Source organism: Rhinoderma darwinii, chromosome 8, assembly GCF_050947455.1.
Source record: "Rhinoderma darwinii isolate aRhiDar2 chromosome 8, aRhiDar2.hap1, whole genome shotgun sequence".
Lineage (NCBI taxonomy): Eukaryota > Metazoa > Chordata > Amphibia > Anura > Rhinodermatidae > Rhinoderma > Rhinoderma darwinii.
The window spans coordinates 116048378-116120466 of record NC_134694.1 but is presented as its reverse complement, the minus strand read 5'-3'; the positions used below and the strand labels follow the sequence as shown (position 1 = coordinate 116120466).

General features: G+C 41.1%; 3 protein-coding genes across 3 annotated transcripts; all 3 read right to left on the bottom strand.

The window, feature by feature from the left end:
• Nucleotides 1-1793: 1793 nt before the first annotated feature.
• Nucleotides 1794-2941, bottom strand: LOC142658891 (carbohydrate sulfotransferase 4-like). Its single transcript, XM_075834505.1, has one exon. It carries the CDS (start codon nucleotides 2939-2941, stop codon nucleotides 1832-1834), a length of 1110 nt encoding a protein of 369 aa, XP_075690620.1. The 3' UTR covers nucleotides 1794-1831.
• A 39069-nt stretch (nucleotides 2942-42010) lies between these two features.
• On the bottom strand, nucleotides 42011-43251 carry LOC142658889 (carbohydrate sulfotransferase 6-like). The gene has a single exon (XM_075834504.1). It carries the CDS (start codon nucleotides 43248-43250, stop codon nucleotides 42105-42107), a length of 1146 nt encoding a protein of 381 aa, XP_075690619.1. The 5' UTR covers nucleotide 43251; the 3' UTR covers nucleotides 42011-42104.
• A 6072-nt stretch (nucleotides 43252-49323) lies between these two features.
• Nucleotides 49324-51505, bottom strand: LOC142660070 (carbohydrate sulfotransferase 6-like). Its single transcript, XM_075836717.1, has 2 exons — nucleotides 50396-51505; nucleotides 49324-49404 (listed from the first exon to the last, which is right to left on the bottom strand). Exons 1-2 carry the CDS (start codon nucleotides 51503-51505, stop codon nucleotides 49324-49326), a joined length of 1191 nt encoding a protein of 396 aa, XP_075692832.1.
• Between the last annotated feature and the right edge of the window lie 20584 nt (nucleotides 51506-72089).

Sequence of the window (72089 nt, the reverse complement as noted above, 5' to 3'; positions counted from 1 at the left end):
GGACAGTAGTTCCACGGAGAGGCAGGGACTCCTAGCATCGTACATAAGTATGATGCTAGGAGCCCGGCTCCCTGCACTGAGTTTGGTCCGGGACTTCCGGCCGAAATACGTCCGTCCATTACGGACGTTAATGTGCTCGTGTGAATCCAGCCTTAGGGTCTTATTTAAGCCTGAGAAAGACCAAATCACTGCTACGGGTTGAAACGTTGCTGGTTTTCTTCGGTATGACTACCTGGGCACAATACATTTTTGAATACTGAATTGGACGCTGTTGCTTCTACTATTGTTTGTCCTATATATCTTATTACATAACATTATATTTTACCAAAACAGATTATCGCAATTATTTTTACATTTGACAATTTTTCCAATTTTTATTTTATACGTTTTATTCCAGTGCAGGCAAATTGGAGATACAAATGGTTATTTAAATGGAATATAAATATATAGCAGCAAATCATCATCATCAACTACATCATACAGTATTGTCCAATATTTTGTATAGCACCAACAATTTCTACAGAACGTGTCACCCACATCAGGCCTGTCCCTAAAACGGGCTCACAATGTCATTACTGTGTCAGACAATACGTCCTACTTCATAGAAGTAATAAAAAGGAGAAAAAAGGGGGACCAAAGGGCGCTGCTAATAACGGCAAGGGCTAGGCAATTAGTATAATTAAATGAAATTTAATATAAGCAGACAGGCTACGCGTTTCATCGCCGGACTGGCGTCTTCATCAGGCCAATACAGACAATGCGACTTACACAGGTTTAAATACATAAAGAATGGAAAGAAATTAACTGCCAGACGAAAAAAAAACGCCAAATGGAGGGTCAAAAGTCGAATATCAAAAGTCAAATGTCTTACGTAACTATTTCCCATACATGAACATCATTATTCCTATTTAATTGTGGATGCTGCTCCGGTAGGTTTCCTACCAGGCTGGGTGAATAAAATAAATAATATTACCTGCCTCTCTTTATTTCCTCTGCCCTCCTGGCTACAGCTGGCCATACATATTCACTCATTAATTCCACAGCTACTTTCAATAAACATGCATGAGCAGAGAGATGAAGAGAAACCTCTCAGAGCACTTTGGAGAGACACCACTGGCATTGCCCAATATTCACCATCGGAGACTGTCGGGAGGTCCCTATGCACAGACCCCACCAAAATCATTAGGTTTGTCTGACTTCAATCTAATGTGAATGGTCGGCTTAGATCTTCTAAAAATGTTTTTTTAACCACTGCATTAGGCCTCATGCACACGACCGTAGTGTTTTTCTGGTCCGCAAATTCCAGGACCGTGTTCCGTGAAATGTCCTCCGCAGCTCATCCGTATGTAATCCGCAAAATGCGGATAAAAAAAAAAAGCCTAGGTAAAACAGGATGACGACAGAACTCATTCCCGGTCGTCGCCTAGCAACACTTCCGCAAATCCGCAAACTGCGGTTGACACACGGAGGTGTACCCGCATTTTCCACGGGCCCATTGACTTCTATGGGCATGTCCGCATCGAATTTGCGGGCCGTAATAAGACATGTCCTGAGTTTCTGCGGCACGATTTGCGGACATGCGGAGACCCGTGAAAACACGGATAGTGTGTATGGGCCCATAGAAATGAATGTGTCCGCAATTCTCCCGTGGATTTTCGGGGGAATTGCGGACGCAAAAACACGTTCGTGTGCATGGGGCCTTATTGTAAAGAAACTTTGGTGACTAAAAGTGGCCGTACACATTAAATAACTGTTGGCCGAACGTTCGTTCTTCCACCTACAACTTCCTATTCCATAGTTACTTCACTTGAGTTATTCCTTCTCCAACGGGTCATAAAACAAAATCTAGGCTCATGTTCTTCTGATCACTTGTTGAATTCACTGGCAAGTAGCCAAACAAATCCATGGCTTCTTTACAGTGTTCTTCAATCTCCTTTACGTATTTGAAGTCCAGTATCTGTCTCCAGCGTTGAATGACTTTTGTAGACTGCCTAGAAAAAGGCATGAATATGCTCTGATCTTCCGCATCAACGTGGGTGACATTATATATCCATCTCTCCATCTCTGGAGTCATTTTAAGGCCAGAAAACGTATATATTTTTTGGACGTTCACAAGTGGTTCCCTTGACAAATCTTCATGTCGAATAAGCACATATCGGCTCTTTAGATAGTTTCCGGCTGCAGTGACCATTCTGTTTATATTTGCCTGTGCTCTGCAGATCTTGGCCAGGACCGGACCCTTTGTGGCCTTGTCATGTTCTTTAAGCACAATCTGATCATCGGTAGTAAGGCTAAAGTATCTCCTTGATGATGCTATTGCCCTGGGGTCCCTCACAAGGTGAATGATCCGAAGATCAAGTGCAGGGTCTCGAAAAAGTGGAAGGAGAACAGAAAAGTCTAGAATTCGAACTGTTTTCATAACCCTGTGATTATAAGTGTCACATGCTTTGGCCATTTTATCAAATGGGATATTTCTACAGTGTTGGAAACACTTGGAGCGATTATAGCCCTCAGGTGGCATGGGATATGAGCAAGATGGTGGTGAACACAAAGCACGACTTTCTGCGAAGAAACTCATGCTGGAGATGTACTGGCCATTACCATAGACATACTCTTGCAGTGGAGTAACATCACAGGTGAAAAGAGAGTGAATTAGGTCTCTGACGGGATAGTGAAGTAGATTGGCTCCTTCTTTATTAAATCTCATCCAAACTGAATGTCCTGGTTCAAAGAGATAAAAAACATCAGGGTGGTGATTGAAAATCTGCCCAATGAAGGAAGACCCAGAACGCCAGGAAGATATGATGAGGACATGGATGGGGGCCTTCTTTTTTTCATACGACTTTGAGGAATTGGAAACAAAGCTGACTCTGTAAAACTGGTATGAAAAGAAAATGATGAACAAAAGAAGACAGAAGCAGAAGATGAAACGGATGGACATGGTGATGAAGAGCCTGGGAATAGAGAGATAACGGATCAATAGTGTGTGAGGGATAGGGAAAATTAAAGGGTAACTAAACGTTCAACAAACTTCTGACCTGTCATAGTGACATGTCAGAAGTTTTGATTGGTGGGGGTCCAAGAACTGAGACCCCCACCAATCGCTAAAATGTATCGGCAGAAGCTTTTTCCGGTAAACCGATGTATCGGCGTACGGGCTCATAGACTTTCATAGACCCGTGCTCCGATACATTGATTTCCGGGAAAAGCCAAACAGAAACGAAGCGGCTGAGCACTCACACGAGCGCTACTGCCGCTTAGTTTTAGCGATTGATGGGGGTCTCCGTGCTCGGACCCCCACCAATCAAAACTTCTGACATGTCACTATGACATGTCAGAAGTTTGTCGAATGTTTAGTTACCCTTTAAAATTAATAATGGCCACAGTTCATGCAGGATTAATAAAAGGCAAAACCACAATTTAACAGAAATAGACAATAATAGAAATGAATAGAATCACACATCTAAAACTCTGTTCACATTAGATTTGTTTTCCGTACAGCTGAAGTTCCAGTGTTCTTGATGGAAGGGGTGGTCAGCAGCCCTATTCTTGCCGTCAGAAGCAGTGAAACCGACACAGAACCCTGATGAAACCCATTATAAGTCGATGGGACCCAACAAAATGGGGTTGGACTTGAAAGTTGTTCAATTAGAACGGTCATGGCTCGATTTAAAATTTGGTAATTTGAACAGCTCCAGGCCATAAAAGTCATACACAGAGGGCAATTCAATAAGAACAGAACACTAAAATAACAAGACACAATATAATATATCTATACAGAAAGAGACCCATCTACTGCCAAAACATGAAAAATATCAAGAATACCCATATGCTTTCCTTAGAGGTCTTCTCTTCCTTACCTTGTTCTCCAATATGACCGAGTGACTTGCCCAAGTAAATATTCTGTCAATCGTCCAAAGCCAAAACTTTTTTCTTTCCCACCGGCAAGAAAGCGGTTACTGTCCATTTAAAACTTTTCAGCTAAGCTGGAACATTTCCTTATTTAACTTAGAAAACAATTAAAATGTTGAATCGAATCAACTAACAACACAGAACTCTACAGGGGAGGAAGAAATAATTTACGATCTACAGTAATTAATTATTCTGCCTCGTGGAGCAGAACACAACGTTCTAGAGGAGGACTCTTTCTTGGCGTGGAGAAGATGAGGACTGAAGGTTGGAGGAAGCGGCTGAGATATTTTCCTCCTGGAAATATTCACCTTAAGAGTTAAATGTGAGATGTGCCAATTACTCTGCATGAAGTCCAAGTTTAAGGTGTGGTTAGTTTTTTTCTTAATATATATCTATTAACATACCTTTGTCATCTGAAGATAAATTACTTGATTATTCGAAGGGACACAAAAGACTATTGAGATTTTTGGGTCATTCCGATCTTGCTTCCAACTGCTCCATTCATATGTTACCATTAACTGCATGAAAGGAAAGTCTGTCTTCTGATATCCCGCCCCCCTCCCAAGGTGGTGAAAAGAAAACAACATTGAGTTCTATTATAGGTACACTTTTTCCTAATATGATGGCCTTACAATGGAAGCCATAGTTATCACGTTTAGTAGGTGGTATATGACTATGGTGGAGCAAATGGATGAGTTCTCTCATTCCTTCATATAGGCAATCAATATTTGATTAGTGGGGGTCTAACCTCTTGAGCCTCCATGATCAACACAATGAAGGGTATGTGGCACTCGCAAGAGCATCAAAACCCCTATCTTGTGCTGACTGGAGGGGTTTCTAGGATATGGACCCCCACCGATCGATTAATTTTTATTTCTAATATTAGAGTTTTGGAGAACCCCTTTATATTGCTGCCTAGGGATAGTCTATTTGGTCGGCGCTATTTCCAATATCCCTTTCTCCCCATGTCACACTTTCAGAGGTCCCGGAAACTGAGATATGGACTGGGTCCTCTCACTGTAAAGTTGCTTTAGCTGCCTGTCTGCCAGAGACATGGAGGGAACAGCTGTGGTCCCATGAAAATTTCTGTCCATAAACTCGGCAGGGTAAAAAAAAATAATTTTGGACTCTTGACCCTGCAGAACTGCAACTTTTTTAATCACCGGTAAGAGCGCAAGTTTTTTTTTTCAATAGCGAGAGAGGAAAGCTGTTGCCATATACATCCGACAGTCACTTAAAGGGATTGTCCAGTTTAGAAACCCATCTTCATAGACCCGATTAGGGAATTCTGTGTTAATAGAGGGGGGTGCTCTGTTCAGGGTCCTGATTTTTGGCCAGAGTAAAGAGTGGCTACATAGAGCATCTCTCTCTCTCTGGAGGACCTGTCCTGTCCTGTATTACACATACAACACATAGATCTGAACCTGTACTGTGTAATGCTTCATTTCTCCTGTTGTGGTGCTGCAGGGGAATTGAACACTTGCCGCCATGATCCCACAGGTTACAGCTGATCGCTGGGGGTCCCAGCAGGGGGGACATTTTGTGATCAGCATCTTGTCAAGGGACCCTTCTAACGAGAACCCCTTTAAGGAACAAAGGGTCGGGCATGTTGAAACCAAACATGAACTATCCTTTTTTCGCCTGACATCAAGGGACTGTTGGGGGCACCCATACACATTAGATTGTCTGCTAATCCTACCGGTGTTGTGTAGGTTCGACCAACATTGCCCTAATGTGTCTGGCCAGTTAAAGGCATCTCTGCAGATTGAAGACCCCAGAAAACAGTTCCTCTAATCTCAGCTTCCTGAACCCCTGTGAGTTTGATATGGAGGGATATTAATGTTAACTGTGGTAATCCTAATCCAAATCTATGACACACATGCTCCACATTTTTGGCAAACATTCGAAGTTCATTAGATATATGAAATCTTAACTTCTTTATATATATTCCACCTAAGGAAAATCCTTATCCTCCCTGATCTTCCCTTCATCCAGTGCCAAATTTTCACATTAATTTTCGTCCACATTTGCAGCTCTGCCATTGTAGGGTGTCCCCGGGCCCGCGGTTGTTTCATAAATTGTTTGTGATGAACACCGGAGATAAGGTAAAATGCCATGTAATCACATAGGAGATCTGTGTCACGGCTCATTAATGTACATATTTAGAAAACCAATATTAATTTTGCAGGATACCTGAGTCCACAGTCATTTGAATTCCTCAACGTAATTTGATAAATGTACAGAAAAATTCGATGTTATCATCAAGGATTTACATAATCCATAAACACTTCATATAAGAGTGAATAAAATAATGTAAAAAACGTAGGAGCCGATGAAAGATATTCTAATCCTCCATTGCCCTTAGTACACAGTGGTTCTTCCCTTATTGACCTCTTACACCCTCACCCTCAAAAGCAAACTATCTGGTCCTCTGACTATTGAAAGTATTTACCCTCCACCCATGATTTGTTTCATGTTTTTGTGTATTAACACAATGATTAAAGGGCTATGCCAACCTCCAGCATTTTTCACCTATGCACTGAATAGATGAAAAATGCGAGATCGGTGGGAGTCCAACCGCTGGGACCCCACCGATCGCTAGAATGGGGGACCCTGGTCCCCTGTTCCTTCCAGCTGCAAAAAGGCAGCCAGGAGAAATTTTGGCTAGGAGACGTTTTGGCTAGGAGACGTTTTGGCTAGGAGTAGTTTTGGTTAGGAGAACTTTTGGCTAGGAGAAGTTTTGGCTAGGAGTAGTTTTGGCTAGGAGAAGTTTTGGCTAGGAGGAGTTTTGTCTAGGAGAAGTTTTGTCTAGGAGAAGTTTTGTCTAGGAGAAGTTTTGGCTAGGAGGAGTTTTACGGAAACAGCTGAGCGCTGACCACTGATGTAGTATTTTTCACCTATTCAGTGCATAGGCTGGAATACCCCTATAACACAAACTAAACTGTATAAGGCAGTATAACAGTTACCTCTGTACGTAGGAAACCTTATGTTGGCCATACAGGGTGAGATGTTTCACCGACGCGCTCTAGCAATGGCAGAAAAAAAGGGGTGCTGATCCTACCCTTGTCTATGGCAAACGTGAATCCGGGATTTACAGCATATTGTACATATACTTCTGATCATCTGTGGCCTAGGTTCTCAACCAGTGGTAGATGTACCTTGTGGGTACATGCCATGTGTGTTGGGATCTCTCACCCTGTCCTCATACTGGGCTCTTAGCTCCTTCCCTCAAAATGAGCGATGTCTTCCACAGTGTAGTTTCCGCACAATGCTGTATATGTACATCATTATCACGCGGGCACAATAGCTATGCCCACGTGATAACAGGAGTGTGGCTGTGATTGATAGCCGCACTCCCGCAGTAATGGCCAGGAATAAAGAAAACTACGATCCCAGCCATTTAACCCCTGAAGCACCGCAATGAATGCTGAAAATGGTCTGAATAAATGGAGGGGGCTCCCTATATCCTGTGCCTGTCAGCCCCGACATCACGATCACCAGGGCTGGTTGTCAAATACCGACAGCCCCGGGCTTTAAATGCACAGGCAGTATGGTAAGGTTTTAAAAAAATCTAAAATTAAAAGTTCCCTGATAGGACTGAAAGAAAAATGTTAAAAATAATGACATTAAATTAACAATGACATAAAATCATGCTGCAACACAATTTGTTTTTAATTTAATAAATCAATTTTATTTAAGAAAAAAAAGAAAAAAAACTATTAAAACATATACATATTATCTATGATCACACTCCTCCGGACCCGTACAATAAAATGATGCCGTCTATTAAAAATGTCCACGGACCCCCAAGGTGATTAACCCGTCCACTATTATAAACCATCAGTGACATTTACTACCCTGTACCCCAAGGGATTTTAATCCTGTAGGCGGGGATTCCATATGGTGTTTTTTTCTTTGTGTTTTTACCACTTTTTTTTTTTTTGCAGTTTCATTACAATTTTCATTTTCTTCTTATTGTGTTTTACCACAAATCAGCGTTGTTTTGCTACGTGGTTTTTGGCTTCGCGGCTATTACAGGTGAAGCACATGGTTTCAATGGGATTCTGGGTATCATAGGAACTAGATGAAAAGGGTCAGTTCACACGGTAGCGTAAATACTGCGTATTTTCCGCAACGGAATTTCTCGCTCAAAATCCGCAGCAAATACAGTAGCAGCAGAGTGGATGAGATAAAACAAATCTCATCCATACGCTGCATAAATACTGAGCATGTCAATTGTATTTGCGTAAACGCTGCTTATTTGTTGCGGGTTTTCCCCATTGAATTCAACAGGGAGGTAAAACCAACAACAAATAGCAGTTGTTGCATTTTTTGGCGGCGGGTTCGCAACTCCGAAAAATAGAAAATCTTATACTTACCCAGAATTCTGTATTTCTTCATCCAGGCCAGCCTCCTGGGTTGACGTTTTATCCCATGTGACCACTGCAGCCAATCACAAGCTGCAGAGAACTCCGCCTAACAGTGGTATTTACTTATTTCGGCATTGTGTGGCACTGCTATAGTGAAAGCCATGAAATATACATTGTATAAACAAATGCCTTTGTGCCAATTTACAAAGAGATTTATGATTTCGAATTCCCAAATGTCAATTAAATAAAATATTGCTCAGACGAATTAAGATTAATATAATTGATGACTCATATGGGTGGTTTGAATATTTTGCAATCTGGGAGCTACTTGTTCAATCCAAGAGTTCATTGGCCTTGAAGCAAAGTTATTCATCAAAGGAATTTTTTGATGTGATAGCAAAATTCAGGATTTTGTCCCACCCATGTAGGAACTTTAGGACAAGTATTCACCTCTTTCCACTTTTAACAATCTCTTCATGTTTAAAGGGTCCCCTGAAAATAAGCTGGTCACAGGGTATCATGCTGCCGGGAACTCCAGTCATCAGCTGTAATCAGTGAGGGAACCTGACAGCAATTGTTTAGTTTCCCTGCAGTGCCCCCACAGGAGAAGTTAAGCATTACATGTTGCCATGTCAAACCAATGTTTTCTTGTAGCCAATGTTATACTCTCGCTAATAGATGAGGGACCTGAATGAGGGAAAATGACCTAATAGCTTACCTAAAAATGGGTTTTCTAAACCAAACAACCCCTTTAAGTTTCACGGGTGGTGTAATGATTTCGGTCTTCCTGGTTTTATTTTCTATGTCTATTTGCATTTTATTGTACAGAAAGTTTATCTTATCCTTTTAATGGATGTGGATTTGGTAAAATTCTGTCCATATGAGTTTTTGTGTAACCTAACATGGCAAAATATTTCTTCTTAAGGGTTGTTAAGTAAATTCCCTGGATCAGAATACCTGTACTTTCCAAGAGTTCAATGTAACAGACTTTTTCTTTTATTATTCTAGTTTCGCTCATAAACCCCTCCTTAATATGTGGTGCCCAAAACTATACTCCATATCCAATTATTATAATAAGATTTTTTCCTCACAAGTAATTTTTATATGGCCAATACTTAAAGAGGCTCTGTCACCAGATTTTGCAGCCCCTATCTGCTATTGCAGCAGATCGGCGCTGCAATGTAGATTACAGTAACGTTTTTATTTTTAAAAAAACGAGCATTTTTGGCCAAGTTATGACCATTTTTGTATTTATGCAAATGAGGCTTGCAAAAGTCCAAGTGGGCGTGTATTATGTGTATGTACATCTGGGCGTGTATTATGTGCGTACATCGGGGCGTTTTTACTTCTTTTACTAGCTGGGCGTTCTGACGAGAAGTATCATCCACTTCTCTTCAGAACGCCCAGCTTCTGGCAGTGCAGACACACAGCGTGTTCTCGAGAGATCACGCTGTGACGTCACTCACTTCCTGCCCCAGGTCCTGCATCGTGTCAGACGAGCGAGGACACATCGGCACCAGAGGCTACAGTTGATTCTGCAGCAGCATCGGCGTTTGCAGGTAAGTCGATGTAGCTACTTACCTGCAAACGCTGATGCTGCTGCAGAATCAACTGTAGCCTCTGGTGCCGATGTGGCCGACACGATGCAGGACCTGGGGCAGGAAGTGAGTGACGTCACAGCGTGATCTCTCGAGAACACGCGGTGTGTTTGCACTGCCAGAAGCTGGGTGTTAACGAACAGAAGTGGATGATGCTGATTCGTCAGAACGCCCAGCTAGTAAAAGTATTAAACACGCCCCGATGTACGCACATAATACACACCCAGTTGGACTTTTACTTTTCAACACGCCCACTTGTACTTTTGCAAGCCTCATTTGCATAAATACAAAAATGGTCATAACTTGGCCAAAAATGCTCGTTTTTTAAAAATAAAAACGTTACTGTAATCTACATTGCAGCGCCTATCTGCTGCAATAGCAGATAGGGGCTGCAAAATCTGGTGACAGAGCCTCTTTAAAGGTGTATTGCTAAGTGAAACATTTATGGCATATCCACAGGATACACCATAAATGACTGATAGATTCGGGTCCCAGTTCTCGGACTTGCGCTTATGTCCAGGACGGGTTATATCCGCTTCCGTCCTGCCCTGATGAGGCGACCATTTGTGCTCCTCTCTTCATTCACTCCTTTGGCGGTTACGAAAACTACTGAGCCCAAATGTTTCAGTGTATATTTGATGAATGTAAAGTAATGCACCAGGGAGGCAATAATAGTAATAATGCATATACATTAAATGAAATAGAACTGGAGATAACTGAACAATAGAAGGACCTGGGTATTCTGGTAACAAATAAGCTAAGCAGTAGCACTCAATGTCAAGCAGCAGCTGCAAAAGCAAATAGGATTTTAGATTGTATAAAAAGGGAGATAAAAACCTGTGATTAAAATGTAATATTACCCCTCTATAAATGTAATATCACCCCCTATACATGTGATATTAACGCTCTATAAATGTAATATCACTCCCCTATACATGTAATATTAACCCTCTATAAATCCGATGTAAGGCCACATCTTGAATAAGGAATTCAGTTTTGCGCTCCGAATTGACAAAAGCATACAAGAGAACTGGAGAGGGTTCATAGGCGGGCGACTAGATTATTAAATGGGATGTGAGGTGTCACTTACAATGAAAGGCTAGGGAATTTGGGTTTGTTCAGCTTGAAATGAAGACGTCTTAGAGGTGATCTTATTAAAATGTAAATGGAAAGGGTTCTTTACAGTTAGAGCAGTCAAACTATGAAATGCCCGACCCGACCCGAAGAGGTAGTGATGGCAGATAAAGAATTTAAAAAAAAGGCGAGATGATTATTTACTAACTACTGGCATTGAGGGTTATAATTAATCAAGTAATGAATGACGGGTAATTGATTGAGAAAGGTTGAACTTGATGGACCTGTGTCTTTTTTCAACCTGTGTAACTATATAATAACCTCCTTGCGCACCCAGACTTACTATTGCATTGTGGTGTGGGGTGGTGATGTTTGGAGCAGGCTCACCAGCTGAGCCCGCTTGGTACGCAGCGGGTGTCAGCTGTATTTTACAGCTGACACCTGGGACTAACGTCCAGGAACAGCGATCACGCTGTTCCTGGCAATTTAACCCCTTAGATGCTGAGATCAAGCACGATCGCAGCATCTAAGATGTTAGAAGCAGGGGTGGCATCCTCATCTGACAACTCATCGCCCCCCGCCCCCCCTGTGCAACACGATCAGGGGCGCCAATGGTTGTCATGGCCATCCAGGAGCCTAATAAAGGACGCCAGGGCTGCCTTTCTTCATCTCCTCTGGCAGGGCTTAACAGGAGCCTGTAAAAATGACAATATGCTGCAATACATGAGTATTGCAGTGTATTGTACCAGCGATCCAACCATCACTGGTTCAAGTCCCCTAGGGGGTTTAACGAAATGTGTAAAAAAAATATAAATAACGTTTTTAGTAGTGTAAAAAAAAAAAAATATTAAATGTTCAAAAATCCCCTTTTTCTCATTTTTCCTCTGAAGTAATGTAAGAAATAAAAAAAATTTAAAAAATTGGTATCGCTGCATCCTTAAAAGGTCTGAACTATTACAATATACCATTATTTAGTGCACACGGTGAACGCCGTAAAAAGAAAAAATATAAAAACGCCAGAATCACTGTTTTTTGATCACTTCATATGCCACAAAAAATGAGGAGTGATCGCACACATACAACCAACTCTCTGACCACGAACAACAAGTTGGGCCCTTCGTTCTTGGTAACAGTGAAGTTCTAGATGCGGGAACACCCCTCCCCCACCACACCAACACCCTTCACACTTTTATAACCTGCCTAATTGACAGGTCATAAAAGTAGAAAAGGGATTGTCGCGGGACCACCCTTTAAAGTGAACCAGTTTTAAGTGTCCCAGTCAAGGAGAAGTGTCTGTTGCGTGTCTCCCCTCCAGTTTACCCCTGCCTAGCTTAGCCTAATTGACCGTTCTAACCCCAAGCCTGGCACTTACCACTGGGCATGAGCCAGTCTTAAAACTGTTTTCTCCAAAACGCAGCAGTAATTTGGAGTAAAACATCATTTAATGGAATCAGAGCACCCGTTACTATATCATGCTGCCTGCGGATCGGGCAAATCCTCTTTGAAAGCAAAATACAAAATTGAAGAATTTCATAAAATATTTGACACAAATTTTTCAATAAATAGGACCTTTTTACTTTTTAAGTTGATGTAGCTATATGAGGCCGCTTTTGGTTAAATACAAAAAATAATTTTGTGAAAAATGCTGAAAAAAACCCCAATTCCAACTTGGCTTTAACAATATGTTATGCGTTACACCGATTGCCATGAATTATTCTATAAATGTATCTATTGACGTTTGTCCTAACAACAAAAAATATGTCGAGACCGCTATTTGGAGACGCATCTAATTGTCGTTATTTCATTTTTGTTTTTCCCTCCCCCGTTACGAGAGCCGTAACTTTATTTTTTTACCTCGATGAATCAGTCTGAGGGTTCTTTTTGCGGAATGAGTTTGACGTATCATACAATGTCAGCAATGCTAGTTATGTTATTTTAAAAATGGGAAAATCTTAGAATATTTTTTTGTACATTAAAAAAAATCTTTATTTAACAATTTTTTTATTATTTTATTAATCCCATTAGGGGAGACTCAAACTAGTGATCGCTAGATCGCTGGTAGAATATTCTATAATACTTATGTATTGCAGTTTATCATATTTTTTACAGGCTCCTATCAAGCTCTGCATCTGACAGGGCTCAATAGGAGCGCAAAGATGGCAGGCCTGGGGGTCTTCATTAGACCCCTAGGCTGCCATGACAACCATCGGCACTCCACGATTGCATCATGGGGGTTGGGTGGCGATACACTGTCGTCTCCTTTCTCTAACGACTTAGATGCCACAGTCACTATTGATTGCGGCATCTAAGTGGTTAATTGAGCCCATGAGTCCGCTCCATACTTCCCCATCTACATGACATGTCGACGAAGGGTTAATGGACCCAGCGCTGTAATGGTATAGGCATTCTTTGCTTTACAGGGATTCTCTGTCTCTGCCCCTGTATGCTGTGATCAGTATTGATTGGGGCACACAAGGGGTTAAATGGCGGAGATCAGAGTTTTCTCTTAAACCACCGTTAGTGCGGGGCTGTGGATGTGCATTACAGTTGTTGCCCCACTCCCCGGCATAGTAGCAGTGCCCGTGTGATCAGCCTGATGAGTATGCTGGCTAAATATTATATGGTTTACATAAATTTGTAAAAATTTTATAAATATACAAATGTAATAAAAAAAAATATTAATAATTTTGGAGATTCACAGGATAAGGAAATACAGAGATCTTTACAGTTGTCAATGCTAGAGAAGGTACCAGAGCAGGTTATGCTGCGGGACCAGATGCCAATAATTTACGTTCACTAAAGAAATTAACCTCCTATATAATCCCTATATAATTTTCTAATTCCTCATTAACAGGGTCAGTTCCGCAGGGTTGGTGATTGGCTGATTGACCAACGTGTTACCATTATTTTAGTAGGGTAACTATAGACCAGGAAGTCTGACCTCTGCTACCTGTCAATTAACATAGGTATTTCAAGGAATGACGTGCAAAATTATATAGCAGTACACAATCTAATGACAGAGTACTAGAGATCGCTGCGAACATCAGGTCATGTCAAGTAAAATTACCAGTTTATACAAGGTAGAAAGGTCAAACCTGGTACAAAAGTGCAGGTAGAGTGATTAGAGGAGTCTGAGTGCCTATACATTATAAGAAATGATAGTGGAGAAAATACATTGAGAGAAGGACTTGAGTAAACTTCTTAACAGTAAGCTAAGAAATAGCACTCAATGCCAAGCTGTAGCTGCAAAAGCAATTACAATATTATTAGTAACATTGCCCTTCTGTAAATTACTGAATTTGGGGTTCGTCTTCCACAGAATTGGTGGCCAGAACCCCCCCACCAATCACGAGAACGGGTTTAACTTGCCGTTCCTGGGAGTCCCAATAGAATGGAGTGGCCGTATGCATGCCCGGCCACCACTCCATTCACTTCCATGGGGCTACCAAAGATAGCGTTTGGCAGCCCCATAGAAATAATTGGAGCGGTGGTCGAGCATGCACACTACCTCTCCATTCCTCTCTAGTATCATTTCAAGGTACATATGACTTTTTTGTTCACTTTTTATTCTAATTTTTTGGGGCGGTAATGTGACCAAAAAACAGCAATTCCTACGTTTTTTGTTTTTTTTAACGACGTTCATCCAGTGGGTTAAATAATGTTATATTGTAATAGTTCGGACTTTTATGGATGGAGCGATACCAATTATGTTTTTCTTTTTTACATTACCTTACGAGGAAAATGGGAATCAGTTTTTTTTAACTTATAATATTTTTTTTCTTATATTACTAAAAACTTTATTTAACTATTTATTTTATTTATTTTTTATCCCATTCAGTAAGGGGTTAATTGAGGTCCAAACCCCTAAAATGAGGTTTCCTTTCTGCCCACGTTTTACAGGTTTATAATAGTCGCAAATCCCCTGCTTCCCTTCACACATCCATACCAGTATAATGATAAATTTCTGTCTCTTCAGTCACCACTAAATGGAGTTAATACATCTCTCATTGAAGTCAATAACTAATCCATAAAGTAAGCGCCCACTAGTGGCAGGGGCAGGCTGTCAGAATTTTATAATTTAAAGGGGTTTTCCATCACAGCGTCATCACATGTTGACAATGGGGTGGTCCAATGACTGTCCCTAAAATGAAGAGGCCCCTTCGGCTCTGGGTGAGAGTTATACCGTGCAGAGGACAATACAGCCCGATTCAAGTGAGTCACGTGTTGGGTGAGGGTCTGAGCAGATTCCAATGAGGTTCAAGGGATCGGCTAATCACTGGTGAATGCATCAGCACAATGTCCACAGTCCATTGATGGACTACTGGTTGCCTACATAGGACTAGCATGAAGTTACTGGGCCCCAATGCTAATCCTATACCAGTGCCCCATAACCACCATGGGCCCTGTAGTGCGCCGCTGTCCTTGTTATATCAATGGTTCTCAACCGGTGGTACACTAAGGGGTACACACCACAGGTCCAGGGGGTACGCAGCAGGAATACATGCTATGTCTGCCTGTCACCTATTATTGCGGCAAATCCACAGTATTTTGACTTATTTTCCAGAAAAATCACTGAAAACCCGCGATGATACCTGTACAGTAAAGCTCCGTCTCTTCCTCCAGCAATGTAAGCACAGAGCCAGGTACAAATAAAAATGGCTGCTGCTCTGAGATCCCTCTTGGCCCGCAGAGGAAGGTCTGAGGATGGCTCCTGCGTGTAGAGGCCCTTTCACACCGCGTTTATGGTCTCCGTTTGACGTATATGCCGGGAAAAGCTCCTGGCGCTTACGTTGAACGGAGACTGTGACGGGTGCCTAACAGTGGCATCCGTCACCCATACATATATTAAGGGATCCGTTAAACGGATACATCATGAACTCTCCTGACCTTTTCATGACGTATACGTTATGACGGATGACCTTTCACATTGAATTTCCCTGTATATTTAACATTTGCATCGTGAAAGCTCCAAGCGCATACGTACCTGTTGGCTCCCATTATACAGACGGATGCTAAGGGTATGTTCACACGCTAGCTGGCTTTTACGGCTGAAATGACAGCCTGTTTTCAGAAGAAAACAGCTGCGTTGTTTCAGCCGTAAATGCTCCTCCTCGTAATATACGAGGCGTCTGTGACGCTCGTATATCTTGAGCTGCTCTTCATTGAGTTCAATGAAGAACGGCTCAAATTACGTTGCAAAGAAGTGTCCTGCATATAATGTATATAAGTGTCCCGCATATAATGTATAGAAGTGTCCCGCATATAATGTATAGAAGTGTCCCGCATATAATGTATATAAGTGTCCCGCATATAATGTATATAAGTGTCCTGCATATAATGTATATAAGTGTCCTGCATATAATGTATATAAGTGTCCTGCGTATAATGTATATAAATGTCCTGCATATAATGTATATAAGTGTCCCGCATATAATGTATATAAGTGTCCCGCATATAATGTATATAAGTGTCCCGCATATAATGTATAGAAGTGTCCTGCATATAATGTATATAAGTGTCCTGCATATAATGTATAGAAGTGTCCTGCATATAATGTATATAAGTGTCCTGCATATAATGTATATAAATGTCCCGCATATAATGTATATAAGTGTCCCGCATATAATGTATATAAGTGTCCTGCATATAATGTATATAAGTGTCCCGCATATAATGTATATAAGTGTCCCGCATATAATGTATATAAGTGTCCCGCATATAATGTATATAAGTGTCCTGCATATAATGTATATAAGTGTCCCGCATATAATGTATATAAGTGTCCTGCATATAATGTATATAAGTGTCCCGCATATAATGTATATAAGTGTCCTGCATATAATGTATATAAGTGTCCCGCATATAATGTATATAAGTGTCCCGCATATAATGTATATAAGTGTCCCGCATATAATGTATATAAGTGTCCTGCATATAATGTATAGAAGTGTCCCGCATATAATGTATAGAAGTGTCCCGCATATAATGTATAGAAGTGTCCTGCATATAATGTATAGAAGTGTCCTGCATATAATGTATATAAGTGTCCCGCATATAATGTATATAAGTGTCCTGCATATAATGTATATAAGTGTCCTGCATATAATGTATATAAGTGTCCTGCATATAATGTATATAAGTGTCCTGCATATAATGTATATAAGTGTCCTGCATATAATGTATATAAGTGTCCTGCGTATAATGTATATAAATGTCCTGCATATAATGTATATAAGTGTCCCGCATATAATGTATATAAGTGTCCTGCATATAATGTATATAAGTGTCCCGCATATAATGTATATAAGTGTCCTGCATATAATGTATATAAGTGTCCTGCATATAATGTATATAAGTGTCCCGCATATAATGTATATAAGTGTCCTGCATATAATGTATATAAGTGTCCCGCATATAATGTATATAAGTGTCCCGCATATAACGTATATAAGTGTGCCGCATATAATGTATATAAGTGTCCTGCATATAATGTATATAAGTATCCTGCATATAATGTATAGAAGTGTCCCGCATATAATGTATATAAGTGTCCCGCATATAATGTATATAAGTGTCCTGCATATAATGTATAGAAGTGTCCTGCATATAATGTATATAAGTGTCCCGCATATAATGTATATAAGTGTCCCGCATATAATGTATATAAGTGTCCCGCATATAATGTATATAAGTGTCCTGCATATAATGTATAGAAGTGTCCCGCATATAATGTATAGAAGTGTCCCGCATATAATGTATAGAAGTGTCCTGCATATAATGTATAGAAGTGTCCTGCATATAATGTATAGAAGTGTCCTGCATATAATGTATATAAGTGTCCTGCATATAATGTATATAAGTGTCCCGCATATAATGTATATAAGTGTCCTGCATATAATGTATATAAGTGTCCTGCATATAATGTATATAAGTGTCCTGCATATAATGTATAGAAGTGTCCCGCATATAATGTATAGAAGTGTCCCGCATATAATGTATATAAGTGTCCAGCATATAATGTATATAAGTGTCCCGCATATAATGTATATAAGTGTCCCGCATATAATGTATATAAGTGTCCCGCATATAATGTATGTAAGTGTCCTGCATATAATGTATATAAGTGTCCCGCATATAATGTATATAAGTGTCCTGCATATAATGTATATAAGTGTCCCGCATATAATGTATATAAGTGTCCCGCATATAATGTATAGAAGTGTCCTGCATATAATGTATAGAAGTGTCCCGCATATAATGTATAGAAGTGTCCCGCATATAATGTATAGAAGTGTCCTGCATATAATGTATAGAAGTGTCCCGCATATAATGTATATAAGTGTCCTGCATATAATGTATATAAGTGTCCCGCATATAATGTATATAAGTGTCCCGCATATAATGTATATAAGTGTCCTGCATATAATGTATATAAGTGTCCTGCATATAATGTATATAAGTGTCCTGCGTATAATGTATATAAATGTCCTGCGTATAATGTATATAAGTGTCCTGCATATAATGTATATAAGTGTCCTGCATATAATGTATAGAAGTGTCCTGCATATAATGTATATAAGTGTCCTGCATATAATGTATATAAGTGTCCCGCATATAATGTATATAAGTCTCCTGCATATAATGTATATAAGTGTCCTGCATATAATGTATATAAGTGTCCTGCATATAATGTATATAAGTGTCCTGCATATAATGTATATAAGTGTCCTGCGTATAATGTATATAAATGTCCTGCATATAATGTATATAAGTGTCCCGCATATAATGTATATAAGTGTCCCGCATATAATGTATATAAGTGTCCCGCATATAATGTATATAAGTGTCCTGCATATAATGTATATAAGTGTCCTGCATATAATGTATATAAGTGTCCCGCATATAATGTATATAAGTGTCCTGCATATAATGTATATAAGTGTCCCGCATATAATGTATATAAGTGTCCCGCATATAATGTATAGAAGTGTCCCGCATATAATGTATAGAAGTGTCCCGCATATAATGTATAGAAGTGTCCCGCATATAATGTATATAAGTGTCCCGCATATAATGTATAGAAGTGTCCCGCATATAATGTATAGAAGTGCCCCGCATATAATGTATAGAAGTGTCCCGCATATAATGTATAGAAGTGTCCCGCATATAATGTATAGAAGTGTCCCGCATATAATGTATATAAGTGTCCTGCATATAATGTATATAAGTGTCCCGCATATAATGTATATAAGTGCCCCGCATATAATGTATAGAAGTGTCCCGCATATAATGTATAGAAGTGTCCCGCATATAATGTATATAAGTGTCCTGCATATAATGTATATAAGTGTCCTGCATATAATGTATATAAGTGTCCTGCATATAATGTATATAAGTGTCCTGCATATAATGTATAGAAGTGTCCTGCATATAATGTATAGAAGTGTCCCGCATATAATGTATAGAAGTGTCCTGCATATAATGTATATAAGTGTCCCGCATATAATGTATATAAGTGTCCCGCATATAATGTATAGAAGTGTCCCGCATATAATGTATAGAAGTGTCCCGCATATAATGTATATAAGTGTCCTGCATATAATGTATAGAAGTGTCCCGCATATAATGTATAGAAGTGTCCTGCATATAATGTATATAAGTGTCCCGCATATAATGTATATAAGTGTCCTGCATATAATGTATAGAAGTGTCCTGCATATAATGTATATAAGTGTCCTGCATATAATGTATATAAGTGTCCTGCATATAATGTATATAAGTGTCCTGCATATAATGTATATAAGTGTCCTGCACTTCTTTGCCGAGGCAGTCAATTTACGCGTCGTCGTTTGACAGCTGTCAAACGACGACGCGTAAATGACAGGTCGTCTGCACAGTACGTCGGCAAACCCATTCAAATGAATGGGCAGATGTTTGCCGACGTATTGTAGCCCTATTTTCAGACGTAAAACGAGGCATAATACGCCTCGTTTACGTCTGAAAATAGGTCGTGTGAACCCAGCCTCAAAGTGCACCTTTGATGTATGCGCCGGTCACTTTTCCGACATATGCGTCAAAAGTGCAGGTAACACGCAGTGTGAATGAGGCCTAAGTATGCCTGTGTGTGTATATATCTGTTTGTTTGTATGTGTGTGTATATATCTGTTTGTTTGTTTGTATGTGTGTGTAAGCGCCTTTTCCTGCAGGTTACGATATAAAACACGTAGATGGAAAATAAATTGTTTCTTTATCAAGTTACAACAGGAATTTTCGTTCACAGGTACAAAGATTGATTTATAACATGCCCGAATAAATAGTTACAACTTTTACTATGAACTTTTACGATAATTCTTTAAAGAGGAACTGTCACTTAACTAGTTATCTGACCTGAATTGCGCTGTCTCCCTGATTCCAGCGCCGTTTTTTTCTTTCCTGGACCCCCCTATTTCAGAGATATGGCTCATGGCTTTGCATGTTGATATGTTGGCTCCCTATATGCTAATTTGCGGTAGTTAGCCAATAGGGCGTGAACTGCCCTCAAGATGTCTTGTGCTGATTGGTCTGCATCAGAGGCAGGGAAGCTAGCTCCAGACCATTGGCTAACTACAGCCAATTAGCATATAGGGAGCCAACAAAACAGTGCACCATATCACTGGACTGCGGGGGGGGGGGGGGGGGGGGTCCAAGCGCTGAAATCAAGGAGACATCGCTATTCAGGTCAGTAAACCAGTTCAACTTATATGACCTAGTGGCAAGTTCTCTTTAAAGAGGCTCTGTCACCAGATTTTGCAGCCCCTATCTGCTATTGCAGCAGATCGGCGCTGCAATGTAGATTACAGTAACGTTTTTATTTTTAAAAAACGAGCATTTTTGGCCAAGTTATGACCATTTTTGTAGTTATGCAAATGAGGCTAGACTTACCTGCTAACGCCGATGCTGCTGCAGAATCAACTGTAGCCTCTGGTGCCGATGTGTCCTCGCTCGTCTGACACGATGCAGGACCTGTGAGTGACGTCACAGCGTGATCTGCCAGAAGCTGGGCGTTCTGAAGAGAAGTGGATGATACTTCTCGTCAGAGCGCCCAGCTAGTAAAAGTAGTAAAAACGCCCCGATGTACGCACATAATACACGCCCACTTGGACTTTTACTTTTAAACACACCCACTTGGACTTTTGCAAGTCTCATTTGCATAACTACAAAAATGGTCATAACTTGGCCAAAAATGCTTGTTTTTTAAAAATAAAAACGTTACTGTAATCTACATTGCAGCGCCTATCTGCTGCAATAGCAGATAGGGGTTGCAAAATCTGGTGACAGAGCCTCTTTAAGTTCGATTATTTAGCATAGCATAGCATAGCTTCTCTAAAGATACTAATCCCTAATAATGAAGATAAAGGGTTGTAACTAGTTCCTTCTTTCTGTCCCAGCACTGAAACCCCCATCGATCGCTAAAACGAAGCGGAAGAAGCTCTCGGGTGATTGCTGAGCCGCTTGGTTTCTGATTGGCTTTTCTCGGAAAGCCGATGTAACGGTGTACGGGCTCAATAGAAATTCTATGTTCCAAGAAAAGCCAATCAGAAACCAAGTGGCTCAGCGCTCACCCAAGAGCTTCTGCCGCTTCATTTTAGCGATCGGTGGGGGTCTCAGTGCTCGTGCCCCCACCAATCAAAACTTCTGACATGTCACTATGACATGTCAGAAGTTTGTTGAAAGTTCAGAAACACTTTAACCCTTTTTATTTACACTTTTATTATCTTTATTAAGAAAAATATTAATTCGTTATAAAATAAACATTCAAACTAACGAGAATTTTATTAGTCTTAAAGTGAACCTTCCACCTGCCAATACATGTTCAGCATGTAATTGGCCGGGCTTCACAAACACTGTCTCGCTTGAAATAATTTTCCTATCTTCCTCCGTTATTTACATATCTGTGCCGTTATATTTGGCGCCCGATATGAAAATAAGCCCCTGAACTGTCAATGGGGCGTTTCTTTCTAACTAAATGGCAAGGGGTCATGATGTCTTCGCTCTGACACTGTCCAATCAGCTACGGACAGTGTCAGGGCGGCTTGCGCTGTGTTCCCTCCCGCGAGAACACACACAGACAGAGAGCGCTCTCTGCAGAACCACCAGCTTGTGTTTGTTCTCACGGGAGGGAACACAGCGCAAGTCGTCCCTGACACTGTCCGTAGCTGATTGGACAGTGTCAGAGCGAAGACATCACGCCCCCTTGCCATTTAGTTAGATAGAAACGCCCCATTGACAGTTCAGGGACTTATTTACATATCAGGCGCCAAATATATTGGCACTGATAAGTAAATAAGGAGGAAGATAGGAAAAAAATGTAAAGTGAGACAGTGTTTGTGAAGCCCGGCCTATTACATGCCGCACATGTATGGGCAGGTGAAAGGTTCTCTTTAACTATCTGACATTTGGGCGAGTTTAGTGTTTTCATCCCACTAAATAATGTGCTTTACTACTATATTATTTCAACACTTTATGTTTTTATTAAACTCTCGCCTAAGTGACTCACTCTACCAGATAAGACCTCTTGTTGCCCATCCCGAATTCTTTTAGTTCACTGCTTTCTTTACGTGACAAACTGGGTGGCCGTTGACTTTACTTGACACGCCAGATTGCCATTGACTTTTCTAACAGACCTCTATATGAAACTCTGCAGCCTGTAAACAGACTATCTAAACCCGGGCAATAAACAATTCTGCTATAGAAGCGTATAACAGTCTCTCTCGAGAATTGGAGGTCAAATATGAAAGTGAAGTCATTCTTTGTAGCACTTATAATAGTCTCCACAAAATATAAAGGTCAATCACTATAGTTTAACAGTCTTTCTCTGGAATAACCCTGCCTTAATTCACATAAAAATTCCAATTTAATGTTAAAGTTTAGCTAAACGTTTGACAAACTTCTGACATGGAACGTCAGAACGGGACCCCCAACGCAGATGTGAACAGAGCCTTACTCTATTGGCGATAGGGAGTTGCTGGCCATCAAATTGGCTCTGGAGGCGTGGAGACATGTACTAGAGGGCACAGCTCACCCCATCCTGATATATACGTGCCACAAGAACCTCACCTATCTCCAGTCGGCCCAACGGCTGAACCCCTGTCAAGCCAGGTAGTGGCTGTTCTTCACCCGGTTCCAATTTGTGCTCCACTACCGTCCCGCTGACAAAAATGTGAGGGCCGATGCCCTGTCCAGGACACCGTGGAGTCTCCGCAAAGTATCATTGACCCGTCCTATATTATTCCTGTTAATCCTCTGCAAGTTAGAGACATCCCTCCGGGGAGGACTTTTGTGTGGTTGGCAGACAGGAAGAGAATCCTTCGCTGGGGGCACAGGTTCAAACTGGCTGGGCACGCGGGTGCTTGTAAAACCCGAGATCTGATTACCCGTCATTTCTGGTGGCCCACGCTGCCCAAAGATATTGTGGAGCTTGTTTTTTCCTGCACTGTGTGTTCTTCTAACAAAGTTGCTCACTCCAAGCCTGCCAGCCTGCTCCAGCCTCTGCCTGCGCCCACTGCTTCCTGGCAGTATATAGCAATGGACTTTGTCACAGACCTTCCTTCCTCTGCAGGTGGTCAGGGTGGTGGTGGACCGGTTCTCGAAGATGGCTCAGAAATCCCCAAAAATGCACTAGATATCCTGCAACGGAATCGGTCATTGAAAAGTGCTGATTGGCAGGGAGGAATGACTTGCTACGCCAATCAGCGCCTTTCAACAGCGGAAGTGGCGCAATCAAGTCATCGCGCCGCTAGCATTGTTAGCTCTCGATAGCGCCACTATATATGTGGGGTGCGCCACTAGCTCCCTTAGAGAGGCAACAGGCCGCCGCCTGAGGTGAGAAGCTCACTCGCCTCATGGACGGTGCGGCCCTGACCATCCATAGTATAATATAGAAGAAGGATTTATTTATAAGACGTAGCTTTTATTAAGCTTGGTTAAAACCTGGAACATCATTACGAGACATGAACAACCTATAGATGTCAATGGGGCATCGGCATAGGTTCCTGTGTTCTGTAGCCAGTGTTAGGTCATGTCATACTCCGTCATGTAGTGCAATTGTTCACTACCGTTCGTGCCCTGTCCTATCTATTATCAGGTCTGAATTCAAACCTGATAAAACTACTAAGAGCCGGAAATTCCCTAATATGCCTAAATATTTTCTGAGTACAGTAAGCAACTCCTCCTCCTACGCGTTTCACTCTATATCAGGTTCATCAGGGAGACGTCAGGAGTTTTCATGATCGGACTTATTGGTGTTTGGCAGTGGCAGCGAATGCCTCATTTTCGCGTCTTTTTATATGTCAGTTAGACCCTCCCCGTCCGGAGGCTCGGCCGTCCGACAACCAATCAGCTGGTAGGTTCACTTACGTCATCCCCCTCCATGATTCTATGCGCTTCATTGGGCCAATTCTCTTAGTGTCATCGGTGGGGTGTTTATGCATCTCCCCTATTGGCTTGTGGTTACATCAATCATTGTGTATATTCGAAAGAACTATTCAACAGTATTGTTGTTTTAACGTAGGTTTCTTATTTTTATAAGGCAATACTCAGAACGCCCACTTATATCTCGAATAATTCAAGTCCTTCAGTATTTGTATATAAGTGTATTATTTGTTTGACAGACAACTATAGTTTATATATGAAGATATCGCTCTCAATCTTAGCTACGTGGACTCAGACATGGTTAGAATGAGTCTCGTACAGTTGACAGTTATATATCTGCTAAAGGCAGAAGTGTCATATTTACGAACTAATATATCAACTTTACCTGTCATCCGTTCTATTTTATGAGCAGCGATGGGTGTTCACGTATATTTAACTGTTACTCAGCTCCTGATCTTCCTTATTCATCTCATCAATTCAATTGTACTGTCAGGGTAGTTATTATACTGGTACACTCATCTAGAGTATGACCCTCACTTACATAGTTGTACAAAGTCATTTATTAGCCCTACTGGAAACATGCAAAGTTGACATTATCATTGATGCCTTCTGGGGTAATTGATCTCATTTTATATATCCATCTCGATTCCGTCTGCAATAGCAGTTTGACTCACTCACTCACCCCCTCTTGTTCTAGGTTCGATCTGTAGGATGCCCTCGAATTTGATAGCTTTGGGGTCTCCCCCATGTATCTGCCACATGTGTCTTGATATTGTGGTATCCCTTTTATTTGTGATGTCATTGTAGTGGTCTCTAATCCCTCTTCTAAACTCTCTTTTGGTTTTACCTATGTAGTCCTTGGGGCAAGTACACTTTGCCAAATATATCATCCCCCTGTCACACAGGTGTAATGTAGAAGAATATAGTGCAGCCTCCTTGTCTGTATACTATGGTTTTTCAGCTTATTTAGGAGAATATAGGGAGAATGATAATCACAGTGTCCCCCAGCATGCAGAAATGATATGGTCTTTAGCTGGTCATGTGATGCTGTACTGAAGCATAAAGGGATTGATAGCAAAGCAGAGAGGAAGAGAAAGCTGGGGAAATCTAAGAATCAAGATGGAGGCTTTTTTAAAGCACATACAAGGCAGCGGTTCAAAAAGTAAGTCCAGTATACATAAAAGAAGTGCAGAGTGTGGTATACAGTCAGGTGGGGGTGCAGACATGGAAAGTTGTGTATCCACTGGAGATCTTCTTTAAGTGACATAATTAGTAAAAACGGGGACATTTTAAAACCTGACTCTGTTATTGCTTCATCTTTACCTTATAAATAGAGTTGAGTGCATTTCCCAAAATATGTTTCAGGTTAGATTCGGTGGAGTCGGCCAACCAATTCGATTCAGTCGGAATAAATTTGCCCCGAAACTAAAGTGCCCTGATTGCCCTGAAAACTGGTGTCAGACTCTCTGATGTCTTCTAAGACAGTATCCAACCCCCTTCAATCTCTTTAACGTCAAGCCAGCATTAGTAATGTCAAAGTGGCAGCAGCATATATGAGTAGAGGGAGGGATAACCGCAGGTAATTTTGGGCAGTTGCTTGCAAGGCATTATGGGAAAGCATGCTTGCGCTTATGTAAACCTTTTTCTGATCAGTAAAATGGCGGCCTTGTGAACTTTGTCAGTTTCTGGGCCATCTTGTCGTCAGCCGTGGCAATTATGCCAGCCACTATAAGGGGGCTCCCTTCCTTGTACAGTGCTGCCATCATGTTTAATGGCAGCACTGAAAGGGGTTAAGTGTCGGGATCAGAGTTCTCTGGCTCAGCAGATGCCAGTGAGTTCACCGGTGAAATTCCTACAGGTGATCCGTGCTGCGTCCTGGAAGGTGTGGTTGGCAATTAGGAAGGCCGATGCGATTTATGGACCTGTAATTAACTATTAGGGTGTTATTACTTTAAATGCTGACAATCCATTACAATATGATCGAGCATTGTTTGGGATTTTCCTGTATAATTCATCATACTCTATTAGTTAGATGTGAGCGTCTGTAATAGGTTTATACAGTGTTGTCATTGCCACTGCTAGAAACATTATAGGGGTGTATCTGCAGTGATAGGTTTCGGGGGTCGTCACATCATCAGTGTGCTGGAGGGAGACCCTGCTAATTCTACTAAGTTTCAGTTAATGATTAGCTAATAACCTTCACCCCACAAGATTACTACACGTCTCTCCTGAAATAATCTGTGCTGCTGAAGATCCTTTCCCTTCCACTATTTAACTCTCAGTCTGTGACCTCCCACTTGTCTTCATTCCCCTCCTCACATCATGGCATTGCCCCTGTAACATGCAGCCCTGTCCTCACTAATATAATTTAATGGGTGGACAGGTCACTGCCCCTCTTTAGATCAGCACATTCATCTCCTGAAATACTCTGTGCTGCTGTAATAAAGCTACATAAAAACAGTTATTAGTTTATACAGACCTACAGTGATTTTATTATACATTTCAGTGCCCTAGTAAAGTAAATGAAGCTTGATGTGTGAGTATATGCCATTGCAAAAATAATCCCACCTCACATCCACTTCTTTGGATTAGTAGTTGTGGGAGTCCCTAGGGTTCCTTAACCCACTAAGTGCGGGCGTCAGCAACCGACGAACCCGGGCAAGTGCCAGGGCCCGCTACTCTTGGGGGGGGGGGCCCCACTCGGCCGCCGGGTGCTTACGCTGCCATCAAGGCTCATCCAGGAGCAGAATCTCTGGCCGGAGCGTTGCCGCTGCTCTGGCCGGAGATTCCGCTCCTAGAGGTAGCCTTTGACGGTCCTGTCCACATATGGACAGGGACATCAGGGGCTCCTCCGGGACCGCAATCCGCAGCCAGAGCGTTGCTGACGCTCTGGCCGGTGATTCTGCTGCTGGAGGAGGGCCTTGTGTCACTATCCATATATGGATGGTCAACGTCAAAAGCTCCTCCAGGAGAGGAATCCCCGGCCAAAACTCAGCAACACTCTGGCTGGGGATTCCACTCCTAGAGGGAGCCCCAATGGCACTATGTACAAGGGGGTGTGTGTGGCACTATCTACAAGGGGGTGTCTGTGGCACTATCTACAAGGGGGTGTGTATGGCATTATCTACGGAGGGTGCTGTGGCACTATGTACGGAGGGCACTGTGGCACTATCTACGGAGGGCACTGTGACGCATTCTACAGAGGGGACTGTATATATGGGGGCACAAACTGGAGGCCTAACTTCTATATGAGTGCATAAGCAGGACTTAACTTCCATATAGGGCACAAACTGTTTTCTGACGTTTTACTGTCACCATGAGTTACCCCGCAAAGGGGCCCACTAAGTCTGTGTTGCCCAAGGACCCACATTAACCTGGAGCCGGCCCTGATCCCACTCCACCTCAACTGGCTTGAAACGAAGCTGAAGTGAAACGAAATATTTGAGCTGCTGGGAGATTGCTTAAATATTGATTTCCTTATATAATGTGATTATTATTGGTCCAAGCCAGGAAAACATTCCTGATAATGACATGCGGACCTTCCAGGGGGCAAGATGAGTTTACAGGAAATCTTCAAGGTATTCCACACAGGGGCGCACACAGTGACGATCAGGACTTAGCCTAGGACGCCTATGGGTAAGATCATCATAGTTATCTTTACATTCATGGCCTGTTTTAGACTCGTTACCCACATCACCTGATGCTTGTTTTCAGGAATACTTACTCCTTTTCAAACAGTGCCGAAGTAGGATATGAGATGTTACTATGTTACGCCATACTAGTGATGGTCTTGCCATAAACCTATACTTCATAAGGGTTCTTTACACTTATCTTGGCTTTCTTGTTCTGTCTCTATGTCCTTTTTTTGGGAGTTTCTCCTAATTGATATATCCTTTTAAATGTTTGTCATTTTGCATATCTGAATAAAGTTTTGTATTGATACTTTTTGATATTACTGGCTACAGACTCTGTTCTTCTTTAAAGGTATTCCACACAGCCCGACCTGTAATGACTGGAATGTTCATAAGGGACTCCAATTAGGGAATAGTTTTGTCGTCACCAAATATAAACCTGTTTTTACAATGATTATCTATCCAGATTGGTGTATAATGTGATGAAGCATCAACCTAAAAGTACCACAATTATGTCTAATGAGCAGATAACATCACCCACAGATATGAAGGAAATGCAGATATGGGACATGAAGTAATGATGAAGGGGAGGGGAGGGCGGCAGGAAGTTTTGAAGACCTTGATTAAAGTCAGCCTGAATTTGACTGATAACAGAGGACCAAAGAATACATTCAGGTATAATAGTTACAAGAATATAACTACTATAATACTTCTCCTATATAGAAGAATATAACTACTATAATACTGTCCCCTATATAGAAGAATATAACTACTATAATACTGCCCCTATATACAAGAATATAACTACTATAAGGGCGGGTTCACACATGGCGGAATTCCACTTAAATTCCGCTGCGGACACTCCGCAGCGTTAATCCGCAGCGGAGCCGTTTCTCCATTGACTTTCACTTTAAATTAGCAGTGTTCGTTTACACGATGCGTACAATTCCGCTGCGGAGCATAGGCTGCGGAGCGGAATTTGGTGTCCGCAGCATGCTCTGTCTGTTGCGGAGCAGTGGCGGACTCATGGCGGAATTTCTCCATTGACTTCAATGGAGATTCAAAGTTCCGCAATGAAGTCCGCAGCTGTCATGCACATGTCATGTGTGCTGCGGATACGTCTTGCTTTTTTAACTTGACATTTCTTCATTCTGGCTGGACCTAGGTATTTCTAGGTCTACAGCCAGACTGAGGAAGTCAATGGGGCTCCCGTAATGACGGGAGCGTTGCTAGGAGACGTCTGTAAATAGTCACTGTCCAGGGTGCTGAAAGAGTTAAGCGATCGGCAGTAACTGTTTCTGCACCCGGGACAGTGACTACCGATCCCAATATACATGTATCTGTAAAAAAACATATAAGTTCATACTTACCGAGAACTCCCTTCGTCTGTCTCCAGTCCGGCCTCCCAGGATGACGTTTCAGTGTAAGTGACGGCTGCAGCCAATCACAGGCCAAGCACAGGCTGCAGCGGTCACATGGACTGGCGCGTCATCCAGGGAGGTCGGGCTGGATGCCGAAAGAGGGACGCGTCACCAAGACAACGGCCGGTAAGTATGAAAATCGTTTACTTTCACTAGGGAAAGTGCTGTCCCTTCTCTCTATCCTGCACTGATAGGGAGAAGGGAAGCACTTTTCCCGCAGTCTGCAGCAGCTAGTCCGCATCAATGTACTGCACATTTTGTGCAGATCCGCTGCAGAATCTGCAACGCAGATTCTGTGCGGCATCGATGCGGACAGTTGCGGAGGAATTCCGCCATGTGTGGTCATGCCCTTATACGGCTCCTATATACAAGAATATAACTAATATAATACTGTCTCCTATATACAGGAATATAACTACTATAATACTGCCCCTATATACAAGAATATAACTACTATAATACTGCCCCCTATATACAATAATATAACTACTATAATACGGCTCCTATATAGAAGAATATAACTACTATAATACTGCCCCCTATATACAAGAATATAACTACTATAATGCTGCTCCTATATACAAGAATATAACTACTATAATACTGCCCCCTATATACAAGAATATAATTACTATAATACTGCCCCCTATATACAAGAATATAACTACTATAATACTGCCCAATATATACAAGAATATAACTACTATAATACTGCCCCCTATATACAAGAATATAACTACTATAATACTGCCCAATATATACAAGAATATAACTACTATAATACTGCTCCTATATACAAGAATATAACTACTATAATACTGCCCCTATATACAAGAATATAACTACTATAATACTGCACCTATATACAAGAATATAACTACTATAATACTGCCCCCATATACAAGAATATAACTACTATAATACTGTCCAATATATACAAGAATATAACTACTATAATACTGCCCCCTATATACAAGAATATAACTACTATAATACTGTCCAATATATACAAGAATATAACTACTATAATACTGCCCCCTATATACAAGAATATAACTACTATAATACTGCCCCTATATACAGGAATATAACTACTATAATACTGCTCCCTATATACAAGAATATAACTACTATAATACTGCCCCCAATATACAAGAATAGAACTATTATAATACTGCTCCTAAAGACAAGAATATAACTACTATAATACTGCTCCTATATACAAAAATATAACTACTATAATACTGCTCCTATATACAAGAATATAACTACTATAATACTGCCCCTATATACAAGAATATAACTAATACTGCCCCTATACACAAGAATATAACTACTATAATACTGCCCCTATATACAAGAATATAACTGCTATAATACTGCCCCTATATACAAGAATATAATTACTATAATACTGCCCCCTATATACAAGTATATAACTACTATAATACTGCCCAATATATACAAGAATATAACTACTATAATACTGCCCCCTATATACTAGAATATAACTACTATAATACTGCCCCTATATACAGGAATATAACTACTATAATACTGCTCCCTATATACAAGAATATAACTACTATAATACTGCCCCTATATACAAGAATAGAACTATTATAATACTGCTCCTAAAGACAAGAATAGAACTACTATAATACTGCTCCTATATACAAGAATATAACTACTATAATACTGCTCCTATATACAAGAATATAACTACTATAATACTGCCCCTATATACAAGAATATAACTACTATAATACTGGCCCTACATACAAGAATATAACTATTATAATACTGCCCCTATATACAAGAATATAATTACTATAATACTGCCCCCAATATACAAGAATATAACTACTATAATACTGCCCCTATATACAAGAATATAACTGCTATAATACTGCCCCTATATACAAGAATATAACTATTATAATACTGCTCCTATATACAAGAATATAACTACTATAATACTGTCCAATATATACAAGAATATAACTACTATAATACTGCCCCCTATATACAAGAATATAACTACTATAATACTGCCCCTATATACAGGAATATAACTACTATAATACTGCTCCCTATATACAAGAATATAACTACTATAATACTGCCCCCAATATACAAGAATAGAACTATTATAATACTGCTCCTAAAGACAAGAATATAACTACTATAATACTGCTCCTATATACAAAAATATAACTACTATAATACTGCTCCTATATACAAGAATATAACTACTATAATACTGCCCCTATATACAAGAATATAACTAATACTGCCCCTATACACAAGAATATAACTACTATAATACTGCCCCTATATACAAGAATATAACTGCTATAATACTGCCCCTATATACAAGAATATAATTACTATAATACTGCCCCCTATATACAAGTATATAACTACTATAATACTGCCCAATATATACAAGAATATAACTACTATAATACTGCCCCCTATATACTAGAATATAACTACTATAATACTGCCCCTATATACAGGAATATAACTACTATAATACTGCTCCCTATATACAAGAATATAACTACTATAATACTGCCCCTATATACAAGAATAGAACTATTATAATACTGCTCCTAAAGACAAGAATAGAACTACTATAATACTGCTCCTATATACAAGAATATAACTACTATAATACTGCTCCTATATACAAGAATATAACTACTATAATACTGCCCCTATATACAAGAATATAACTACTATAATACTGGCCCTACATACAAGAATATAACTATTATAATACTGCCCCTATATACAAGAATATAATTACTATAATACTGCCCCCAATATACAAGAATATAACTACTATAATACTGCCCCTATATACAAGAATATAACTGCTATAATACTGCCCCTATATACAAGAATATAACTATTATAATACTGCTCCTATATACAAGAATATAACTACTATAATATCTCCCCCTATATACAAGAATATAACTAATACTTGCCCTATATACAAGAATATAACTACTATAATACTGCCTCCTATATACAAGAATATGACTACTATAATACTGCCCCTATATACAAGAATATAACTACTATAATACTGTCCCTTCTATACAAGAATATAACTACTATAATACTGCCTCCTATATACAAGAATATAACTACTATAATACTGATCCTATATACAAGAATATAACTACTATAATACTACTCCTATGTACAAGAATATAACTACTATAATACTGCTCCTATACACAAGAATATAACTACTATAATACTGCTCCTATATACAAGAATATAACTACTACTATACTGCCCCTATATACAAGAATATAACTGCAATAATACTGCCCCTATGTACAAGAATATAACTACTAGAATGCTGCCACCTATGTACAAGAATATAACTACTATAATACTACCCCCTATATACAAGAATATAACTACTATAATACTGCTCCTATATACAAGAATATAACTACTATAATACTGCTCCTATATACAAGAATATAACTACTATAATACTGCTCCTATATACAAGAATATAACTACTATAATACTGCCCCCTATATACAAGGATATAACTACTATAATACTGCTCCTATATACAGGAATATAACTACTATAATACTGCCCCTACATACAAGAATATAACTACTATAATACTGCTCCTATATACAAGAATATAACTACTATAATACTGCCCCTATATACAAGAATATAACTGCTATAATACTGCCCCTATATACAAGAATATAACTATTATAATACAGCTCCTATATACAAGAATATAACTACTATAATATCTCCCCCTATATACAAGAATATAACTAATACTGCCCCTATATACAAGAATATAACTACTATAATACTGCCCCTATATACCAGAATATAACTGCTATAATACTGCCCCTATATACAAGAATATATCTACTATAATACTGCTCCTATATACAAGAATATAACTACTATAATACTGTCCCTTCTATACAAGAATATAACTATTATAATACTGCCTCCTATATACAAGAATATAACTACTATAATACTGCTCCTATATACAAGAATATAACTACTATAATACTGCTCCTATGTACAAGAATATAACTACTATAATACTGCTCCTATACACAAGAATATAACTACTATAATACTGCTCCTATATACAAGAATATAACTACTATAATACTGCCCCTATATACAAGAATATAACTGCTATAATACTGCCCCTATGTACAAGAATATAACTACTGTAATGCTGCCACCTATGTACAAGAATATAACTACTATAATACTGCCCCTATATACAAGAATATAACTGCTATAATACTGCTCCTATATACAAGAATATAACTACTATAATACTGCTCCTATATACAAGAATATAACTACTATAATACTGCCCCCTATATACAAGAATATAACTACTATAATACTGCTCCCTATATACAAGAATATAATTACTATAATACTGCCCCCTATATACAAGAATATAACTATAATACTGCCTCCTATATACAAGAATATGACTACTATAATACTGCCCCTATATACAAGAATATAACTACTATAATACTGTCCCTTCTATACAAGAATATAACTACTATAATACTGCTCCTATATACAAGAATATAACTACTATAATACTGCTCCTATGTACAAAAATATAACTACTATAATACTGCCCCCTATATACACAAGAATATAACTACTATAATACTGCTCCTATATACAAGAATATAACTACTATAATACTGCTCCTATATACAAGAATATAACTACTATAATACTGCCCCCTATATACAAGAATATAACTACTATAATACTGCTCCCTATATACAAGAATATAATTACTATAATACTGCCCCCTATATACAAGAATATAACTATAATACTGCCTCCTATATACAAGAATATGACTACTATAATACTGCCCCTATATACAAGAATATAACTACTATAATACTGTCCCTTCTATACAAGAATATAACTACTATAATACTGCTCCTATATACAAGAATATAACTACTATAATACTGCTCCTATGTACAAGAATATAACTACTATAATACTGCCCCCTATATACACAAGAATATAACTACTATAATACTGCTCCTATATACAAGAATATAACTACTATAATACTGCCCCTATATACAAGAATATAACTGCTATAATACTGCCCCTATGTACAAGAATATAACTACTATAATGCTGCCACCTATGTACAAGAATATAACTACTATTAGGGCATGCCCCCACGTGGCGGAATTCCTCCGCAACTGTCCGCATCAATGCCGCACCTACTCCGGGTTGCGGATTACGGCTGCGGATCTGCCCAAAATGTGCAGTAAATTGATGCGGACTAGCTGCTGCGGACTGCGGTAAAAGTGCTTCCCTTCTCTCTATTATCAGTGCAGGATAGAGAGAAGGGACAGCACTTTCCCTAGTGAAAGTAAACGAATTTCATACTTACCGGCCGTTGTCTTGGTGACGCGTCCCTCTTTCGGCATCCAGCCCTACCTCCCTGGATGACGCGGCAGTCCATGTGACCGCTGCAGCCTGTGATTGGCTGCAGCCGTCACTTAGACTGAAACGTCATCCTGGGAAGCTGGACTGGAGACAGAAGCAGGGAGTTCTCGGTAAGTATGAACTTCTATTTTTTTACAGGTTGCTGTATATTGGGATCGGTAGTCACTGTCCAGGGTGCAGAAACAGTTACTGCCGATCGCTTAACTCTTTCAGCACCCTGGACAGTGACTATTTACTGACGTCTCCTAGCAACGCTCCCGTAATTACGGGAGCCCCATTGACTTCCTCAGTCTGGCTGTAGACCTAGAAATACATAGGTCCAGCCAGAATGAAGAAATGTCATGTTAAAAAAGCAAGACGCATCCGCAGCACACATAACATGTGCATGACAGCTGCGGACTTCATTGCGGAAATTAGAATCTCCATTGAAGTCAATGGAGAAATTCCGCCATGAGTCCGCAACCAGTCCGCCACAACTCCACAACATCCATTGCATGCTGCGGACACCAAATTCCGCTCCGCAGCCTATGCTCCGCAGCGGAATTTTACGCATCGTCTAAACGAACACTTCTAAATTTAAGTGGAAGTCAATGGAGAAACGGCTCCGCTGCGGATTAACGCTGCGGAGTGTCCGCAGCGGAATTCAAGTGAAATTCCGCCACGTGTGAACCCAGCCTAATACTGCCCCTATATACAAGAATATAACTGCTATAATACTGCTCCTATATACAAGAATATAACTACTATAATACTGCCCCCTATATACAAGAATATAACTACTATAATACTGTCTCCTATATACAAGAATATAACTACTATAATACTGCCTCCTATATACAAGAATATAACTACTATAATACTGCCCCCTATATACAGGAATATAACTACTATAATACTGCCCCTATATACAAGAATATAACTACTATAATACTGCCCCTATATGCAAGAATATAACTACTATAATACTGCCCCCTATATACAAGAATATAACTACTATAATACTGCCCCTATATACAAGAATAGAACTACTATAATACTGCTCCTATATACAAGAATATAACTACTATAATACTGCCCCTATATACAAGAATATAACTACTATAATACTGCTCCTATATACAAGAATATAACTACTATAATACTGCCCCTATATACAAGAATATAACTACTATAATACTGCTCCTATATACAAGAATATAACTACTGTAATACTGCCCTCTATATTCAAGAATATAACTACTATAATACTGCCCCCTATATACAAGAATATAACTACTATAATACTGAGTCAAGTATGAGTCATGCTTGAAAATAGGTCGTGTGAACCCAGCCTAATAGTAGTTATATTCTTGTATATAGGGGGCAGTATTTATAGTAGTTATATTCTTGTACATAGGAGCAGTATTATAGTAGTTATATTCTTGTACATAGGGGGCAGTTATAGTCTTGTATATAGTGGGCAGTATTATAGTAGTTATATTCTTGTATATAGGGTGCAGTATTATAGTAGTTATATTCTTGTATATAGGGGCAGTATTATAGTAGTTATATTCTTGTATATAGGGGGCAGTATTATAGTAGTTATATTCTTGTATATAGGGGGCAGTATTATAGTAGTTATATTCTTGTGTATAGGGGCAGTATTATAGTAGTTATATTCTTGTATATAGGGGGCAGTATTATAGTAGTTATATTCTTGTATATAGGTGCAGTATTATAGTAGTTATATTCTTGTATATAGGGTGCAGTATTATAGTAGTTATATTCTTGTATATAGGGTGCAGTATTATAGTAGTTATATTCTTGTATATAGGGGGCAGTATTATAGTAGTTATATTCTTGTATATAGGGGGCAGTATTCTAGTAGTTATATTCTTGTATATAGGGGGCAGTATTATAGTAGTTATATTCTTGTATATAGGTGCAGTATTATAGTAGTTATATTCTTGTATATAGGGTGCAGTATTATAGTAGTTATATTCTTGTATATAGGGTGCAGTATTATAGTAGTTATATTCTTGTATATAGGGGCAGTATTATAGTAGTTATATTCTTGTATATAGGGGGCAGTATTATAGTAGTTATATTCTTGTATATAGGGGGCAGTATTATAGTAGTTATATTCTTGTATATAGGTGCAGTATTATAGTAGTTATATTCTTGTATATAGGGTGCAGTATTATAGTAGTTATATTCTTGTATATAGGGTGCAGTATTATAGTAGTTATATTCTTGTATATAGGAGCAGTATTATAGTAGTTATATTCTTGTATATAGGGGGCAGTATTATTTTAGTTATATTCTTGTACATAGGGGGCAATATTATAGTAGTTATATTCTTGTACATAGGGGGCAATATTATAGTAGTTATATTCTTGTATATAGGGGGCAGTATTATAATAGGTGATGCTGGTAAAGTTCCTTATTTCCTTCACCCACTTCCCTTGGAACTTTGTAATAGTGAAATAGCTGATTTTACTCCTTTCATACTTTAAAATAAAACTTTATTTAGTTTATCTTTCATTTTAAGCTGATAATGAGATTGTTTCTGTTTTTACCTTTTATATTATTTGACAGAATAATAAGTTTAGAAGGATGTAGTTAAAGTATGAGTCATGCTTATGTGTAATCCACAATAATTGGATCTTTCTTCAGCCCTGGCAGCTATAGTTATTCCCTCACTCATAAGTTCTATAACAGGGTAAATTCACATGCATTGGTAAATTATGGGAATAACTAGGGGAATATTTTTACGATATTTATTTTATTATACTTTTAATCAAATTAAATTGTCTGTTATTTTGTTAAAGGTGTTGTCTCATAAAGACAACCCTCTTCCATATGCTAGTATAGGAGATAAGGACATCATATTGGAGGGGTTCTATTGTCTGGATCCCCCTCTATTAGCAAGAGCTGCTGACAAAATATGGCTTCAGCTTTGGTGCATGCGGCCTAAGATAGTATCACATGGTCATTTGAATGCAGAGGACAAGTAATGATCAGCTGTAATCACATGGGGGGGGGGAGTTCAATCTGAATAGGAGTCGTCACCATGAGACAACCCCTTTAAGGGCATGCCCAGACGTGGCGGAGTTCTTCCACCACTGTCCGCATCAATGCCGCACAGAATCTGCGTTGCAGCCTGTGATTGGCCTGTGATTGGCTGCAGCTGTCACTTGGACTGAAACGTCATCCCAGGAGGAAGAAGCAGGGAGTTTTCGGTAAGTATGAACTTCTATTTTTTTACAGGTTGATGTATATTGTGATCGGTAGTCACTGTCCAGGGTGCAGAAACAGTTACTGCCGATCGTTTAACTCTTTCAGCACCCTGGACAGTGACTATTTACTGACGTCGCCTAGCAACGCTCCCGTAATTACGGGTGCACACACATAGTCACCCGTAATTACGGGAGCCCCATTGACTTCTATGGGCCTGCCCGTGCCGTAATAACGGAACGTGATTACGGGCGTTTTTACTTTAGTGTGCATGGGGCCTCAGTCTGGCTGTAGACCTAGAAATACATAGGTCCAGCCAGAATGAAGAAATGTCATGTTCGTAAAACAAATACGCATCCGCAGCACACATGACATCTGCGGACTTCATTGCGGAATTTTGACTCTCCATTGAAGTCAATGGAGAAATTCCGCAATGAGTCCGCAACAAGTCCGCTACACGTCCGCAACAGCCATTGTATGCTGCGGACACCAAATTCCGCACCGCAGTCTATGGTCCGCAGCAGAGTTTTCCGCAACGTATAAACGAACCTCACTAAAAAGCTGTGGAAAGCAATGGAGGAACGTGTACTCTGGGGATTTCCGCAGCGGACTGTCCGCAGCGGAATTCCAGAGCAATTCCGCCACGTCTGGTCATGCCCTTAAGGAATCGTAACTTTAAAAAAATATCCTAGACACACTTATGTTCTTTAATACTATTCTGGTTCAAATTGCCACCCAAATGGTTTAATTTAAGTTTGTTTTTTAAGTAATATCTATTCTCCTTCTACATTTTCCTAGAGGTATTCATTTTGTCTCCCACTCCCTCTGACTGAGAGGTAGTAAAAATCTAATCCCACTGCTCTGAAGGTAAGTATAACTAGGACAGACCCCTATAATTAAGCATCACCCCTCTTATACACTTTAACGGAAACACGGAGTAAAACAAGGTGATGTACAGCGACTGTTATTTAATATTTCAGTTCCTCTTCTGCTGCATTGATACTTAGTTACTAATCAACTGGTTTCTGAACTGACACAAATGTAAGGGTATGTTCACACTACAGCGTCCGTAACGGCCGAAATTACGGGGCTGTTTTCAGGAGAAAACAGCCCCGTCATTTCAGCCGTAACGTCATGTGCAGGCGCTTGAACAACGCGTCCATTACGGACGTAATTGGCGCTGCTTTTCATTGGAGTCAATGAATACCGGCTCCAATTACGTCCCAAGAAGTGACAGGTCACTTCTTTGGCGCGGGCGTCTATTTACGCGCCGTCTTTTGACAGCGGCGCGTAAATATACACCTCGTATGAACAGACAAACGTCAGCCCATTGCTTTCAATGGGCAGATGTTTGCCAACGCTATTGAGGCGCATTTTTGGACGTAATTCGAGGCGTAAAATGCCCGCTTTACGTCCGTAAATAGTGTGTGTGAACATACCCTAATAGTCACAACAAAAAATTCAGCATGACAAGTCTAAGGGTATGTTCACACGCAAACGTAAAATACGTCTGTAGTTACGGAGCTGGTTTCAGGCGAAAACAGCTCCTGAATTTCAGATGTTTTTGCAAGTGCAGGCGTTTTTCGCGGTGTCCATAACGGACGTAATTGGAGCTGGTTTTCTATGGAGTCAATGGAAAACGGCTCCAATTACGTCCCAAGAAGTGACATGCACTTCTTTGACGCGGGCGTCTTTTTTACGCGCCGTCTTTTGACAGCGGTGCATTAAAAAAAAAGACCCCCTGCACAGTACATCGTAAAGCCCATTCAAAAGAATGGGCTGATGTTTGCCGACGTTTTGGAGCCGTATTTTTGGGCGTAATTCCAGGCGTAAAACGCCTGAATTACGTCCATAAATAGGGCGTGTGAACATACCCTAACAGACCAAAAATGTATTAAGAATACAACTATTGAATGGCCAATAATGTGGAGAAAAATAATGGTATGTTTCCATGAACAATTATATAAATTCTATAAAAGCTTAAAGAGTAACTAAACATTCAACAAACTTCTGACATGTACTCTATACATCTATATATAATATACTATATATATAATCCCCAAAAAAGTGAAGAGGCAGCACTCCAAGGAAATTGGTGAAAAAAAGTGGTGTGTTTATTCACCCCAGGCTGCCTCTTCATTTTTTTGGGATTTCATTAACAAGGGTTACTAGCCTCAACCTAGGAGGCCTGCATGGAAAAATTCTGCCAGCCTGCAGTCACCACTAGGAGGAGATTATCAAAGACAGATTATACAGCTCAACTCAATAATAAATTATATACTTTAGTTCCTAAACTGAGGATTTTGAGCATAGGTCATCAATTTTACATCACCGGATGATCCTTTTAAAGTGTAACTAAACGTCATAGTGACATGTCAGAAGTTTTGATTGGTGGGGGTCCGAGTACGGAGACCCCCACCAATCTCTAAAACGAAGCAGCAGGAGCGCTCGGGCGAGCATTTACCCGCTTCGTTTCTGTTCAGCTTTTTCCGGAAATCGATGCAGCGGTTTACAGACTCAATAGAAAGTCTATGAGCCCGTGCTCCGATACATTGGCTTTCCGGAAAAAGCTGAACAGAAACGAAGCGGGTAAATGCTCGCCCGAGCGCTCCTGCTGCTTCGTTTTAGAGATTGGTGGGGGTCTCCGTACTCGGACCCCCACCAATCAAAACTTCTGACATGTCACTATGACGTTTAGTTACACTTTAAAAGGATCATCCGGTGATGTAAAATTGATGACCTCTTCTCAAAATCCTCAGTTTAGGATCTAAAGTATATAATTTATTATTGAGTTGAGCTGTATAATCTGTCTTTGATAATCTCCTCCTAGTGGTGACTGCAGGCTGGCAGAATTTTGTCATAAATATATATATATATAGTATATTATATATAGATGTATAGTGTACATTGAGCTCATTGTCTATGACGAGGTAGGGGATTGCTAAACAATATACAAAAGATAAAAAGACTGATCTTTTATACTTTCCACCGTATAACTCCCTCTATGGCCATCTGACATTTTGAAAGGTTTGCCAGCATTTTGGATTTCTCGTGTCTATGGGTCTCACAACACTAAATATTCTCCAACATCTTCCATCCTCTGGATTTCAACCCACTTCGTCCTAATGTCGTTAGAGATAAAATATCAAAATGTTTCACAGCCACTTTTCTCCACCTCTCCATAGAAATAAACTACCTGTTCGTTTTGAGGAAAGGTTTACGAGGTAGTTGGACAAGATTGGGCGCAGGTCCATACAGTCTGGAAATCGAGACTTGATTTAAATAAATTACTGCAGCCGAAATCATTCATGAAATACCAGTGATAGTTTAACCGTTAGCATTCCAGCTGTGTTATAGGGGGTGAGGACGGATCAGTAGCATTTTCTCAAATAAAAGGGTGATATAAAATGAGCAGTCAGCTTTACGTGCGAGGCTATGTTCACATCTGCCTCCATTCCAGCCTCTATCGCAGCGCTATTCTTTCTGTCAAAACGACGCACTTAACGATGGATCTAGACGGACCTAAGTGACGACGCAGATGTAAACAGACTCTAAAAGACACCGATTTCTGCTCCGGGCCATAATGTTAATTAAAAAGAAACAAGAAAAATATAGGAAAAACAAAAAATTATATAAAACAAACAGTTTTTTTGTAGTTTTTTAACTATAAAACGATCATAATTTCCTGTAGGTTACATAAATATCAGCTTAAATGTACACATTCTTTTTTGTAACAATAAAACAATTTTTTATCCAATAAAGTTCCCCAAAAAAGTGAAATATATATTGCACGGTGCCATTCCCAGAAGAGCAAAAGTAACAACACAAAAAAGAAAAAGACAAGACACTTTTTCTTTTTTTGTGTTGTTACTTTTTTGTAACAATATTTAAGTTCTTTCATTCATTTTTCAGTTTTTTTTTTCCGGATTTCCCGCTGGGTTAATCTTCTGTCTGATGCCACTTTTCATTTATTACATTTAGGGTCATATTTTTCTGATCCTTCATGGATGTCACTGGCAAGTAACCAAATAATCCCATTGCTTCCTTGCACATTAGTTGAATTTGGTTGACAATTTTGAAATCAACCTCAGTTCTCCATCTCTCGATAACCTTCGAGGACACTCTTGAGAACGTCATGAATGAATCAGTTTGTTTAATATCTTCATGGGTGATGTTATATATCCATTGTTCCATGTCTTCAGTTCGTTGAAGTTCAGTAAAATCATACATTTTTCTCATACTCTCAACCGGGTATCGTGCCAAATCTTCATGACGGATGACCATATAGCGACCATTCAAGGACTTAGCCGTTCTGGCCAGTTTATTAATGGCTACCTGAGATTTACAAATCTTTGCCATGACGTCGCTCATTTTAATAGTCATGTTATTAGAAATGCCTTCATTTTTTAGTAAAATATGGTCCTCGATGTCAAGACCAAAACTATTCCTCGATAAGGCAACTGCTCGAGGGTCCCTCACAAGATGAATAATCTGTAGATTGAGATTAGGGTCCCGTAAAAGGGGAAGAAGGATGGAAAGATCCAGAATTCTTACTGTTTTCATCACCACATGAGTATATTCCCGACAGGCTTCTGCCATTTTATCAAATGAAGAGTTTTTACAACGGTAATAACAGTTTTGCCTATTGTAGCCCTCAGAGGGGACATAGGCAGAGCAAGCCGGAGGGGTACAAAGAGCACGACTTTCCGCAAAAAAACCTATCTCCGCAATATGCTTTCCACCCCTTGGAAGGTAATGGTGCAGGGGTGACACGTCACAGGTGAATAGAGAATGCAGGAGATCCCTCACCGGATAATGTAGAAGTTCTGAACTCTCTTTATGAAACTTCATCCAGATGGCATGACCAGGCTCGAAAAGGTAGAAGACATCATTGTGGTGATTGAAGATCTGTCCAATGAATGAAGATCCGGATCTCCAAGAAGAGACAACGAGGACATGGACAGGCTTCGCTTTAGAAGGAGGAGAGGGACAAGAAGGGATAATGCTAGATAGAAATTGTGAGACAAACAAAAGTAAGACGGACATAAGGAATAATAAGAAAATGAGATGTAAGCGGAGAGGCATTGTCTAGAAGATTCTAGGGATTATGGAAGGAGGAGAACGGGATTGTAACAAGGCATGAGAAGTTACACCATAAACATCAGAAAAGATCACGAACACGAGAAAATATGAAAGAAGAAAACAATTAACTGAAGAGAAGCGGGAAAGAAATGGAGAAGAAGGTGGGGAAAAAACACACAAAAACAAAGGTTTAGTCAATTTAAACCACCAGAACAACAAATATTAACATAAAATGACTTGCAATAAATGGCCAGACTTTTAGAGTCCTCATGACTGCAGCTGCGGACTACACTTTATACTGACTAGACCATAAATGTGGATTGTAACCTTTCATCAAAGGGTAACTAAACATTAAAAAACTTCTGACATGTCATAGTGACATGTCAGAAGTTTTGATCGGTGGGGGTCCGAGCACTGAGACCCCCTCAGAAACGCTAAAACGAAGCGGCAAAAGTGCTTGTGTGAGCGCTGAGCCGCTTCGTTTCTGTTCGGCTTTTCTCGGAAAGCCCATGTAACTGTGTACAGGCTGATAGACTTTATATTGGAGAAATGGAACAAAAAACACGTCGCCACATAGTGCAGGTTACCCAGGAAAAATGTAGTAGAGTAGGTGAAATACTACTAACCTGGTGGAAGATAATAAAAAGCTCTGAATCGTGTGTGTGCTGCTGCCGAGACTCAATGTCGGTAATCCTTCAGGAGACCGCAAATAGTATGCTATAGGTGCAGGAAAAAAGAGCGCTCCGAGGGGCGCTGCTACACTCTGGATGACATATAGACCCGTGAACTGTAATAAGTCACGTATGAGGCAGAAATAAATATCAAAGGTTTATTGTGGATGATAAAGGCTACGCGTTTCAATGCCGCCCCGGCATCTTCAGATATGGCCTGATGACTTATTACAGTTCACGGGTCTATATGTCATCCAGAGTGTAGCAGCGCCCCTCGGAGACTCTCTCTTTTTTCCTGCACCTATAGCATAGACTTTATATTGAGCCATACTCTGCTACATCGGCTTTCCGAGAAAAGACGAACGGAAACGAAGCGGCTCAGCGCTCACACGAGCACTTCTGCTGCTTTGTTTTAGCAATTGGTTGGGGTCTCAGAGCTCGGACCTCCACCGATCAAAACTTCTGACCTGTCACTATGACAATTCAGAAGTTCGTTGAACGTTTAGTTACACATTAACAATATTAGATAGGAGCGTGGTCAATAAAACATCAGATATTATGCCTACGCCTACGTCATACTACGACTTTGTTATCACCTGCTAGGTTCTATGCCCTACTTAGTTTTCAAAAAATCTCATGAATTTTCTTTTTCAACAAAAATATCTACTCATTATTGCAGCCACATGAAGGCGGCCATAGATGTAACAGCAGAAAAAGTACAGGAGGGGTGTATACAATGACGGATCATCATTGGGCATTTTGGGCGGCTGCCTGGGGCCCGAGGCTCCCGGGGGGCCCATGGCCACCCCAAGTACAATGCATGTTTTCCGCGAATTTGCTAAAACCGCGACCAAAACTGCATTGTGCATGTCCTGTAAAGGACCTGCAGACATAAAGGTCACATGACTTTGTCTGCAGTTCCTGTTACTGATTAGAGACCTGCTGGTCACATGACCACAGGTCCTAGAACAGCAGCAAGAGAGAAGACCGTGAGGTGAAGTGAGCTGCTAGGTAAGTATAAGGGGATCATGGATCTGTTTAAGGGGTCTGTGTTTAGGGGGTCTGTATTTAGGGGGTCTGCATTTAGGTGGTCTGGTCTGGGGTCTGTATTGAGGTGGTCTTGTTTGGGGTCTGTATTAGTTTAAGGGGTTTGTAATTAGGGTACCTGTATTAGTTTAAGGGGTCTGTATTTAGGAGGTCTGTAGTCTGTATTAAGTGGGGTCTGTATTTAGGGGGTATGTATTTAGGGGGGCTGTTAGTTTAGTGGGTCTGGTCTGGGGTCTGTATTCAAGGGGTCTGGTCTTGGGTCTGTAATTAGGAGGTATGGGGTCTTTATTAGTTTAAGGAGTCTGTATTAGTGTAAAGGGTCTGTATTTTGGGGGTCTGGTTTGGGGTCTGTTAGTTTAAGGGGTCTGTATTTAGGAAGTCTGGGGTTCTGTATTAGTTTAAGGGGTCTGTATTTAGGAGGTCTGGGGTCTGTATATTTAGGGGGTCTGGTCTGCGGTCTGTATTTAGGGGCCTGGTCTAGGGTCTGTATATTTAGGGGGTCTGGTCTGGGGTCTGTATTTAGGGGTCTGGTTTGGGGTCTGTATTTAGGAGGTCTGGGGTCTGTATATTTAGGGGGTCTCGGGTCTGTATATTTAGGGGGTCTGTTCTGGGCTCTGTATTAGTTTATGGGGGTCTGGGTTCTGTATTAGTTTAGGGAGTCAGGTCTGGGGTCATTAGTTTAGGGGGTCAGGAATGGGGTCCGTATTGAGGGGTGTGGTCTGGGGTCTGTATTAGTTTATGGGGTCTGTATTTAGGTAACTGATGTGGGGTCTGTATTAGTTTATGGGGTCTTTATTTAGGGGGTCAGGTCTGGGGTCTGTATTTAGTGGTCTGGTCCATGGTCTGTATTTAGAGTGCTTGTTCTGGGGTCTGTATTTGTTTCACGTGCTTGTTCTGGGGTCTGTATTTGTTTAGGGGGTCTGGTCTGGGGACGGCAATAGTTTAGAATGCCTGGGGTCTGTATGCATTCTAATTTATTAGTCTGAGTAAAAGGGGTTGTCCGGGCACATCGATAGGTCATTAGAATGAAAAACCGGTCCGTGCCCAGACAACCCCTTTAATGTATGGTCCTGGGCCTTGGTGTCTTAATTTTTGTGTTTCTATAGAGGCTGCAAATGGCTCCAGAAGCGCGGAGCAAAGATGTCTCATCAGGAGAAGTCGCCATACCGGTCTGTGTCAGATGGAGAAGAAAAGAGAATGACTCCCATCAGAGATGACGTCACTTGTGAGTCACTGGATCTATAGAGTATCTGTCCCCTTTCCTGACATGTCTGTTGTAGAAAATCCTTGTATTCCACACAAGTCTTTGTCTACCCAGGACTAATAGACAAATGTGTGTTACCATTCCCATTGTCAGGAGGATGTGTCCCTACACAGTGTGATACTGTCAGCCATGGTTGGAGACTGTCAGTATGTAGGGACACAGCCCTTTGACAAGAGGAATCGTAACACCCATTTGTTAATGCTCGCACAAAAAGGTGGTGTTCACTATAGACACGGCAGAGCGGCGGTGGGGAAGGGGGGCCCGAGTTTGTGGAACAGCCCAGGGCATATGGTTGACTTAATCCGCCAATGGGTGTATATCTCTGTTTCTTGAGATGGGTGAGATACAGGCTGGGTTTTGTTAGCAATACCTAGTTTGCTGAGGCTCTTGTTAAATGTGTGTTCTGGGACTGGAAACCTGATCCAGCTAAAGGACAAATCCATCACCTCCCAACAAAGGTCCTTGGCAGTGCGTTCTGCTGTTACTGGAGATGTTTTACAATGTTCTGTCCACTTTATTGCTCGGTGTCAATCATTTACTTCTTCGTGTTATCTGGACACAATAAAAATCTGCTGCCTCCTGATTGGTCACTCACGGAGCTTCTCCATCTACAACAATAAAAATCTCCCCAGCGCCATTTCTTAGTTATATTAGTTCCCAGGAAAGCTGGGTAATAAGTAATATAGTATATACAACCAGCAGAGTCATGTACGGCGGCCCATGAACTCCCTCCTGCTCTGTACTACGGGGCTATGGACACCTCATGTGCCGCTGTATGGGCCTCCATATATAGCGCCATATTACGGATATATTCTTCCCTAGAACCAATGCTTCCTTCTTCCTCTGTAACAAGACATTAGATAGAACATTCCACAATTTTTGTTCCGTTGGATTCCCTATAAGGTGATACGGAGGTACAGTAAGGCCCCATACAGGACCTTGGCGATTGTATGGAGGCGTAATATTTCCATGTGCATGAGGTCTAGGACTGTAGGACATGGCTCTATACAAGCTCCAAGTTGTGTGAAGGTTTTTCCTGTTGGAACCTCGGGGAATCTAGTGCTGTACGAAGGCATCATATGGCGGCTCGTAGAGCGCCTTACTCTTAATCATTGTGTGAAGTTCTGCAACATTGTGTAGTCATTTCTCACCATTTTCAGGATTTCTTCTTGCTGGCACTGAATGAAAACATTCACCATTTACATTCAGGTTCTTAAAAAAAACTGTCTTGATCATGTCCTGCTCATTCAGGTGCAAAGTTTGTTACAGTCTACTGAGCCCTGCAGTTTTGTGAGCAGGACCAGGTTAGGTCTAGCTGTGGGTTTGTTATAATGTATCCAGTCTAAACAATCCTCTGTGAGCTAGAAAGTCTGGACTGTTCTTAATGCGAACACTCGCCCAGTTTATTGTAATCAGAAGTCCTAACGCACAGAAGAATGTCGCTTATAAACAGTCGTTTTGTGTACACAGGACTTTCTGCTTCTATCGTTTAATCACTCTGATTCTGCAACTGCCTGAAACCTGAGTATAAGGCTTCGTTCACATCTGTGCCAGGGCTCCGTTCTGACGTTCCGTCTGAGCTTTTCGTCGGAATGGAGCCCTGACAGACACAAACAGAAACCTATGGTTTCCATTTCCATCACCATTGATTTTAATAGTGACGGATCCGGTGCCAATGGTTTCCGTTTGTCTCCCATGTGCAAGGGTTCCGTCGTTTTTACGGAATCAATACCGTTGTCGACTGCGCTATTCATTCCGTCAAAACGACGGAACTCTTGCACAACGGAGGCAAACGGAAACCATTGGCACCTGATCCGTCATCATTGAAATCAATTGTGCTGGAAACTGAAACCTATGGTTTCCGTTTGTGTCTGTCAGGGCTCCGTTACGACAGAAAGCTCAGACGGAACGTCGGAACGAAGCCCTAGAGCAGATGTAAGCTAAGCCTAAAATAGAAATAAATTAAGATTATTGCGCTGTGAAAAGATATTTCCTGCAATTTATGGCCATACGTCCTGCCTACATGGGTTATTGCTGCCAAAACATCGGAGGACTGAACAAAACAAATATTATTCACACCCTCCTATAGGAAGAATGTTCCAGTGGCCCCTCAGTAAGTAATAACATATAAAAAGAGGCCCCTAAATCACAACCCAGTGGTCAGTGCTGGGTTCCTAACAGGGCTATAGCTACCAAAATAATACTATGTAAATAAGAAGAAGAAAAAGAAAATACTAAATTGCTGTCTTACCTCTAAATGGGCTCTTAGGCAACGAGGTCTCATAAACATATGACTGCTTGAATACCGGAAGGCAAAAGCAATAAAATTGTCCACTTTGGACAATCCCTTTTTGTTAGAAGGATCCTCCAAAATGTAGGTGATCACAGAGTGTCTTGGTGCTCGGATCCCCAGTGATCAGTTGTAATCTGTGGGCAAAAGCAGCAACAAGTGTTTAATTTCCCTACAGCGCCACCACAGGTGAAATAAAGCATTACACAATTCTTATTAAAATCAATCTGCTGTTCATGTAAAGTATGAACATGTCGGGTCCCCCAGGGAGATTTTTTTTGTAGCCGCTCTCCGTTATGGTTAATAGATAAGGGTCCTGAATATGGAACCCCCTCTGCTAACTAATAGTGTATAAGAAAATGGCCTTTCTAAACCAGACAATCCCTTTGAGGCTATCATTGGCCGCATCTTTAAGGGTTAAGGTCCGTATATTTAAGGATAATTAGATCATTAAGGATAAGCATTATGTCTATGGCTATAGGTCTTTTTTATATATATATTTGCTGGTCTTTACTGTGTATGGCCACCTTCCCATCTATTCTCAGCTGGATAGGATTGACAAACAGGCTTAAAGGTGACCCCCATTTTCCCAAGAGGTGGGGTCCCAGAGGTGAACACTGTATACACTACCTACTGTATATAGTGACTGCCAAGGGCATAACTAGAAAACGCTGGGCTGGGTGGATCAGAAAAACCGCAATGATAAGAGAGGGTGGGGGGGGGGGGGAACCCCACAGATCCTTAAGGTAGTGGACGTGAAGGGTCAAATTCTCCTTGTGTGAGACTGAATGTGCTAAAAGAAAGTCATATTGAAGGGTAAAGTATGTGACCCTTGTCCTGCACTTGCATTACCACCAACCTATGCTCTTCTTTATCACTCATTATCTTTACATGTTCGTCATACACACTGTTTACGTTTTCCCTCGTGCTGAGTTGCATTAAATACAATCAGTTCTGTAAATTGGGAATAGAGGAATTTATTTCACAAGATAGCAGGAGCCGGGTTTAGGGGTAGGCAAGATACAAAGACTCTGGAGGGGTTCATCCCATTCCCAATACTATATTAACCAAATGGGTAATTCTTTTAGGGTCACATCGGAGAATACCAGTCCAGTGCAATCTCCCACCCTAGGGATTTCATCCCACTCAGTCCTAATGTCTCTAGAGATCAATGGTGCCCAAAATGTCTGGCAGACACTTTTCTCCATCTCTCCATAGAAATAAACTACCTGTTCGTTTTGAGGAAAGGTTTACAAGGTGGTTGGACAAGATTGGGCGCAGGTCCATACAGTCTGGAAATCGAGACTTGATTTAAATAAATTACTGCAGCCGAAATTATTCATGAAATACCAGTGATAGTTTAACCGTTAGCATTCCAGCTGTGTTATAGGGGGTGAGGACGGATCAGTAGCATTTTCTCAAATAAAAGGGTGATATAAAATGAGCAGTCAACTTTACGTGCGAGGCTATGTTCACATCTGCCTCCATTCCAGCCTCTATCGCAGCGCTATTCTTTCTGTCAAAACAACACACATCACAACGGAACCCAATGGACCTAAGTGACGACGCAGATGTAAACAGACTCTCAAAGACACCGATTTCTGTTCTGGACAATAATGTTAATTAGAAAGAAACCAGAAATACAGAAAAAGAAAAAAAAAATGATATGAAACAAAAAAAAAGATTTTTTTTCCCATTTTATTTTAACAATGACACGATCATAATTTCCTGTAGGTTACATAAATATCACTTTATATGTACACAGTCTTTTTTGTAACAATATTTAAGTTCTGTCGCTAATTTTTCAGTTTACATTTTTTTTTACGGATTTCCCGCTGGGTTAATCTTCTGTCTGATGCCACTTTTCCTTTATTACCTTTACGGTCATATTTTTCTGATCCTTCATGGATGTCACTGGCAAGTAACCAAATAATCCCATTGCTCCCTTGCACATTAGTTGAATTTGGTTGACAAAATTGAAATCAGCCGCAGTTCTCCATCTCTCGATAACTTTCGAGGACACTCTTGAGAACGTCATAAAATTACCATTTCCTTTCATTTCTTCATGGGTGATGTTATATATCCATTGTTCCATGTCTTCAGTTCGTTGAAGTTCAGCAAAATCATACATTTTTCTCATACTCTCAACCGGGTATCGTGCCAAATCTTCATGACGGATGACCATATAGCGACCATTCAAGGACTTAGCCGTTCTGGCCAGTTTATTAATGGCTACCTGAGATTTACAAATCTTTGCCATGACGTCGCTCATTTTAATATTCATGTTATTGGAAATGCCTTCATTTTTTAGTACAATATGGTCCTCAATAGAAAGACTAAAACTTTTCCTCGATAAGGCAACTGCTCGAGGGTCCCTCACAAGATGAATAATCCGTAGATTGAGATTAGGGTCCCGTAAAAGGGGAAGAAGGATGGAAAGATCCAGAATTCTTACTGTTTTCATCACCACATGAGTATATTCCCGACAGGCTTCTGCCATTTTATCTAATGAAGAGTTTTTACAACGGTAATAACAGTTTTGCCTATTGTAGCCCTCAGAGGGGACATAGGCAGAGCAAGCCGGAGGGGTACAAAGAGCACGACTTTCCGCAAAAAAACCTATCTCCGCAATATGCTTTCCACCCCTTGGAAGGTAATGGTGCAGGGGTGACACGTCACAGGTGAATAGAGAATGCAGGAGATCCCTCACCGGATAATGTAGAAGTTCTGAACTCTCTTTATGAAACTTCATCCAGATGGCATGACCAGGCTCGAAAAGGTAGAAGACATCATTGTGGTGATTGAAGATCTGTCCAATGAATGAAGATCCGGATCTCCAAGAAGAGACAACGAGGACATGGACAGGTTTCGCTTTAGAAGGAGGAGAGGGACAAGAAGGGATATTGCTAGATAGAAATTGTGAGACAAGCAAAAGTAAGACGGACATAAGGAATAATAAGAAAATGAGATGCAAACGGAGAGGCATTGTCTAGAAGATTCTAGGGATGATGGAAAGAGGAGAACAGGGGATTGTAACAAGGCATGAGAAGTTACACCATAAACATCAGAAAAGACCACGAACACGAGAAAATATGAAAGAAGAAAACAATTAACTGAAGAGAAGCGGGAAAGAAATGGAAAAGAAGGTGGGGAAAAAACACACAAAAACAAAGGTTTAGTCAATTTTAACCACTAGAACATCAACCAAAATTAGCAAAAAGGAAATTGCAATAAGTAACTTCTTATGAAAAAATAAATGACCATACTTTTAGAGTCCTCATAGATATATATGAGATATAGATAGATGAAATAGAAAGATATAAGATAGATGAAATAGAAGATGATAGATAGATAGATAGATAGATAGATAGATAGATAGATAGATAGATAGATAGATAGATAGATAGATAGATAGATAGATAGATAGATAGATAGATAGATAGATAGATAGGAGAATTTAAAGCAAAATTATATTTACATATATAAAACATAACTGAATAATATAATAATAAACATAAATATACACCTGTAGCTGGGTAGATATAGGAACATACCTGCTGTAGTCGTTGCTGCTGTTGTAGTGACTGGTCAGTGATGTCAGATTTGTGACTGGAAACCTGATCCAGCTAAAGGACAAATCCATCACCTCCCAACAAAGGTCCCTGGCAGTGCGTTCTGCTGTTACTGGAGATGTTTTACAATGTTCTGTCCACTTTATTGCTCGGTGTCAATCATTTACTTCTTCGTGTTATCTAGACACAATAAAAATCTGCTGCCTCCTGATTGGTCACTCACGGAGCTTCTCCATCTACAACAATAAAAATCTCCCCAGCGCCATTTCTTAGTTATATTAGTTCCCAGGAAATCTGGGTAATAAGTAATATAGTATATACAGTGAAGGAAATAAGTATTTGATCCCTTGCTGATTTTGTACGTTTGCCCACTGTCAAAGACATGAACAGTCTAGAATTTTTAGGCTACGTTAATTTTACCAGTGAGAGATAGATTATATTTTAAAAAAAACTGAAAATCACATTGTCAAAATTATATATATTTCTTTGCATTGTGCACAGAGAAATAATTATTTTATCCCTTTGGCAAACAAGACTTAATACTTGGTGGCAAAACCCTTGTTGGCAAGCACAGCAGTCAGATGTTTTTTGTAGTTGATGATGAGGTTTGCACACGTTAGATGGAATTTTGGCCGACTCCTCTTTGCAGATCATCTGTAAATCATTAAGATTTCGAGGCTGTCGCTTGGCAACTCAGAACTTCAGCTCCCTCCATAAGTTTTCGATGGGATTAAGGTCTGGAGACTGGCTAGGCCACTCAATGACCTTAATGTGCTTCTTTTTGAGCCACTCCTTTGTTGCCTTGGCTGTATGTTTCGGGTCATTGACGTGCTGGAAGACCCACTTACGAGCCATTTTTAATGTCCTGTTGGAGGGAAGGAGGTTGTCACTCAGAATTTGACGGTACATGGCTCCATCCATTCTCCCATTGAGGCGGTGAAGTAGTCCTGTGCCCTTAGCAGAGAAACACCCCCAAAACATAATGTTTCCACCTCCATGCTTGACAGTGGGGACGGTGTTTTTTGGGTCATAGGCAGCATTTCTCTACCTCCAAACATGGAGAGTTGAGTTAATGCCAAAGAGCTTAATTTTTGTTTCATCTGACCACAGCACCTTCTCCCAATCACTCTCAGAATCATCCAGATGTTCATTTGCAAACTTCAGACGGGCCAGTACATGTGCCTTCTTGAGCAGGGGGACCTTGCGGGCACTGCAGGATTTTAATCCATTACGGCGTAATGTGTTACCAATGGTTTTCTTGGTGACTGTGGTCCCAGCTGCCTTGAGATCATTAACAAGTTCCCCCCGTGTAGTTTTCGGCTGAGCTCTCACCTTCCTCAGGATCAAGGATACCCCACGAGGTGAGATTTTGCATGGAGCCCCAGATCGATGTTGATTGACAGTCATTTTGTATGTCTTCCATTTTCTTACTATTGCACCAACAGTTGTCTCCTTCTCACCCAGCGTCTTCCTTATGGTTTTGTAGCCCATTCCAGCCTTGTGCAGGTCTATGATCTTGTCCCTGACATCCTTAGAAAGCTCTTTGGTCTTGCCCATGTTGTAGAGGTTAGAGTCAGACTGATTCATTGAGTCTGTGGACAGGAGTCTTTTATACAGGTGACCATGTAAGACAGCTGTCTTTAATGCAGGCACCAAGTTGATTTGGAGCGTGTAACTGGTCTGGAGCAGGCTGAACTCTTAATGGTTGGTAGGGGATCAAATACTTATTTCTCTGTGCACAATGCAAATAAATATATATAATTTTGACAATGTGATTTTCTGTTTTGTTTTTTTTTATATAATCTATCTCTCACTAGTAAAATTAACCTAGCCTAAAAATTCTAGACTGTTCATGTCTTTGACAGTGGGCAAACTTACAAAATCAGCAAGGGATCAAATACTTATTTCCTTCACTGTACAACCAGCAGAGTCATGTATGGCGGCCCATGAACTCCCTCCTGCTCTCTACTACGGGGCTATAGTCACCTCATGTGCCGCTGTATGGGGCCTCCATATATAGCGCTATATTGCAGATATATTCTCGCCTAGAACCAATGCTTCCTTCTTCCTCTGTAACAAGACATTAGATAGAACATTCAACATTTTTGTTCCGTTGGATTCCCTATAAGGTGATACGGAGGTACAGTAAGGCCCCATACTGGACCTTGGCGATTGTATGGAGACTTAATATGTCCATGTGCATGAGGTCTAGGACTGTAGGACATGGCTCTATACAAGCTCCAAGTTGTGTGAAGGTTTTTCCTGTTGGATCCTCAGGGAATCTGGCGCTGTACGAAGGCATCATATGGCGGCTCGTAGAGCGCCTTACTCTTAATCATTGTGTGAAGTTCTGCAACATTGTGTAGTCATTTCTCACTATTTTCAAGATCTCACTATTTACTATAAACCTGTTCTGATCATGTGTTGTTCACATTACAGTCTACTCAGCTATGTAAGTGGGACCAGTTTAGGACTGATTTTCACCCACAGCTGAGGTTTTTCTTTTCTCTCTGGGCGGTGTAATGTTTTCTGTATGACGCTGTCCAATCAGCATACAGCTTCTCCCCCTTCCCTGCCCAGCAACACAGTGTGATCATATAGTATACAGCTTCCATTTCCGATTGTGTTTTCAACTGGTAATACCTCCGGTTGTTTCACAGCTAGTACTGCTGATGGCATATGAAAGATTAGAATATCCTCTTTCATATGCCACCAGAATCGCTGTTCTAGGTGGTCCACAGCCCGAGATATGGCTGTTTGAAATAATCCCCCTTCCCTCCAGCCTCAGTCTCTCACACTGTGTGAAGCAGCTTCATGCTGATAGGACAGCGTCAGAGGCTGTGAGGAGGCTCCACCTCCGAAGAATCGCTGCTGTTGACGCCCCCTTGTCTAGTATAGGCTCATTTGCATATTTAGAGAAAAGCTCATAACTTTTAAAATAATAAACGTTTTGGGACACAATTTTCCCCATCATTACCAGTGTGGCAGCGCCTATTAGATTAGCCAGGAGATAGGGAATTACTAAACTAGTGACAGATCCTCTTTTTTAAGTGTAATCAGAAGTCCTAACGCACACAACAATGTCACTTATTAGCAGTCGTTTTGTGTACACAGGACTTTTCTGCTACAAAGGTGTGATCACTCTGATTCTGAAACCTGAATATAAAAGAGAAATATTTTTTAGATTACTGCGCTATGAAAAATGTTTACTGCAATTTATGACTATACATTCTGCCTATAAGATGGGTTATTGCTAACAAAACTTTAAGGTCTGAACAAAACAAATAGAATTCACAAATCCTCCTGCAGCAAGAATGTTCCAGTTGCCCCTCAATAAAAGTAATAGGACATTTTTTGAAAAAAGGCCCCTAAATCATTACCCCCATGGTCAATGCTGGGTTCCCTACAGGGCTATACATACCAAAAGAAAATGATTTAAATAATAATAATAATAAAAAATATTCAATCCCTTTTTACCCCAAAAGGGGCTCTTAGGCAACAAGGCCTCATAAAAATATGACTGCTTGAATATGGTAAGGCAACATGGCCACGTAAGTATGAATAGTTTCTTTCTAGGTGCCGTTCTCCATAGCGGACATTCCGGATGAACCTATTCTCGGGCGGGTAGGATTGCCAAACAGCCATCAAGAGGACCGCATATTCCCAAGAGCTGGGGTCCCAGCGGTGAACACTGTATACACTACCCACTGTATATAGTGACTGCCAAGTAACTAGAAAATGCTTTGCAGGGTGGATTGGAAAAATCGGCATGATCAGAGAAGGTGGGTGGTGGAGGCGCGGTTGAAAGGCACCTTGTGTGAGACTGAATGTGCCGAAAAAGTGATATTGAAGGGTAAAGTATGTGACCCTTGTCCTGCACCTGCATTACCAGCAACCTATGCTCTTCTTTATCACTCATTATCTTTACATGTTCGTCATACACACTGTTTACGTTTTCCCTCGTGCTGAGTTGCATTAAATACAATCAGTTCTGTAAATTGGGAATAGAGGAATTTATTTCACAAGATAGCAGGAGCCGGGTTTAGGGGTAGGCAAGATACAAAGACTCCGGAGGGGTTCATCCCATTCCCAATGCTATATTAACCAAATGGGTAATTCTTTTAGGGTCACATCGGAGAACACCCGTGACAAAAACAAACTCATCGTGAGGATGATACTAGACCAGTGCAATGTTCGGGATATTTTCTCAATGTTTAGATTGGTCTACAAGCGCAGAACCAGTTAGGGCCCTTCACATGGGCCAATTATCGGGCAGACGAGCATTCACAGAACGCTCGTTCCCGATCATTGAAAACAGGGCAACGATCAGCCGATGAACAAGCAAACACTTGGCTGATCGTGTCATTTACACAGCACATCTCCCTGTCGATATGATAGACGTGCTGCCGACATGATCGGAATGATTGGGGACGAGGGATCGTAGTAATGAGTGCTTATCCCTATACATTACTGATAATGGCTCCTTGTGAAAGGAGTAAACGAGCGTCGATCAACGAGCTGTATTATTGATCAGGGCTCGTTTACGCGGCCCACGTCGGTCCTCGTAAGAGGACCCTACGGTTATGTTCACACAGCCTATTTTCAGACTTTTTAGGGCCGTAAACGCCCAGAAAAAGTCTGAAATTACGGAAGCTGAATGCCTCCAAACATCTGCTTATTGATTTCAATGGGAAAAACGGGGTTTCATTCCCACAGGGCGTTTTCTTATTCGTCGTCTGAAAAAGCGGTACGTATCAAGACACCCCGTAAAAAAGAAGTGCATGTCACTTCTTGAGCCGTTTTTTGGAGCCGTTTTCCATTGACTCAATAGAGAAACAGCTCGAAAAACGGCTGTAAAAAAACGCATCAAAAAACGCTTGATGCTTTAAAAACGGCTGAAAATCAGAGGCTATTTTCCCTTGAAAACATCTCCGTAATTTACAGCCGTTTTTTGTTTACGGTGTGAACATAGCCTAAGAGATGATGGTAATTTTCAGTCTATATCCCAGCTCCGCCACTTCCTCTCACTATTACTATTTTCCCATACCTTTGACCTAGCCGTACTTTCTTACAGATCAATATCACTGGGCAAAGAGAAATGTTTTTGTTTTTTTTAATCAATCATGCATGGGTAAACCCTAGAAACACATCTATCACTGTTAGGTTATTATCCCTTCACAAAAATCGTTATATATCATTTTTATTCGTTCAGCTAAAAGTAAAGTAGCAAGACAATAAGTAATATTTTAAGATGAAAGTATAAATGATGTCAGACTGGACAATGAAATGTTTAAGAGCCCCAGCTTGTGTTTTGCAGCTCGACCTGAGATTGAAATTGTCTGACCATTGCTTTGTATTAGATCACAAATAGACCCCTACGTATATTTCATCACATAGAGATGTGACTCATCGGTGAGTATATGAAGAACTCACAGTTAATTGTGGAATATCTAGGAAGGAAGAAATTGGGTGTGTCCCAATACTTTTGTCCATATAATGTATGTACCTACATCATTTATATGGAGAGACAGGGAGGCAGTACTATCTGTACCTACAATATTTCAATCTATAACTTGACTTAACGCATTAAATATGCTGTGGCAAGAAACTCTAACTTGACATTTCCAATGGCTTTTGTATGATAAGACGCTGCATCAAGTTATGAGAGTCAAGTTAAACTTTGCTATATCGTGACATTATTTATAGAGAGAAACAGGGAGGCAGTACTATCTGTACCTATATCACTTACAGGAAGCGATAAGAAGGCAGTACTATCTGTATCTACATCGTTTACAGGGAGAGACAGGGAGGCAGTACTATCTGTACCTACATGATTTACAAGGAGAGACAGGGAGGCAGTATTATCTGTACCTACATCATTTACAAGGTGAGACAGGAAAACGGTACTATCTGTACCTACAATATTTACAGGCAGAGACAAGGAAGCAGTACTATTTGTACTTACATGATATACAGGAAGAGACAGGGTGGCAGTACTATCTGTAGCTACATTATTTACAAGGAGAGACAGGGAGGCAGTACATAATTTATACCGACAGGAAGGTAGTATTTTCTGTACTTACATCATTTATAGAGAAAGATAAGGAAGCAGTACTATCTATACCTAAATTGTTTACAGGGAAAGATAGAGGCAGTACTATCTATTACTACATCATGTATATGGAGAGATTGAAAGGCAGTGCTATCTGTACCTACATTACTTACAGGAATATACAGGGAGGCCGTACTATCTGTACCTACATAATTTACAAGGAGAGACAGAGGCAGTACTATCTGTATCTACATAATTTACAAGGAGAGACAGAGGCAGTACTATCTGTACCTACATAATTTACAGGCAGAGATAGTACCATCTGTATACTGTACATCATTTATAGTAAGAAACCTGGAGGAAGTATTTTTGTAGCTATATCATTTAAAGGGAGAGACATGAGGCAGACTTGTATGGCTATAATGGCTGCCCACATTTTTGTCCTTGGTCTCATTTGTTGGGGATACTGAGTGTTTTTAAATAAGACTATTCTTTTATCAATTCAGTCCTTGTGGGTCTAACCTACAAATAGTGTTCATTGTGTACGATATTGTATTTACACTAACCATAACCATCCTATTTGTTCGATAACGCATAAAATGTTGCTTTTTCTTACATTTATATATATTTTATATTATTTATTTGTTTTTAATGCAAATCTATATTTGTCCTCACTAAATTATTTCCTGGATGCCTATTACATTGTTTTTGGGCTTGGTCCACGCTATATTAAGGTCCATTTGAACGGCCTGACATTGGCCATGAAAACGAGCGTCGATCGACGATGCTGAACGACAATTGACGCTCGTCCGCTCCATAGGAGTAAATGTATGGGCACGAGCAATCGTTACTACGATCGTTCATTCCTATGCATTTGCATCATGTCCACAGCACATCTCAATGTTTCCACAGCCAGCGACCATTTTCTGGGTAGCATAAAAGATCCAATCAGCTGATGAACGAATGTTTGCTTGTTCATCGACTGATCCTTGACCTGTTTACACTGGACAATGATCGGGAACGAACGTTCGTACGAATGCTCGATCAACCGATCATTGGCCTGTATAAAGGTCCTTTTAATTAGGACATGTCCTTCTTGGATATATATTCAGTTGTCATTTAAACAATGAATATGAAGATCTTATCTACAATATTGAGTTATCGTGCAAACATTTATTGTTTACCTGCTGGGCAATAAATTTGACTTTATTCAAACATAGTTTACAAATCCAATATAGTACCAGGAAAGTTTTCAGTTCTCTTCAGCAGGATGTTTTTCTTTACTTTTACTGCCAATTTTTGCAAAACTTTATGGCCCCCTTTTAAATAAAAATTAAGGATATCATTTGTTGCAGATAATTACTTATCTTTTCTGGTAAATACAATCAGTGTCATACAAATCTGAGCCTAGATAAAGATAATAATGGGTCTTGCCACCCAGGACAGAAGGAGCTGATGATTGTTTTCCGCTCCATGGTCTTTTCTCCACCTTTGGTCCGATTTGCCAACTTCCTTGTTTGCGGACTTTGCAGTTCCTCTGCAGAAGAGAGTCCTGCACAAATTCTTAACACTCAAAATCAAGGAGGATGGAACCAACTAGGACAGGACCCCATCTCTCTCGTTAATCGGCGCTGGTTTGCTCTTATCACACGGAGCAATGATTGGCTATGTATGGGGACGAGCGCTTGTTACTACGATCACTCGTCCCCATATATTATTATTATGTCGGCAGCACGTCTCCCTATTTACACACCAAGAAGGGTTGCCGACAACGATGATATTTAAGTCTGCATAAAAGAGCAGATCAGCCGTTAAGCGAGTGATTGCTCGTTCGTCGGCTGATCGTTGCCCTGATTACACGAGGCAATGATCAGGAACGAGCGCTCATATGAATGCTCGTTTGCCCGATCATTGGCCCGTGTCATAGGTCCTTACACATTTGGTTGCCTGTGGATCATCTGGAAATGGCAATAATAATATACGGTCATTTCTATGTCCACTTTAATTCAGGAGGGCAGAAGATAGAAGCCCAAGAAATTGATTAAGAATTTTTATTTTTCAGAGATTTGAACTGTTGAGGGTCTATGTCTCAGGTTAAGATAATACAATGGCTACAATTGTTTGTTAAAAAAAAATCATGTCTTAGGCTCCTTTTACACAGGCCCATTGTGGCCGGGACAACGAGAGCCGATCAACCAGACAGCTCATTGATCGGTGTTCGTTTGCTCCTTTCACAAGGAGCTTTGTATGGGGACGATGCAACGATCGCTCATCCCCATACATTTCTATCATGACGGCAGCGTGTTTATCGGCTGATCATTGCGCAGTTTACACCGGGCAATGATCTGGAACGAGCGTTCTGTGGATGCCCGTTTGCCCGATAATTGACCCGTGTAAAACTGCCCTTACTTTTCATCTTCTGCAGTCGTTCCAAGCTGACAGGCAGATTCATTTCCAATTAAGCCAATGTAGGAGAAGCTAGATATCAGCCACATCTCTAATGGAGAAACATTTGGTCATTGATGACCAGATCATCATGGGCTCAAATAGAGACTGTCTAATATACAGAGAGAGATAGGGAGACAGTCTGATATACAGAGAGATAGGGAGACTGTCTGATAGACAGAGATATAGACTGTCTAATATACAGGGAGAGAAAGGGAGAGACTGTCTGATATACAGAGAGAAATAGAGAGAGACTGTCTGATATACAGAGAGAGATAGGGAGAGACTGATATACAGAGAGAAATAGAGAGACTGTCTGATATACAGGGATAGGAAGAGACTGTCTGATATACAGGGATAGGAAGAGACTGTCTAATATACAGAGAGAGATATGGAGAGACTGTCTGATATACAGAGAGAGATAGGGAGAGACTGATATACAGAGAGAAATAGAGAGACTGTCTGATATACAGGGATAGGAAGAGACTGTCTGATATACAGGGATAGGAAGAGACTGTCTGATATACAGGGATAGGAAGAGACTGTCTGATATACAGAGAGAAATAGAGAGAGACTGTCTGATATACAGAGAGAAATAGAGAGAGACTGTCTGATATACAGAGAGAGATAGGGAGAGACTGATATACAGAGAGAAATAGAGAGACTGTCTGATATACAGGGATAGGAAGAGACTGTCTGATATACAGAGATAGGAAGAGAATGTCTAATATACAGAGAGAGATAGGGAGAGACTGTCTGATATACAGAGAGAAATAGAGGGAGACTGTCTGATATACAGGGATAGGAAGGAAGAGACTGATATACAGAAAGAGAAAGGAAGAGACTGTCTGATATACAGAGAGAGATAGGAGAGGCTGTCTGATATACAGGGATAGATAAGGAGACTGTCTAAATATAAAGAGGGAGATAGGGAGAGACTGTCTAATATACAGAGAGGGATAGGAAGAGACTGTCTAATATACAGAGAGAGATAGGAAGAGACTGTCTAATATACAGAGAGAGATAGGAAGAGACTGTCTAATATACAGAGAGAGATAGGAAGAGACTGTCTAATATACAGAGAGAGATAGGAAGAGACTGTCTAATATACAGAGAGAGATAGGAAGAGACTGTCTAATATACAGAGAGAGATAGGAAGAGACTGTCTAATATTCTGATATCACCACACCTCCTAAGAAACAAAAATTCCAATATGTTGTGTCTTCAAGGACAGAGAAATACAATATCATTTAGTGATTATGTCTGGCGCCAATTCAAATTCCTCAGTAATAAGGTTCCTGGGAGTTATGAAGATGTATTTCGATTCTTTCTGGTAACAAATTGGCGAGTTTCTTGACCTTTCTCTAAGCACTAACCTCACCAAACTCTGCGGGACCTGAGCTCAGCTGCTATATCGACCTGACCAAACTCTGCTGGACCTGAGCTCAGCTGCTATATCGACCTGACCAAACTCTGCGGGACCTGAGCTCAGCTGCTATATCGACCTGACCAAACTCTGCTGGACCTGAGCTCAGCTGCTATATCTACCTGACCAACCTCTGCGGGACCTGACCTCAGCTGCTATATCTACCTGACCAAACTCTGCTGGACCTGACCTCAGCTACAATACCGACCTGACCAAACTCTGCCAGCCCTGACCTCAGCTGCTATATCTACCTGACCAACCTCTGCGGGACCTGACCTCAGCTACAATACCGACCTGACCAAACTCTGCCAGCCCTGACCTCAGCTACTATACCGACCTGACCAAACTCTGCCAGCCCTGACCTCAGCTACTATACCGACCTGACCAAACTCTGCCAGCCCTGACCTCAGCTACAATACCGACCTGACCAAACTCTGCCGGCCCTGACCTCAGCTACTATACCGACCTGACCAAACTCTGCCAGCCCTGACCTCAGCTACAATACCGACCTGACCAAACTCTGCCAGCCCTGACCTCAGCTACTATACCGACCTGACCAAACTCTGCCAGCCCTGACCTCAGCTACTATACCGACCTGACCAAACTCTGCCAGCCCTGACCTCAGCTACAATACCGACCTGACCAAACTCTGCCGGCCCTGACCTCAGCTACTATACCGACCTGACCAAACTCTGCCAGCCCTGACCTCAGCTACAATACCGACCTGACCAAACTCTGCCAGCCCTGACCTCAGCTACTATACCGACCTGACCAAACTCTGCCGGCCCTGACCTCAGCTACTATACCGACCTGACCAAACTATGCCGGACCTGACCTCAGTTACTATACGAACCTGAACAAACTCTGCCGGCCCTGAACTCAGCTACTATACCGACCTGACCAAACTCTGCTGGCCCTGAACTCAGCTACTATACCGACCTCACCAAACTCTGCCAGTCCTGATCCCAGCTAGTATACCGACCTGACCAAACTCTGCCAGCCCAGATCTTATCCAGTATAACAATCTGACTGAACTCTGCCATCCCTGATCTCAACTTGCTTATGAATCTTTATGAACAGCTCCAGCAATTACTGGGCCAAAGACTGCTTATGACTTTTTCTTTAAATTTGGTACCTAATTCATATCAGGGGGATGTATCCTGGGCATCCAACTGGGACAATCCGTAGGTAAATGCAAGGGTTCTTGGTAAAGTATAGGTGCTTAACTTAAATCCCCCATTTATTTAGTGCTACGCCTACCAAACATAAATAGTTATTTTATCAACTTTCACTTTTAAATCAATACTTGGAAGAACGTAACACAGCACGCACCACAATGTAGAATTAGTTTCCTTTCTTCAGACGTTCAACAGGATACACATCCTTAGCGCACACCGTGACAGAGAGCATTTCACTGGAGAACATAGGCTTCCGTCATAAATGCTCACATAAGGGGTGCACCAACGTCTTTTGGCCATTCTTAACCAGCCATTGGTCCCCCAAAAAGTAGACATTATTCCCACAGGATAGTTGCCATTTTTCGCCTCAAAAATTCCCCTCAATACTATGTAGTGACCATGTAGACCCACGCACAAGAATCCTTTATTATTCTTTTTTTGGACATTCGGAGACTTTTGCCTCATTAAAAGCATGATAACATATGTTGCTACATCTCATTGTGTTGGTATCTTGACATGGCATTTCCATTTCCAGCTAAAAATGTATAGGCGTTTGCGATAGCAAATAAGCCCCAGTCATATCCATTGGGTTGTTGATCCACCTCAAGTATTTTCAGATATTTCAATGGATCCTTAACCACTTGCCCATAAATATTCAAATCAGCTAATAAATGCTGAGGGACAACTGTGTTTTGGCCCTTAATGTGATCTTTTTTGTAGCATGATGTTACCCAATGTTATATCATGGGGCTAAGAGAGCGTCAGTGAGCTGCAGTCCATCAACGTTCGGTAATTTTTGTTTCAGAATTTCCTAAGCCTTTTGGATGTTTTTGTCATCTAGAAAGCCATCTTCTCCTTTGTTCCTCAGTATTGTTTCCTCTGGTCAAAATATTTCTTTGGTTTTCCGCTTTTCTCTTTTTAGGGCAAGGTGGTTAGATGTCCTAATGGCACAATTTAGCTTTTTTCTATCTCCCTGGTTCTCAGAGATCTCTTTTGTAAATGTTTAGACCTGTTGCCTTTTTGGTTCTAGAACGGCAATCTGGTAACCTGGGCCTGTGTAAAAATGTAAGATCTTCAACTGCATCAGGTTCCTTTCTATGATTTAAGATGTGGTGTTCGATACTTGGTACCTCCAGAGCTTCCCGTTTGGCATAGTCTTTTTTGGAGAGACCATTTTTGAAGTAGACCATATAAGCTGGTCTGGCCCTCATTCTTATGATGAGTAAAAAGTTGATTCTTAATGAAAGGCAACTTGTACATTTGGCTCTCCTCATCTTTGCGGTGACAGAAGGCATCATTGTGGTGGCAGATCGGTAATAGTTCTGGAATTTTCTCAGGATGGATGTTTTGGATTTCTTGATCAAGGTCCTACACTTTCTGCAAAGTTTTCCAACAATGTAGCTGGTTAAAATGTACATCAGATGCAATAGGAGGGCCCCGTGGCAAGAAAAATGCCATTTGTGCTGACATATGGTGCCCCCAACACTTTAATATGGAATCCAATGAAGCATGCCATGGTTTTGGATTCCATGTGCTTCCGGTCCAAAAAAAGACTGTCTGTATGCCACTGTATGGAAGCAACAACAAATCTGCCCCATCTGAACGTGGCATAAGTGCTGCCATAAAATGCAATCACTGTGTAATGACGCGGGTTCCCGTTTTAGCCACTTACAAGCCAATTTCGATGTTAAAAGGGTTCTCCACCTTCTGACAACTGATGACCTATCCAACGGTCATCAGTACATTATCTGTGGGGGTCCGACACCCGGACCCCGCACAACAGCTGGTGCGGTGCCTCCGTGCACCGGACGTACATGCCAGAAGCATGTACGAGGGGCTATCGAGGGACAGGATTATGTGACAAAAAAAAGTGTATTATAAGTGACAGCCAGCACAGTTTTACTAAGGATAGAAATTATTAAACCAACCTGATTTGTTTTTATGAAGAGGTGAGCAGAAGCCTAGACAGAGGGGCCGCTGTGGATATAGTGTTTATATGAGAGGTGAGCAGAAGCCTAGACAGAGGGGCCGCTGTGGATATAGTGTTTATAGGAGAGGTGAGCAGAAGCCTAGACAGAGGGGCCGCTGTGGATATAGTGTTTTTGGACTTTGCAAAGGCATTTGACACTGTCCCTCATAGACGTCTAATGGGTAAATTAAGGACTATAGGTTTAGAAAGTATAGTTTGTAATTGGATTGAGAATTGGCTCAAGGACCGTATCCAGAGAGTTTTGGTCAATGATTCCTACTCTGAATGGTTCCCGGTTATAAGTGGTGACCCCAGGGTTCAGTGCTGGGACCACTATTATTCAACTTATTTATTAATGATATAGAGGATGGGAGTAGTAGTACAATTTCAGTTTTTGCAAATGACACCAAGCTATGTAGTAATGTTCAGTCTATGGAAGATGTTCGTGAATTTCAAACTGATTTCGGCGCACTGAGTGCTTGGGTATCCACTTGGCAAATGAAGTTTAATGTAGATAAATGTAAAGTTCTGCACCTGGGTACGAACAACCTGCATGCATCATATGTCCTAGGGGGCGCTACACTGGGGGAGTCACTTGTTGAGAAGGTTCTGGGTGTACTTGTAGATCATAAACTAAATAACAGCACAATGTTAATCAGCTGCTTCAAAGGCCAGCAAGATATTGTCGTGTATTAAAAGAGGCATGGACTCGCAGGACAGGGATGTAATATTACCACTTTACAAAGCATTAGTGAGGCCTCATCTAGAATATGCAGTTCAGTTCTGGGCTCCGGTTCATAGAAAGGATGAGAAATACAAAGAAGAGCAACGAAGCTAATAAGGGGCGCGGAGAATCTAAGTTATGAGGAAAGATTGAAAGAATTAAACCTATTTAGCCTTGAAAAAAGACGACTAAGGGGGGACATGATTAACTTATATAAATATATGAATGGCCCGTACAAAAAATATGGTGAAATCCTGTTTCATGTAAAACCTCCTCAAAAGACAAGGGGGCGCTCAGTCCGTCTGGAGAAAAAAGGTTCAACCTGCAGAGGCGACAAGTCTTCTTTACTGTGAGAACTGAGAATCTATGGAATAGTCACCGCAGGAGCCGTCACAGCAGGGACAGGAGATGCTGCAAAAAAGGCAAAGATCATTTCCTAGAACAAAAAAATATCAGCTCCTGTGTGTAGAAATTTTTCCCTTTCCCTTTTCCCTTCCCTTTCTTGAACTTCATGGACATGTGTCTTTTTTCAACCGTACTATGTAACTATATGTAACTATATATAATAAGTAACTATGTAATGTGGCTTAAGTGCTGCCATAAAATGCAATCACTGTGTAATGACGCGGGTTCCCTTTTTAACCACTTAAAGACCAAGCCAATTTTGAATTTAAAGGGGTTCTCCGCCTTCTGAAAACTCATAACCTATCCACCGGATTGGTCATCAGTACATGATCTGTGGGGGTCCGACACCCGGACCCCGCACAATCAGCTGGTCCGGTACCCCCGTACATGCTGGAAGCAGTTGACTCTGGCCATGGAATAGCGGCCAAGCTGCAGTACTGCAGCACGGCCGCTATGCTATGTTTGGAGCCAACTGCTACGGACCCCGCACAATCAGCTGGTCCGGTGCCCCTGTACATGCCGGAAACAGTTGACTCTGGCCGCGGAATAGCGGCCGAGCTGCAGTACTGTAGCACGGCTGCTATGCTATGTACGGAGCCAACTGCTTCCGGCTCCGTACATAGCATTATGTGCCATAACATCTGGTGCCCGCAGCGGCTTAATAGTGCGGGGTCCAGGTGTCGGACCCGCACTGATGATATACTGATGACCTATCCGGTAGATAGGTCATCAGTTGTCAGAAGGTGGAAAACCCCTTTAACGGATTACTGTGGGAATTTTTTTCATTTTTGCCTTCCCGTGTTCCAAGTTGTAGATGTTTTTGGCATCATTTTGGGGTATATAAGTTAACGTGAATTTTTTGATACGGCAAAATTCATCCATTATTTTTTTGTTACGCCATGGATAAAAAAAACTTAAAGCGGTTGTCTATCTACTACATAGAGATGACATATGGACATATGCCCTAACATTAAAAATGATGTCACTTATAAAATGTCTTCATAAATTGCGTCTTCCCTGTCTGATCCATCAGATGCATTGCGGGACGGGGAAGCATGTAAACAATTGTGGTGCAGTGATGATCTCTGCTTTCATAGCAGCCCCAGTCTCGGCATGTACAAGCTATTAATTGTGTATGGCTGCGCATTCGTAGGGAATCCAGGAGAAACAACTTCCGAGTGTGTCCATATAAATTCATAGGTACATTTCTTTCCATAGTCACGCAGTACTATATGAGACAGATTCACAGATGATCAATCAAATTAGCAAATCGATAATTACAAGTGTGGCAATTGCTCGTTCTGTAGATTTTGTTTTCGGTCAAACTATAGGGTAAAGGGCGGTTTACACTGGAAGATTATCGGGCAGACAAGAGTTCATATGACGCTTGTTGACGATAATTGCCCAGTGTAAACAGGGCAGCGATCAGCAGATGATCGAGAACACGCTCAATCATCTGCTGATCGTATTGTTTTAAAAAAGTAAAATATTATGGTTGTTGGCAGCACATCTTGGTGTGTAAACAGGGAGACGCGCTGCCGACATGATAATAATGTATGGGGACGAGTGATCGGAGTAACGACCGCTCATCCCCATCCATAGCTCCGTGTGACAGGAGCAAACGAGCGCCGATCAACGATGTCTCATTGAACGGAGTTCTCTGCACTGCCGGTGTATAAGGCCCTTTAGTTGAACGTATGATAAAAGAAAGGGGTATTCCCATCTCAAACAGATCCACATTATTTTTTTACATAGTTACATAGTACGGTTGAAAAAAGACACATGTACATCAAGTTCAACCAAGGGACGGGAAAAGGGAAGTAAAAAAATTTCTACACATAGGAGCTGATATTTTTTGGTTCTAGGAAATTATCTTTGCCTTTTTTGCAGCATCTCCTGTCCCTGCTGTGACGGCTCCTGCGGTGGCTATTCCATAAATTCACCGTTCTCACAGTAAAGAAGCCTGGTCGCCTCTGCAGGTTGAACCTTTTTTTCTCCAGACGGAGGGAGTGCCCCCTTGTTTTTTAGCGGGTTTTACATGAAACAGGATTTCACCATATTTTTTGTATGTGCCATTCATATATTTATATAAGTTAATCATGTCCCCCCTTAGTCGTCTCTTTTCAAGGCTAAATAGGTTTAATTCTTTTAATCCTTCCTCATAACTTAGATTCTCCGCGCCCCTTATTAGCTTCGTTGGTCTTCTTTGTATTTTTCATCCTTTCTATGAACTGGAGCCCAGAACTGAACTGCATATTCTAGATGAGGCCTCACTAATGCTTTGTAAAGTGGTAATATTATATCCCTGTCCCGCGAGTCCATGTTTCTATTAATACACGACAATATCTTGCTGGCCTTAGAAGCAGCTGATTGACATTGCATGCTGTTATTTAGTTTATGATTCACAAGTTCACCCAGATCCTTCTCAACAAGTGACTCCCCCAGTGTAGCGCCCCCTAGGACATATGATGCTGCAGATTATTACACCCAGATCCTTCCCAACAAGTGACTCCCCCAGTGTAGCGCCCCCTAGGACATATGATGCTGCAGATTATTACACCCATGTTAGGGATCTGCCAGGTACTACGTCTAGGTATACTCCTGGGATTAATCAATCCACACCTGAGGCCAGACCTGTTCGACTGACACCATCTCCCATCAACCAGGGTGGCAGGCTCAGGAGTGGGAGAGCCTATCGCGGCCTGGTCAGTCGGAGTTAGCTCCGCCACCTGTCCTTTATTACCTGCCGTGTTCTCTTCCTCAGTGCTTGTAATTCTTCTGGATTCCTGGCCTCACTGCTGCTTGCTCCAGCCTGCTTCTGCCGTGCTTCTGCCTTGCTGCAGTTCCGCTTAACCTGCTTTGCTTTGCCCCTGGCTTGCTTCCTTCTCCGTGCTCACTTTGGTATACTCCACTTCATCCTGGTCCTGACTACTCATTCACCGCTCCGTTTCCTCGCGGCGTTCCGTGGCTACTGCCCCTTCCCTTGCGTGTTCCCTGTTTGTTCTCCCGTGCACTTAGACAGCGTAGGGACCGCCGCCCAGTTGTACCCCGTCGCCTAGGGCGGGTCGTTGCAAGTAGGCAGGGACAGGGCGGTGGGTAGATTAGGGCTCACTTTCCCTTCACCTCCTTCCTGCCATTACATATGGCCAAACGGAAAGGACTAACCAATCCCTGGAACAATATTTAAGGTGTTTCATCTCTGACTGTCAATTTGATTGGGTCTCATTCCTTCCCCTTGCTGAATTTTCCCTGAATAACCGGGTCAGTAACTCGTCAGGGGTCTCCCTGTTTTTCTGTAATTTCGGGTTTAACCCAAGGTTCTCCTCCGTTTCCCCTGGTTGTTCCAATAATCCTGAGGTAGAGGATGTTCATCGGGAACTGTGCACGGTCTGGGCCCAGGTTCAGAAGAACCTAGAGGCGTCCCAGAGCGCACAAAAGATTCAGGCGGATAGTAGACGTTCTGCTAACCCCCGGTTTGTCGTCTGGGATTTGGTCTGGTTGTCGTCCAGGAACTTGCGCCTTAAGGTCCCGTCCAGGAAGTTTGCTCCCTGATTTATTGGACCTTATAAGATCATTGAAGTCCTCAACCCTGTATCCTTCCATCTGGAGCTGCCCCCATCCTTTCGCATACATGACGTCTTCCATGCCTCACTCCTTAAACGCTGCTCCCCGTCCTGGTCCCCCTCGATGAAACCTCCTGTTCCCGTTCTCACCCCTGAGGGGGTGGAATTCGAGGTGGCCAAGATTATGGACAGTAGGATGGTCCAGGGCTCCCTCCAGTACCTGGTCCATTGGAGAGGATACGGGCCGGAGGAGAGGACTTGGGTACCTGCCCGTGATGTTCACGCTGGGGTATTGATCAGGAGGTTCCACCTTCTCTTCCCTACTAAACCGGGTCCTCTTAGTAAGGGTCCGGTGGCCCCTCATAAAAGGGGGAGTACTGTTAGGGATCTGCCAGGTACTACGTCTAGGTATACTCCTGGGATTAATCAATCCACACCTGAGGCCAGACCTGTTTGACTGACACCATCTCCCACCAACCAGGGTGGCAGGCTCAGGAGTGGGAGAGCCTATCGCGGCCTGGTCAGTCGGAGTTAGCTCCGCCCCCTGTCCTTTATTACCTGCCGTGTTCTCTTCCTCAGTGCTTGTGATTCTTCTGGATTCCTGGCCTCACTGCTGCTTGCTCCAGCCTGCTTCTGCCGTGCTTCTGCCTTGCTGCAGTTCCGCTTAACCTGCTTTGCTTTGCCCCTGGCTTGCTTCCTTCTCCGTGCTCACTTTGGTATACTCCACTTCATCCTGGTCCTGACTACTCATTCACCGCTCCGTTTCCTCGCGGCGTTCCGTGGCTACTGCCCCTTCCCTTGCGTGTTCCCTGTTTGTTCTCCCGTGCACTTAGACAGCGTAGGAACCGCCGCCCAGTTGTACCCCGTCGCCTAGGGCGGGTCGTTGCAAGTAGGCAGGGACAGGGCGGTGGGTAGATTAGGGCTCACTTTCCCTTCACCTCCTTCCTGCGATTACAACCCAGATCCTTCCCAACAAGTGACTCCCCCAGTGTAGCGCCCCCTAGGACATATGATGCCTTCAGGTTGTTGGTACCCAGATGCAGAACTTTACATTTATCTACATTAAACCTCATTTGCCAAAACTCAGTTTGTTTAAATCCGCTTGCAATTCACGAACATCTTCCATAGACTGAACTATATTACATATCTTGGTGTCATCTGCAAAAATAGAAATAGTGCTATTAATCCCATCCTCTATATCATTAATAAATATGTTGAATAATAGTGGTCCCAGCACTGAACCCTGGGGAACACAACTTATTACCGGGGACCATTCAGAGTAGGAATCATTGACCACAACTCTCTGGATATGGTCCTTGAGCCAATTCTCAATCCAATTACAAACTATTTTCTAAACCTATAGTCCTTAATTTACCCATTAGACGTCTATGGGGGAAAGTGTCAAATGCCTTTGCAAAGTCCAAAAACACTATATCCAATATATGCCATAATTGTCTGATAGGTGCGGGTCCCACCTCTGGGACCCGCACCTGTTGGGGGAATGGGGGTTCCTGACCCACCTCATCCAAGCGGAGAATGAATGGAGAGGTGGTTACGGTTGTGCGTGGTTCTCTCCATTCACTTCTATGGGAGTTACGGAAACAGCCGAGCAAGCGTGCCAGTCTGTGTCTGTTGTAAATTAACAATGAGACATTCTATATATAACTAGTGCTCATTATATTGACATCCACGTCTACATATAATCAATATTAGCATCAACAAGACGTCATTCTATGTATTGATTTGTATCTGCTCATTATAACACATCACCTGATAAAAGACATATCTTCAATGTATGGTAAAGCTGATTCACTGTATATAAGATAGCAAATGTCGTTCAAAAATGTTAATATATATTCACCGCCTGATAGAACGATTAAAAATTAATTTATTGTTAAATTGATAAAAGGTATGGCTCAACCAGCCATTATTTCCATAAACAGGCAAAAGCAAGTGATTGGCGACAGGAGAGGTGTACCAGAGTGAACGAAGTTTCTCAAACACTCCAGGACCACCCTCCCTGCTTATTGTATAGTATTTCGCTACACCCTTGCCAATAGATAACAATCTATCCAGATCCAACGCGTTTCAGCAACACATCAAGAGTGATGCCTCATCAGGGATTACTAGATAGCGATTTCAATTAGAATTGTTAGATTTCAAAAGCTGGATAGCACTGTATATGTGCAGATTTTAGCCTCCAGACGCGTGAACGGCTCTGATACAATGACCGCAC

What these genes read in the sequence shown, in the direction of transcription:
- LOC142658891 (XM_075834505.1), bottom strand. Translation starts at nt 2,941, where the DNA reads ATGTCCATCCGTTTCATCTTCTGCTTCTGTCTTCTTTTGTTCATCATT.
- LOC142658889 (XM_075834504.1), bottom strand. Translation starts at nt 43,250, where the DNA reads ATGCCTCTCCGCTTACATCTCATTTTCTTATTATTCCTTATGTCCGTC.
- LOC142660070 (XM_075836717.1), bottom strand. Translation starts at nt 51,505, where the DNA reads ATGCCTCTCCGTTTGCATCTCATTTTCTTATTATTCCTTATGTCCGTC. An exon ending in AGAAAAATATGACCGTAAAG is followed by an intron (nt 49,405 to 50,395) that starts GTAATAAAGGAA and finishes GAACATGTAAAG; the next exon opens with ATAATGAGTGATAAAGAAGA.